Source organism: Phycodurus eques, chromosome 4 (genome assembly GCF_024500275.1).
Source record: "Phycodurus eques isolate BA_2022a chromosome 4, UOR_Pequ_1.1, whole genome shotgun sequence".
Lineage (NCBI taxonomy): Eukaryota > Metazoa > Chordata > Actinopteri > Syngnathiformes > Syngnathidae > Phycodurus > Phycodurus eques.
Window position 1 is genome coordinate 3,351,926 of NC_084528.1, and position 60,948 is coordinate 3,412,873.

Genomic DNA, 60,948 nt, shown 5'->3' on the forward strand with positions numbered 1-60,948 from the left:
AACCATTTGCACTCACATTCACACCTACGGGCAATTTAGAGTTGTCAATTAACCTACCATGCATGTTTTTGGGATGTGGAAGGAAACCGGAGTGCCAAGAGAAATCCAATAATTTTTTTAAACAAGCCTATTAAATGTTTCATTATCACCATTTTCACTCGTTATTAATTTAATAATTAAAAAAAAAAAATCCTGACTTTCAATATAGACAAAAATGACACTGCAGTAGTAGTTGTTCAAAGTGGACATGTCCTTGCCTTCTGCACTTGACGTGTCAGGCTGTGACAGGATGACGTGTCCAAAATGTGGGCGGGCCAAAATCTGTCTGAAAAACAAGCCTAAAATTACTACTAAATCTATTTTGGGGGGATTTTTTTCTGCAGACATCATTTGTAAAACCAGAACTAAGTCATAAGTGCCAATGTTCACAGGATTAAATAGGTCATTTAAAGCATCACAAGATGACAGATAAGGTCAGCAATAGAAAGAGAATAATGCATAAAAAGAAGGTAGAGCTTAAAAACACTTTACTCTGAGAGGTTCAATGTGTCCAAGCCGACAGCAACACAGGGAATCGCACCTCCCCACACAGACTGGTAGAAGACATTGTGATACTATATCTCGCTGCACATAATGAAGGAGCTGAGTCTCCATGTATGCTCTTCCAATCCCTCCTGTGACAACTGCCAAGAACTTTGGTGGAGAGATTTTTTCTACATGATATAATTTAAAGTCGTTTTTTCAATGGGATCAGAAATTCAGATCCATGCATGTACTCAATTTAAGTAAGATACTGTCAATAAAATAGATAATACAACAATTAAATGTTTATTGTGTTCATATTTCCTGGCAATTTTGTGAACGATTACATTTTTTCAAAAAAATTCAACAACACATCAGAACAGCCAAAGGGAGTAAGGAGTTACCAGATATATCAGACTTGTTCTTGTGCCATAAAATGTCTATGAGACATCCATATACTGATGTCAGTCATAGAACCTTTTTGGCTCATTGTATCAGTGATTGGGAAACAAGTCACGCTGATAAAAACTGACCTTAACTGCATGTCCAAGTTTGCCAGGTACTACAACCACACTTCATTCAAGTTATATTTAAAATACATTCAAAGGTCAAAGCTTCTTAACAAGATTAAAAATGCGGACATACTAATTTTCCCACTGAACATGAAAAATAAATCCATAAATGGTACCAAAATATTGAAAATACTGAACAGGAACACCGGAGTGTCCAAGACATGCGGCCGCAAGTCTGATGACACGACCGCAAAGTCGAACATCGAACTGCGACCTAGGGTGTCCTGGTGCCAATGGCACGTATGGACACCTTTATGCTTGAACATGGTGTTTGTTATGGCAATCCGTGATGCGCACGGAAGTCCAATAATAGAACACCACTCTGGTTCTGATCAGGGGGGCCGTTCCTCCCAATCACGCCCTTCCAGGTCTCATTGTCATTGCCCAAATGAGCATTGAAGTCCCCCAGCAGAACAATGGAGTCCCCAGCGGGAGCGCTCTCCAGCACCCACTCCAAGGACTCCAACAAGGGCGGGTACTCTGACCTGCTGTTTGGTGCATATGCACAAACAACAGTCAGGACCCATCCCCCCACTCAAAGGCAGAGGGAGGCTCCGCTCTCGTCCACCAGGGTGACCCCCAACGTACAAGCGCAGAGCCGGGGGGAAATAAGTATACCCACACCTGCTCGGCGCCTCTCACCGTGGGCAACTGTCGAGTGGAAGAGAATCCAACCCCTCTCGAGAGGACTGGTACCAGAGCCCAAGCTGTGTGTGTAGGCGAGCCCAACTATATCTCGTCGGAACTTCTCGACCTCACACACCAGCTCGGGCTCCTTCCCTGCTGAGAGGTGACCTTCCACGTCCCTAGAGCCAGCTTTTGTAGCCGGGGATCGGATCGCCAAGGTCCCCCCATCCAGCCACCGCCAAGCTCACATTGCACCCAACCCCTGTGGCCCCTCCCACAGGGGGCCACACGTTACCCTCTCGGGCTGTGCACGGCTGGTCCCCATTGGTGCAGGCGCGGCCAACAGGCGCTCGCCTTCGAGCCCCACCTCCAGGCCTGGTTCCAGAGGGGGGCCCCGGTGACCCGCTTCCCGGCAAGGGAAAACGTCTTCCTGAATTTTTTAACATCATAGGGGGTTTTGGAGCTGTGCTTTGTCTGGTCCCTCACCTAGGACCTGTTTGCCATGGGTGACCGCGCCAGGGGCATAAAGCCCCAGACAACTTAGCTCCTAGGATCATTGGGACACACAAACCCCTCCACCACGATAAGGTGACAGCTCAAGGAGGGGCAATCATACATTATTCATGAACTCACTTTAAACTGCATAATTTCTTGAAGCCTCTGCACCATTTGCACAATGGTCACTGCACTGGACTATTGTTCTATTAGTCATTTCAAACTGCTCTAAATTGCTTGAGGATTTGGCATCATTTGCACAATTGTCAAAAAAATAAAAAATAAAATCTATTGGCATTACCACATTACTGGTAACCTCTTATTGCTCAGTGACTGTGTTTTTATGTCTAAAAAATATTCACTGTCAATTGACTGTTGTCGTACTAAAGCTACCGTAGACAAATTCCTTGCATGTTTTTGATATACTTGGCCAATAAAGATTCTGATGTCCTAATATTGACAAAAATGGGGGCGGGCCAATAAAGATTCTGATGTCCTAATATTGACAGAGTTGGGGGGATTGCCTTTGCACTGTATTGTTAATCAATGTTTTATGATGATTGCATTATTCCTTACAGGAATTATTATAGTAGTTCCAGTGTAGTGCATTCATAGCTGGATGTTTGGACAGTAACATGAGTAACACTTTGACTTCTGAGCTCTGCAAGCATGTACAAACCCTTGCTGTAATACACTCAGAAACAATGGCAAGTGCTGCCACTACACACTACATATAAAAATCATAAAATGATTGCACCCTTTTAAATACTATTTTTTTCCACTAATTGTAGTTTCTTTTAGTACATCTTACTAAAATGTGAGATTCAAGACCTGCTTGAATGCCAGCTTTGCTTCAAACATTTTGTAAGTAAACGTTTTGTTTTAAAATGCAAGGGCGGCGGCACGGCTGAATAACACATCTGCCTCACAGTTCTGAGGACCCTGGTTCAAATCCGGACTCGCCTGCAGAGTTTGCATGTTCTCCCCGTGCCTGCGTGGGTTTTCTCCAGGTACTCCGGTTTCCTCCTACATCCCAAAAACATGCGTGGTATGTTAATTGAAGACTCTAAATTACCTGTAAGTGTGAATGTGAGCGTGAATGACTGCTTGTCTACATGTGCCCTGCGATTGGCTGGCAACCAGTTCAAGGTGTACCCCACCTCTCGTCCGCAGTTAGCTGGGATGGGCTCCAGCGCACCCGTGACCCTCGTGAGGATAAGCGGTGTAGAAAATGGATGGATGGATGAATGGAAATGTAAGGGCATAATTACCAATAGTGGTGAGTCTTCATGCACTTAATTACGCATACACCTTTTTGGCAGCTACTTAACTCCATAGCACTAGCCATGCAGGCCATCCGACCTACTGGATAAGGCATCTGACCTCAGATCAGAAGATGGAGGATTTAAGTCCCTTCATGATCAAGTTAATTTATCTGTCGGCGTATCTACTCTTCATATCTATGCAGTTGACAGTGTCTCTTTATTCCTCTCTGATGGAGAAGAACCGGTAGAAGGAGAGAAGCTGTATAAAGCGATGTCTGCCATCTGGCGGTGGACAGTTTCATGACAACTTAAAACTGACCATGCATTGTATTTTTTTTTTCCTCTTTTTCTTTTTTGCCCATGCATTGTGAAGGAAGCTTTGTTTTGGATTTTCAGAAATAAATTGAGGGGCCCGCGAGCTGCCAGTTGCCCATCCCTGAATTAATCTGTGTATCTGCCTGTTGCCATTTATACAACAGAATGGTAGCAAGTAAAAATGCCCAGATTTCACACTTGTAAGTACATTTGCGAGTAAATTGACACTAGCTCATCATTATTTCAGACTTGTACTCATTGTGACATTTTTGTTTTGTGTTGTGCCATGAGATTTTATTTTTTCATTATAAAATATGTGCCTTGGCTAAAGGTAAGGAAACATTGCTCTTGCCATTATGTTCTGTCTGTCCCATCTCACACCTGTGATGGTGAATTAACTATTTTGGTAAAAAAAAAAAAAAGAGAGAGAGAGAATAAGAAGTAGATGAAGAAAAAGGCCCCACCTGTTTATTTTAACCAAACCCCACATTTCATTTCTTTTATGAGACAGAATGTGGAGAGTGGGTCAATGACCCACACTTCCATTGTGACGACAGTACTACACTGGTACACGCCCTTGCCTTTATGCTGGGCCAGTTTAAGCATTTCACAAGACAAATTTGGAAAAGCAAGCCACTTCATATTAGGAGGAGATGTTTTTGACCAAAGAGTGGGTGGCTTGACCACGATTGTTGGTCTGACTCCATGGTTCTGTGAGTGACTTGACTCTCGCTAACCACAGAATGGTGACTTAGCCCCACTGAGGACTGTCATTGGGGGGAAAAGACCGCATGCGCCACTGGAAAGCATGTCGAAAGGCCCTTTGACAGTCATTCTATCATCATTTGTCAACATTTAAAGAGATGTGTATGACAGCATTAGCGGTTGCTTCTGGTGTTTCCCACAAACCATGAAAGACTTACTGTCTGCCCAGATGATTCACACTAGTGTGGTATTACTACAGTGTGTCACACTACAATACACAAAGATAAACCCTGTGGTACAACGATCCACTTCTGAGGACATGGAGTCACGACATTTAGTTGAGTTAGGACACCTTTCAACACTTTCCAAGTAATGAGCAGCAGATGTGTAACCGCAGAAGTTTGTTAGTATAGTCGAGCATAGTCCTTTTCTTCAGCACCCACACACCATTTATTTGAAGCAACAATATGTACTAATGGTCATTTCACTTGAACAGCTTCAAAATAGTTCTAAAGAAACATTGGCTTGTAAATGAGGCAAATAACCACAGTGACTAAAGATCACCCACATGAGCAACAGGCAAATTAAGGCAATTTATTTATTGGGTTGATTTCATACATGGATTGAAAACAGAAAAAAAATATTAAATGATCCATCTATTTTCTATACTGCTTAATCTGTCCGTGGTCATGACTGGGGCTACCCCAGCTGTCTGGGTGAAAGGCAGTCTGACCTTATACCTTTGACTGGTTGACAGTCAGTAACAAGACGACTGAAGAAGATCGCTTTGAACTGCGTGAGCATGAACCAGCACACCAACAATGACAGTCCTATCTTAAATCTCTATCCACTTTCCACACAGCTTATCCTCACTAGGGTCGTGGGTACGCCGGAGCCTATCCCAGCTAATAGCGGGCAGGAGGCGGGGTACACCCTGAACTGGTTGCCAGCCAATCGAAGGGCACATATAAACAAATAACCATTCCAACTCACATCCATACCTATGGACAACTTATAGTCTTCAATTAACCTACCGTGCATGTTTTGGGGATGTGGGAGGAAACCGGAGTACCCGGAGAAAACCCACACAGGCCTGGGGAGAAGATGCAACCACCACCGCCACCCTTCTTAAATCTCAATAAAGCAAATAATGTTTAACATTGAGCACTACCGCAAGTAGAATCACTGCAATAGTTAATCACATCTTGATAAACAACTTTCTAAAATACAGAATAACGTGAAATTGCTCAAACCTGGACTGAAGTCTTGAACCAAAGAAAACATGAAATCCACCTACTGGTTGACATACCAGTGGGGTTTGTGGAAATTAAAAAAATGACATCTGAATCCTGAAGAAAGAGGTTGAAGACTTGTGGAGTAAGAATAAATAAACAAATAAAGACACTGACCACTCAGATGATTGACTGTAATAACGGGGAAACATTGGCGAGTAAATTGAAGATGTAACATTCAATCTAACATAGAAATGTGCTGGGTTTTTAATGACTTATTTGAACGAGGTGAACAAGTTTACATTTTGGGGGGATTTTGTCTCATCCACACAGTCAAAACTATACTGTATACTGTATGCACACATTCAACTAAATATTTTGGTTTTGGAAGGTTCTAGGATGTTTTTAATGTGACAAGGCAAAGCTCTATTAAATTATTGTTAGCTATCATAATTCCTGCAGCTGTAGTTTTGCTTTGTCAACGTAAAAATCATTTCTTTGAAAGCATTATTGGATACACCAATAGAACAATGGATAAGTCCAGGGAACTCAGTGAAGCTCTAAAGCGGGTTACGCACACATAGCGACAACCGCACAAGATTTGAGCATTTGCCCTCAATTTCGATCTAAAGTCAGCAAAGGTGTCTTGGATGTCTCTAAAACAAAAATGTACTGTTGCCACGCACAAATAGAGGAGCAAATGTTCGTGTTGAGTGCTTGTATAACGTGTCTGACAAGTCACTAGTGACGAGATACTAAATACTAAGAATTAGCTTAGCTTCATGTATTTGAATTAATTTAGCTTCTTTATATTTCTCTTTGATTGGTACTCTTTCTTTGTTGTATCCTGCGGCACCATGCTGCCTCTCACAGGTCAAATTGGGCATTATGCCATACATTGATTTTAACAAAAAAACACACACACATTTAATTAAATACATCATATGCTTCAGAGATGCCAGTTATTAAAGATCATAATATATGCAGATCACTACAGGTGTGTTTTACTAGTCAAACTTGGCTTGCTTTGGCCAACTGATCAGAGGATGGAAAAATACTTATTTTGGGCCAGCTAGTTGCCCCGCTGAGGCAAATTTGAAATATTTTATGCTCATTCATGATGAGTGTACATATGTAAACTTCTCAATGCAACTGTATATTTGTTCTCGAAATTGTGTCTGTCAAAAAAAAAAAAAAAAGGCTGGTTCACCCCACATACATATTTTTGTAAAGTGATCTTTGTTTTGTGTAGCTTCCACTGATAATGTAATGAACAATTGTGTGAAGTTTAGGAACTTTAGATTATTGAAACACAGACATAGACGAAATATAGATAAACACTGTTGAAGTTACACACAGGAAGGGTGAATCATCGCATATTAGGGGGCCCTGCAATTACACTCACAAAACAAGCATCTGGGTCAATTTGGATTGCTGCATTACAATTAGCCCACTTGTCAGTTACTGTAAACATTATTGTGGACTTAACAGTTGCAGTGTCACAGTTAATGTAGTAGAAAGTAAATTACTTATCCACTCGAAAGTATTTTCTGTTTGTTTACTAGTTCTTTACTGTTTTTCCATTAGTCTCTTGTATTAATTGAGGGCCATATTCTCTTGTTTGTAAGTTTTTTTCTTTTACGCGCCTGGTTTTCTAACTTGTATGCACATTCTCCCGTAATGACTTCTGACGCGCCCGCTGTGCGTAAACGTCTCATTTGGGCACAATGACTCAAGACGCATGACTCATTGAAGTCTGAGGCTCACTGTAATTTCTGTAACGTGGCGTTTTCCTGAGACGTCAATGCCATACGATTCTGTTTGGGAAATATATCACACTTTTAATGTGGAATCAACGTGAAATACGGAAGTTAATCATCACCAGTGAGACCGTGCCCACCGCTCCGACACACATCGTAGGAGAGCATGTGATTTTATTTTATTCTGACTAAATAAATCCAATAAAAGTAATTTAATCAGAATGCTGTAGATATGACTGAACGCATGTTTGGAGGTCCAATAAAAAAGGGGGTGAGCCTGTGCAACGGTGGCGATCCTGCGCCATTCAACTTTTGTGAAGTTGTGACGTTGTGTAAAATGTAAATTAAAAACAATACAATGATTTGCAAATCCTTTTCACCCTATATTCAATTGAATACACTACAAAGACAAGTTATTTAATGTTGAAACTGATTAACGTTATTGTTGTTTTTTTTCTGCAAATATTCTCTCAAGTTGAATTTAAGACCTGCAATACCTTCCAATAAACGCTGGGGCATGTTTACAACTGTGTTACATCACCTTTCCTTTGAACAAAACTCAATAAGTGTTTGGGAAATGAGGACACTTAACTGTTCAAGCTTTGTGAGTGGAATTTTTTTCCATTCTTGTTGACATACAACATTAGTTGCTCAACAGTCGGGGGTGTCTGTTGTGGTATTTTGCGCTGCATAATGCCCCACACATTTTCAATGGGAGACAAGTCTGGACTCTTGCCAGGCCAGTCTCGTACTCGCACTCGTTAACTACGAAGCCACACTGTTGTAACACCTGCAGAATGTGGCTTGGCATTGTCTTGCTTAACGAACGAAGGTCGTCCCTGAAAATGACGTTTCCCGGATGGTATGTTGCTCCAAATCCTGTATGTACCGCAATTTCTCGTGTACAATGCGTATTGTCCCTGCCCCAGAAAAATCTTCAAAAGTCTATAGTGCGTATTTTACATAGGTATAGTAAAAGTGAGAAAATTATTTCACAGTGAAATGAGGTATATGAGTAGATAGGTGTTTTAGAACAGCCATTAATTAGTTTTAAAGCCACAGTGTTAAAACTGTGTCCAGCCCTTGAGTGTATGTGTGTGGGTGTGTCATGAATGCTTTGTAGGGTTGACGTGTTGGAGTCTAGCAGGTGCATCTTATCATCCTAATTACGCCTGACTACTCTCAAGACACTGTGGGACTCCAACTCGTCGCCAGACTATCAACGCTCTACGTCAAATTCGTAGCGGTAAATCGGGATCTTCGCCTTTCGGCTTAGCTCCTTCTTTACCACAACGGACTGATACAAAGTCCGCATCACTGCAGACGCTGCACCGATCCGCCTGTCGATCTCCCTCACTCGTGAACAAGACCCCAAGATACTTGAACTCCTCCACTTGGGGCAGGATCTCATCCCCGACCCGGAGAGGGCATGCCACCCTTTTCCGACTGAGGACCATGGTCTCAGATTTGGAGGTGCTGATTCCCATCCCAGCCGCTTCACACTCGGCTGCGAACTGCTCCAGTGAGAGTTGGAGATCACGGCTAGATGAAGTGAACAGAACCACATCATCTGCAAAAAGCAGAGATGCAATTCTGAGTCCACCAAACCGGACCCCCTCTACGCCTCGGCTGCTGCCTAGAAATTCTGTCCATAAAAGTTATGAACAGAACAGGGCAGCCTTGGCGGAGTCCAACCCTCACCGGAAACGAGTCCGACTTACTGCCGGCAATGCGGACCAAGCTCTGGCACCGGTCGTACAGGGACCGAACAGCCCGTATCAGGGGGTTCGGTACTCCATACTCCCGAAGCACCCCCCACAGGATTCCCCGAGGGACACGGTCGAACGCCTTCTCCAAGTCCACAAAACACATGTAGACTAGTTGGGTGAACTCCCATGCACCCTCGAGGACCCTCCCAAGGGTGTAGAGCTGGTCCACTGTTCCACGGCCAGGACGAAAACCACACTGCTCCTCCTGAATCTGAGGTTCGACTTCCTGACGGACCCTCCTTTCCAGCAACCCTGAATAGACCTTACCAGGGAGGGTGAGGAGGGTGATCCCCCTGTCGGTGGAACACACCCTGCGGTCCCCCTTTTTAAAAAGGGGGACCACCACCCCAGTCTGCCAATCCAGAGGCACTGTCCCCGATGTCCACGCGATGTTGCAGAGGCGTGTCAACCAGGACAGCCCCACAACATCTAGAACCTTTAGGAACTCATCTACCCCTGGGGCCCTGCCACCGAGGAGCTTTTTAACCACCTCGGTGACCTCAACCCCAGAGATAGGAGAGCCCGCCTCAGAGAACCCAGACTCTGCTTCCTCATGGGAAGGCGTGTCGGTGGAGTTGAGGAGGTCTTCGAAGTATTCTACCCAGCGACTCATGTCCCGAGTCAAGGTCAGCAGCGCCCCATCCCCACTATACACAGTGTTGGTGGTGCACTGCTTTCCCCTCCTGAGACGCCGGATGGTGGAGCAGAATTTCCTCGAAGCCGCCCGAAAGTCTTTTTCCTTCCCATGCCCATGTTTTTGCTTCAGCGACCACCAAAGCTGCATTCAGCTTGGCCAGCCGGTACCCATCAGCTGCCTCAGGAGTCCCACGGGCCAAAAAAGGCCCGATAGGACTCCTTCAGCTCGACAGCATCCCTCACCATCTGTGTCCACCAACGGGCTCAGGGATTGCCGCCACGACAGAAACAGACTACCGTACGGCCACAGCTGCAGGCAATAGAGGCGCGGAACATGGTCCGCTCGGGTTCAATGTCCCCCACCTCCCCCGAGACGTGGGTGAAGTTCTGCCGAAGGTGGGAGTTGAAACTCCTTCTGACAGGGGATTCTGCCAGACGTTCCCAACAGACCCTCACAATACGTTTGGGCCTGCCAGGTCGGACTGGAATCTTCCACCACCATCGGAGCCAACTCACCACCAGGTGGTGATAAGTTGACAGCTCTGCCCCTCTCTTCACCTGACTTCACAAGACATGCGGCCGCAAGTCCGATGACACGACCACAAAGTCGATCATCAAACTGGGACCTAGGGTGTCCTGGTGCCAAGTGCACGTGTGGACACCCTTATGCTTGAACATGGTGTTCGTTATGGAGAATCCCTGATGAGCACAGAAGTCCAATAACAGAACACTGCTCGGGTTCTGATCGGGGGGGCATTTCCTCCCAATCACGCCCTTCCAGGTCTCACTGTCATTGCCCACGTGAGCATTGAAGTCCCCCAGCAGAACGATGGAGTCCCCAGCGGGAGCACTCTCCAGCATCCCTTCCAAGGACTCCAAAAAGGGTGGGTAATCTGAACTGCCGTTTGGTGCATAGGCAGAAACAACAGTCAGGACCCGTCACCCCCACCCGAAGGCGGAGGGAGGCTACCCTCTCATCCACCGGGGTGAACCCCAACGTACAGGCGCCGAGTCGGGGGGCAATAAGTATACCCACACCGTGGGTATGCCTCTCACCGTGGGCAACTCCAGAGTGGAAGAGAGTCCAACCCCTCTCGAGATGACTGGTACCAGAGCCCAAGCTGTGTGTGGAGGCGAGCCCGACTATATCAAGTCGGAACTTCTCGACCTCACACACTAGCTCGGGCTCCTTCCCTGCCAGAGAGGTGACATTCCATGTACCTAGAGCCAACTTCTGTAGCCGGGGATCGGATCGCCAAGATCCCTGCCTTCGGCCACCGCCCAGCTCACACTGCACCCGACCCCTATGGCCCTCCCACAGGTGGTGAGCCCATGGGAAGGGGGACCCACGTTACCCTTTTGGGCTGTGCCCGGCCGGGCCCCATGGGTGCAGGCCTGGCCACCAGGCGCTCGCCTTCGAGCCTCATCTCCAGTGTCCTCCTTAATCCACAATCAAAGCAAATTTATTTATGTAGCACCTTTTTTACATTAAAAATGTAACACCAAGTGCCTTACAGCAATTAAAATGATGGAAAAGCTGTAAAGTTATTTGAGACTGTTCAACTTATGGTCGAAAACGACTTGGTGTGAGTGACTGTGCCGTCTGCTGATGAATGGTGTGTTGGTGCATTTACATACAGGTACATGTGTGGTGACGAATGCTGGAATCAGTGTTTGATGAAAGTGCATTGTTTGATTGATTACAGGAAGATCTGTTGTTCGCTGTCGATACTGTATGTACCTTTGTGCCTGTTATTACTTATGTAATGTGTTGTGAGCTGTTGCTGCAGTGTAAAATAAGTTGTGGGGAAATGTATTTATTTATTTATTTATTTTGGAGGATTGGTGATTAACTAGTGTGACGCAATGATACTGTAGGGCAAGAGTTTTGTTTCTTTTTATGAACTGGTAAGAATGAGGCCTAGAGACCTCAGAAAGGGAGTAGCCTTCTGATAACAAGACAGAATCCATCCACCCAACCATTTTCACCACCACGTATCGTAGTTAGGGTCACGCGGCGCAGGAGACTATCCCAGCTGACTTCGGGCGAAAGGCGGACTACACCCTGAACTGGTTGCCACTCAGTCGCAGGGCACATATAGACAAGGACAACCATTCGCAACCACATTCACACCGTCACTGAGTGGGAACACAAGCCACGCTGCCCGCACCAAAGTCAGGCGAGTGTACCACTAAACTATCAGTGACCCATAAGACAGAATCCATTGGTGGAAAAAATCCATTGGTGCTCAAAATCTTAGAATAGTGTTGTCAGGTTCAAACAACCTAGAACATTTAATAAACAATAAACTAAGAAGAAAGACAAGATACTGGTCCTTTTACTCGCGAGGAGAATGGACAGAGATGTACGCAGTTACAACCTCTTGCCGCTCTGAGCATACTCTGCCGATCCCTCTCTTTTTATTTCCTATTCCTTTCCTGCTGCAAAAACAGCAATTGATACCAAAATTGAGGACACCACGGCTTTGTATTTTCCAAAGGCATTCATCCCAGAGTTCCACATGGAGGTCTCAACACCAGAGTGTTCCTTCATTTTACCATTAAGAGTTCGGAGTCCCTCTATGGCCTCGGTGAGACTGCCATTCGTAGCTGTGTTGTTGGGAATGAATGTGCAGCATTGTTCTCCTGAACATAGCACATACTCCTCCTCTCAGCCAACAACATGTCAACAGCTATCCTGTTTTGGAATGCCATAAGTGATGTGGCTGATATCTGTTCATGTACAGCCCACTCTGTGTCCAATTGCCCAATTTTTGCACGTTGTAATGGATGTAGTTGATTCTGTCTACGTTTTTGTTGGTTGTACACCGCCAACAGATCGAGGACTCAAATCCTGCAGCGATTTGATCTATGAATTTGTACTCACTTGAAACACCACGGGGAACACCAATGGCGTCAATGGATGTTGGATCATTTTGGCCCTGCCAGTCTGCTGCTCTTTTCTGACGTCGCCAATGTTCTGGCATGACAGTCGATAGACTAGCTGTTAATTATTGTACAGACATAGGATGTGCCGATACCGGTAACAACAAAGTCACTAGGGCACAAAGACCTGTTACATTCTTTGGCAATTTATCAAATAGTCTAGAATCTCCACACCACCACCAGATGTCCCCACTTGGCTATGGATTGAAGTCAATTTCTACCACTATTGATACCTGTTGGAACCTGAATTTTATAATTACCTATTACTCTCGAGGTTCCATGCGTGTTCGTTTTCGTGAAAGAGCTACAATTATAACGACGTGTTAAAAGTCAACCAATTTATACCTGACAGAGGAGTCTGTACATTTTACAGAGCTCCTGGTCAGTAGCTTATCCTAGCCTCAGCAGAGACAGTGCAGACTGAACAAAGCTATCTTTTCTTGCCCCCGACTTGTACAATGTTTCAAAAAGGAAGTATGGAATCGCTGTCATTTGATTGGTCCACCGCCCACTGACGTCCTCATTGTCCTGCAAAATGATGGCCATTTGCCGCTGGCTTCAGACGCGGTCTCCACAGCGCTTTTTTATTGTTCCATTCATCCTTTCCACTAATCCAGCGCTTTGAGGGTGGCAAGCACAATGAATCTTTAGATCAATGTGAAACATCACTCCTATCTTTTTCACAATTTGGTTAACAAAATGGGCACCGTTATCCCTGTATATTTTTTCAGGAATACCATATCTAGGAATGATATCATTACAAAGTGCCTTTCACATGTCAAACATGCCCTACAAAAACTTTTTGAATCAGAATTAAAGCCATAAGTTGTATAATGTTGATGTATCTGCTCCACCATCCCTCCTGTTGAGACGTGTTATACCATGACTCAATATAGCAGCCCATTTGTATAGATTTTTTGGGAGGATAGGTTTGTTGTTTGGTCATACATAGATGTCATCTTGTAATGTTTTGCCATTTTTCTTCCAAAGTTCTTGTTCAGCTTTGGGACATTGTTGTTGCATATCTTTTAATGTGTCTTTGTCTAAATTTGTTTTATCTTCTATTGCTAACGTGTATCTGTAAACTTCTGTTTCTGTTTATCTTTTATTATTTTTTCAGCATGCAGGGCATGATTTACATACTCCTCTAAGGTGCCTGTAGGCAGGCCAATGTAATGTTTGTTAACCCAGCTGCCAATTGCACAATTCCAGCAACCTTCTGCATTCAGTTTTGACTGATTCCAATTCTCTCTTCCACTATTCCAGCTTTCTCTTCCTTTCTTTGGAACATTAATTGTTCTTTTACCATCTCTACACATTCCCTTTCTTTCTTTTCATTCTTTTTCCTTTCTTATTTTGTCTTCATTCTCTTTCCGTTCTCTGTCTCCCTCTTCGCTATTTGAGGCTACTCTCATCCATTTTCTGAGCCGCTTCTGTTTCCTCAAAACCATTTTTCTTCATTTTTTTAGGGTTTTTCTTTTTTTTTCTTTTTTACTTTTTTATCATTGATTCCTGCAACGCGGCTATTTTTTGTGTATATAACTAACCATTAAAGCCGTGTTCAGTTATCCATGTGTCTAAATATTGGCTTTTATCAGGATCCTGTTTTTTAATGAACTTCCAAACTTTACACTGCAGTGTATCCCTGGGTTTTATTTTACCACTTCCTTTCCTCATTTTAGAGAATTTGGTCCAGTTTGTCAACACCTAGGATGTTCTAAAAACTGGTTTCTTATCAGTAGGACAGCAACTTTAATTTTCTGTTGTGGTAATTCTCACTTCAACCTTTTCAGGTGGTTAATTCTTGCCTTTGCATCCACACCAGTCTGCTGTTTACAATCCCACTGTTTTATATGAGATAAATACCTAGTGGTATTTTTATCTCCATTCATTCACTTCTCAATCACACAAGCGCTTTATAACTGCAATTTCCACGGAATTTAAGTGTACACAGGACTCCGCCATCCTTCTTCTACGGAATTTATCGGACTCCGCCGTCTCTCATTTACCTGCCATTTACTAGTATTCACAGGGTTTTTATTTCCTAACGCGCAATGACCTCCAGTCATTCACTTCCCCCCTTTAAGGAAGTTTAACTCACCACTGTTGTCTTCCCTCCGTCGGAATGCCGTCAACCATCAGATCCCAGCTGGCGGGTCGAGGTCCAGTCCTGGAAAAGGATCTTTAGGCTCACTCTAGGGAGCCTGCCGTGGCCACGGTCTTTCTGGAGTCCACCACACCCGCTGGAATCCTCAGGTATTTTGGCATCCAGCTCGAAGGACCAAGTTAATGTCAGGTTCAAACAACCTAGAACATTTAATAAACAATAAACAAGGAAGGAAGACGAGACTGGTTCTTTTACTCGCGAGGAGAACGGACAGAGTTGTACGCAGTTACAACCTCCTACCGCTCTGAGCACACTCTGCCGATCCCTCTCTTTTTATTTCCTTAGGGTGGTTCCTAATTACACAGACGTTGCTGCTGCTATCTTGAGATAAGGGCACACACAGTAGCAACATGAAACAATCATAGATATAACTCATTGTGCAGATGATAATGCGGATGTGTTCTTCATCAGCGCTGATTGTTTCAACCTTCGGCCGCAAAATGTTCCAGCCGCTATCTTTTGATAAGGGCACAGTTCTTTTTCACCGACAACTTCAACTTACATGACACAATCAACTTTAAACTGCTGAATAAATGCTTTGCAATAGGATTAGAGTAAACATGAGATAACTTATGTGCATTTATTCTAACAAGTGTATCTCCACGTGAACAACAAAATAATAAGATTGATTGAATTACGTTATTAGAGTGGGATGATTATCACTGTGCATTCAAAGTTAAATATAGTACCATTTTTACATTTTCAACATAAAGAGACATTTAATTCTTAAAGGGGATGTTATATGCGGCAAACTGCATTTCTTTACGATATTTTGAGAATATTTTCTGATTTTTCTTTTTTTGTGTTGTTGTCTCTTCTCCTAACCAAAAAGCTGCACAATTCTCTGGCGGAGCTAACTTCAGCACAATTAGAAGGATTCTAAGCCTTTTGTTTATCTGTCGGCGCACGACTAATTGGGCATCTTTTTTGTTTAACTCCGTCAAAGAACACAGATTTTTCATGACACGCGTACGGGCTTTGCATTGCGTCCTTAATGCTCAATGTTCTTTTCCACTTCCTTGACATTTCCCAAGTCCCAAATCCCACCTATTGGGCTACCAGCAAATGTGATGTAAGGTTAATCAGGGACTGACCACCAAGTCAAATTGAACCTAAACTGCCTATCCGCCAACACTGCCAGCATCCACTTCGCACGGACGCTGTTGACAGTATTTGTCCAGTATTTGAGTCATTACCCAAGGCTGTGCTGGTCTTGTCATGTGGAAGTTTTGACCTCAAGGTCAACCGACTGAGTTTGTGGTTGGCAAGCTGTTTACACAAATTTCGGGCCAAATTCCGTCCAATATTAACCGCTTTTTGGTTGTTGAGGGCGGCACGGTGGATGACTGGTTAGAGCGTTCCTTGTCGCAGGAGTGCTGGAGCATTCACACCTACGGGCAATTTAAGAGTATTTTTTTCTGTCAATATGCGTGGGGTGCTATATTGACAGAAGAAAAAAGATGGATGGTTGTTGAGAATTGTTATTTTTTTTGTTTGTTTGTTTGCTTTTGTATTTTGCGAAAGTGAGCATGAGCGGGATCATGTGTCACTTTATCACAAGGAGGTGTGATGTCTGCAGAGGTTTGTTTTTGTTTTTTGGAATGGTTTGTTTTTGTTTTGTTAGTTTTGGTTTTGTCTTGTTTTGTGGTCTGGAGTACAAAGCCAGCGGATTGTTTTATTTTTGTGCTTGGCAGTACAAGTCACATCACACATTGCATTATTATTATATTCGACACATAATTGATTGCCACAAAACGTGAATTTATAGATTCATTTAGAGCCAATTCGACAGGCTGCAAATACAGCACCACTATGAGCATTATTATAGTGATAAATATGATGATTGTTTTACAAACATTTAATGTCTACAATTATGAACTCATTATGGAACATTCACTTATTTGCATTGACATATGAAGCAATATAGACTAAATTGTGCACATTTGTCATTAGGTCAACTAGGTATGATGTAGTGGTTTCCCACATACAAGTATATAACAAATTACACAAATTACGAAACTTGTAGACAATTGAATGTCTATGGTTGAAAAAGGAACACAGGGGCCTTACTGAAATTCTTAGGTGATACAGTTAGCAAAGTTATATTTTAACTGTGGTCTGAGAAATTAAATTTCCAAATCTCAAAACCTCAGATGAAAAAATAGAGCACTTTTTTTGTATTTACATTTAGTAATGCTTTGATTATCAGTTTTGATTATCAGTCTCAAGGATAATGATAATATACAATTGTTTTATTAGTATAATGCTGATATTGGATAATGGGTTGGACCATATTGACGCTACACTAATAATGTACATCACGAAATAACGATCAATGTGCTAACAAAATACTGTCTAGATATGGTATGTTTTAGTAAGAAGTAATTGGTAGTAGCACAATTGACCGAAACTATTCTCAGAATTTTATGGGAAGTCAATTAAATTAGATCAAGTATACAGTGGGTACGGAAAGTATGCAGACCCCCGTAAATTATTCATTCTTTGTTATATTGCAGCCATTTGCTAAATTCATTTAAGTTTTTTTTTTTTTTTGCCTCATTAAATGTACACACAGCACCCCATCTTCTGTACCGCTTATACTCACTGGGGTCGCGTGCGTGCTGGAGCCCATCCCAGCTATCTTCGGGCGAGAGGCGGCGCACACCCTGAACTGGTCGTCAGCCAATCGCAGGGCACATATAAACAAACAACCATTCGCACTCACATTCACACCTACGGGCAATTTAGAGTATTTTTTTTGTCTGTCAATATGGGGTGCTATATTGACAGGAAGAAAAAAAAACGCAATTGTTGAAATTTTTCCAGATTTATTAAAAAAGTGAAATATCACACAGCCATAAGTATTCAGACCCTTTGCTCAGTATTTAGTAGAAGCACCCTTTTGAGTTACGGCAGCCATGAGTCTTTTTGGGAATGATGCGACAAGTTTTTCACACCTGGATTCTGCCATCTGCCATTCCTCCTTGCAGATTCTCTCCAGTTCTGTTAGGTTGGATGGTGAGGGTTGGTGGACAGCCATTTTCAGGTCTCCCCAGAGATGCTCAATTGGGTTTAAGTCATGGCTCTGGCTGGGCCATTCAAGAACAGTCACGGAGTTGTTCTGAAGCCACTCCTTTGTTATTTTAGCTGTGTACTTGGGTCATTGTCTTGTTAGAAGGTAAACCTTCGGCCCAGTCTGAGGTCCTGAGCACTCTGGAGAAGGTTTTCGTCCAGGATATCCCAGTACTTGGCCGCATTCATCTTTCCTTCATTTGCAACCAGTCGTCCTGTCCCTGCAGCTGGAAAACACCCCCACAGCATGATGCTGCCACCACCATGCTTCACTATTGTGACTGTATTAGACAGGTGATGAGCAGTGCCTGGTTTTCTCCACACAGACCGCTTAGAATTAAGGCCAAAAAGTTCTATCTTGATCTCATCAGACCATAGAATCTTATTTCTCACGATATTGGAGTACTTCTACTGTTTTTTAGCAAACTCCATGCAGGCTTCCATGTGTCTTACACTGAGGAGAGGCTTCTGTCGGGCCACTCTGCCATAAAAGCCCCGACTGGTGGAGGGCTGCAGTGATGGTTGACTTTCTCGAACTTTCTCCCATCTCCCGATTGCATCTCTGGAGCTCAGCCACAGTGATCTTTGGGTTCTTCTTTACCTCTCTCAGCAAGGCTCTTCTCCCCCGATTGCTCAGTTTGGCCAGACGGCCAGCTCTGGGAAGGGTTCTGGTCGTCCCAAACCTTAAGTGCAGCATAAAGTTTTTTTGTAACCTTGGCCAGATCTGTGCGTTGCCACAATTCTGTCTCTGAGCTCTTCAGGCAGTTCCTTGGACCTCATGATTCTCATTTGCTCTGACATGCACTGTGAGCTGTAAGACAGGTGTGTGGCTTTCCTAATCAAGTCCAATCCTTTTTCTTCTACTTCTGCCTGTAAAGTAGGTCTAGAGCTCATGGTGTAGTGCCCTGAAAGTACCAAATAAATCCTTTAGCAGGTCAAAACAAGTCGACCACCAAAGGTGTTGGTCGACCTATCCTCAGTCTACTTTTTCCTAAAAAAATCAGTTTTAAAATTATTTTTTTATAATGTTGATCATGCCGGCACGGTGGGCGATTGGTTAGCACATTTGCCTCACAGTTCTGGGGACCGGGGTTCAAATTACGGCCCCACCTGTGTGGAGTTTGCATTGTTCTCCCCGTTCTCCCCGTTTCTCCCACATCCCAAAAACATGCGTGGGTGACCATAGTGAGGATAAGCGGTAATGAAAATGGATGGATGGATGAATGTTGATCACCAAATTGATATCTCTTGTTCTGGCAGCCATTTTGGGCAGCTTTTGCTCTAATCAACCAATCGAGGACGAAAAAAATGATGACATCACTCTGAGCCTTCTCGGTAGCCCCATTTATTGAATCTGAAATCCATCTATCCATCCATTTTCCGTACCGCTTATCCTCACAAGGGTCGCGGGTGTGGTCGAGCCTATCCCAGCTAACTTTGGGCGAGAGGCGGGGTACACCCTGAACTGGTCGCCAGCCAACCGCAGGACACATACAAACAACTATTCGCACTCACATTCACACCTGGAGGCAATTTCCTCAATTAAACTATCATGCATTTTCCATTATGGTTCGTTTGGATTTCATTTGGACTTTTCTCTTTCAAATTCCATTAGTTTTAAATTAGTTTTTTGAGGTTTCTTAGTTTTTCTTAAGTTTTTTTTTTTTTTTTCAAAAATGCTTTTTAGTTTAGATTTTATTTGTTTCAGTATTAGTCTTAGTTTTTTTTATTCGGGGTAATTGTCAAGAGTGAGATACACAAAAATAGATCCTAATAAGTATTTCGTGATAAAATTGTTTTTGAAACATACCATTTATAAAATGTATTAACTTACTAACAGATTAAAGTCCATCCACAAATCAAATACAGGTGGTGTATAAATTGAAGTGCAATTAGTGCAGTGCATAATATTGCTTCTAAAGTTGGATTACATGCATCACAACGTAAAGTAAAACCATTGGGAAACATGCTGAAGTAAGGCCTTATTAAAAATGTGTTTATATTTTTAACTTATATTTAAAAAAATCAAGTTCTTATTTGTATGTTTCCTTCTCTTGTTGCTAAAATATAAACTTCTTAAGTGGACTTTCAGATTTGTGACTGTTGATAGATAAGAGAGAGTGCTCGAGAAATCGATATAGCTATTACCTGCAGTATCTCCAGTCAAAGTGCTTCCAGTGTGTTTTGTTGTTGAGTCGATGAACATTATGACAAAGTCAGGTTTTAGTGAAGTAGTGCTGTGAATATGTCCTGTTTTTGCAGTCGTTCTATCACCTGCTGTGTCAGCGAGACAAATTCCTTGTCTGCTTTCAAGTCTGCATTTCGTGGCGGAACACAGTGACATTTTGAGACTCTTGGCAGTTGTCAAGTTTCTTGAATTTTCCCCCAAAAACCGACGTGCAGGTTCCGTGAAGAAGCTAGCTAGTCGTGCTAGCCGTTTCCGTTAGCATTACATCTTAACAAAAACATCTTGTAATAGTTAGCTTCGCGGCCAAACTTGCGCTTGGTCTGGCAAGCCGTCAATACGACGGCGCTGCCCAATGACGTCACTCCTAGGCGACATGTAGTAAGCGAACTACAATTCCCAAAGGACAATTCGCCCTTCCTTCCTTCCGTATCGTTGTTCTGTATCGATGTATTTATACAAAATAAATAAAATCAACGCTGAAAGCTCACTTATGAAATTAAGTGACAAAGAGGAAAACAAAGGACATTTCTGCTATAATTAGTTAGTTTTGCAAACAAAATGTCGTTTGTTAGTTTTAAAAAATATATATTTTCGTTTTCATTTTATTTCGTTTACAAGTTTTTTTCTTTTGTAGTTTGTTATTTCCTTCATTTTCTTTTAATAACCTTGCCTCTCTCACACACACAAACAAGTGAAACGATTGTACACACACTACTGAAACGCACACATCAATTTATTAGCATTTTTCAATATATGTGAAATGATTTCAGTAGTTTGTGTGAGAGCGGTTCATTTGTGAACGTGAGTTTAAAAAAACAAAACTCTACTGTTGTTTAGTTTAGCTGGGCTAGTTGCACTGTTTGCTCTGCAGCAGACCCAAAAATGATAATAATGAACAATATCAGGCGGCACGGTGGCCGACTGGTTAGAGCGTCTGCCTCAGGATGGATAAACAATATCAATCTTGACTGCTTAGCTCTGGTGAGCTTGGCCAGAGTTAGTGGCAGTGGTTGCTCTGCAGCAGGCCCATTATAATAAGTGCTAAGTAGTAGTAGTATAAGTAGGAATGGCTGCTTACCTCCGCGAAGCCCTGCCACTATCTTCTAGCAGCAGTTGGTGGCAGTGCTTGCTCCGCAGCAGGACCACAGGACCTTACCAGTTCTAGAAAGGTTGACCTACCATTAGTTCTGGTGTCTGCTTACTGCAACATATTTATAACTGACAGCCCTCCCAGTTAACATGGATATTTGACTTACATAGTCGTCAATGGCAGTGAGTTAAGGTGATCGCGTAGGCATTAAGTGTGTCTGTATTGAGCAAAGTATGTCACACAATTTTCACACAATCATGCTCTTCTCCGTGCTTTTATCATGTGTAAAGGTAGCATGACATTTTCCCACAAATAAAAGTTCCTGGGTGTCTAAACAAGTCTGTGACATGTATTTCCAAAATACTCCAGTCAAAAAGTATAGAACACCTTTCATCCTCTTTTTACAGCCCCTGTTTGAATCAGCCTGTTTTAGTCATTATGACCATGAAATATATTTGATTTATTTTTGTTGTTGTTTAAAAAGTGATTCCACCTACAAAATGTTTTGTTTGTATTCTATCTATATACAGTATAGACTGTAGGTGATTTAAATCAATGGTATAATTGTGGTTCTTTTGCTGACCCTAGTCTCGTATGAATCACTTAAAAAATGATTTTCTTTAGTAAGTTACTCGAAATGTAAACAACTAGACATTGACAGTGCAATGCAAGCATGTTGACATTCAACACTTTTTTAATTAACTGTTAATTTGCTTAATAATTCTGAAAGATCTCTAAACATTCACAGAGTTCACTGAAGGTAGGAACTATTTTTAACACCACTAAAGCCCCAGAAACAAATAAAATCATGAAAATTATTACTGCAAACAAGCATTTCTTAGCACCGTTCATAATTTTTTTCGTACAGTGGGAACGAACACTTGTGCTCTGAACTTGATGGAATTTGAGGAGATCCTCATGAACCTGTTTGTCCTCTGCTGTTGCTTCTATAAGGCAATTATACAGAGGATCCTCCTCAATTGTTGGCGCTATAAGACCCATACACACAAGATCGTCCTCAGTCTCTATAGGGACCACATCAAAAGGATTGTCCTCAGTTGCGGTTTCTATAAGGCACCTATCAAGAATAGTCGCCTTAGTTATTGGCTTTATAAGGTACTCTTCAAAATAAGCCTCCACAGTTGGTGGTTCCATGAGGACCATATCAACAGGACCCTCCGTAGTCTCTACAAGGCCCATGTCAAATGTAACCTCCTCAGTTTCTATAAAACCCATATTTACAAGATTCTTCTCAGTGGTTGTCTTTATAATGCCCTCATTGAGAGGATTCTCTGCAGTTGTCGGTGCCAGAAGGCCCTCATCAACAGGATCACCCTCATTTTTTCGCTCTAGAAGGTCCTCGTCAAAAGAATCATCCTCACTTTCTGCCTCTAGAAGGCCCTCATCAACAGAATCCTCAGTTTCTGTCTCTAAACAGCCCACATCAAGAGGATCACCCTTAGTCCATGGCTCTAAAAGGACCACATCAATACAATCCTCCCCAGTTTCTGTCTCTAGAAGGTCCTCGTCAACAGGATCCTCCTCAGTTCTTGGCTCTAGAAGGCCTGCATCAACAGAATCCTCCTCAGTTTCTGTCTCTCGACAGCTCTCATCAACAGGATCACCCTCAGTTCTTGGTTCTGGAAAGACTGCATCAACAGAATCCTCCTCAGTTTCTGTCTCTAGAAGGCCCTCATCAACAGGATCCTCCACAGTTTCTGTCTCCAGAAGGCCCTCATCAACAGATTCCTCAGTTTCTGTCTCTCGACGACCATCATCAACAGGCGCCTCCTCAGTTCTTGGCTCTAAAATGACTGCAACAACAGAATCCTCCTCAGTTTCTGTCTCTAGAAGACCCTCATCAACAGGATTCTCCTCAGTTCTTGGCTCTCTAAGGAACCAGTTGAAAGACTCCTCTGCTCTCTTTCCCCAAATTGCATCAAATATTTTTTTATTGATTCTTTGCCCAAGCTGGCCTTCAAGATCAAAGTTAGTTTGCCTCAACCTGATGATGATGTGTTTCATTTCTGTGATCTCATGTTGATAAACTTGTTCCCTCTTCTGCTTATCTTCACGGTAGTGTCCATATAGTTCCTCTGCAATGGTGAATTTATGCTGTGTAACTGCTTTCTTGAGGTTGGCAAACTGTTGCTCTCGAAGAGTTGTATATTGTAACAGCTGTTCTTGAACAATTTTGTTATTTTCATGAAGCGCATGTAGTTTATTTCTGATCCTTTCATTCTCTGTCCATCCTTTCTCTATGAAAGACTCACCATGATGCGTCAAACTTGTTAGGTCATGATCTTGTGATGCAGACTTGAGGGTTTGCACTTCTTTTGAAAGATGATAGGTCTCTGTATGATTATTTTCCTCTTGAGATTTTATTGTGGCCAACTTGTCAGTGAGTGTCTCTGTCCTTTCATATTTGTTTGTCTTGTTTTCATTAAGTTTCACTTCTCTCAAATCTGTCTCAATCCTCACGTAATGATATTTAACGTTCGTGTTTTCTTCATGTGCCTTCGCGTCTTCATCATCTGTCTCAATTTTTAAACGCAGACAATCCCGCTGTCCCATGTTATGACTGCTGAGTTCATTTGACTTAATCAGGTTGTCTTTGTATTGTTGAGGATAATTCATATGTGCCCTCAAGTCCTTCTTCTCAAACTTCATCTTTGCTTCAAACAGGCCTTTGTCAACAGTCTCACCTTCATTTGGTTTCCCCAAGAGACATAATTCTTCATGAATGGTTTGCGTTAATGGGATATCGTGAGTGTTAATCTCCTTAGCGACTTCCTGTTGATCGGCTATTTTCCTCTCTTGCTTTGTGAACATGTCATCTTCACAGTAAATGACAAACTGAACCTTATCACTGTGGAACTCATGATCTTTTAAAGACATTTTCAAACCTGCAATATTTTGACACTGTTGATTTTGATCAAATGTAGGTCCTTTAAGATGTTCTCTCATAACAGCATCCTTTTTCAAGTTGTTTTCTTCTAGGCCATGCAGCTTGTTGCACAACTTTTCATTCTTTGCCCACCCCTTCTCTTCATAATCTATCATGCTTGTTAAGTCATTTTGCTCTTTCAATTCACACTTATGGGTCTGTATCTCTGTTCTCATATAATACATCTCTCTTTGATTTTTGTCCCCCTGAGATCCAGCATGTGACATATCAGCAAGCCAAGTCCCCCTCTTATTTGTAATGTCATTTTTTATGAGAATGTTTTCTTGTTCTACCAATGTCTCATTTTGTTCATCTATCCTTACACTGTATGTTTCAACATCAGCCAACACATCAGGGAATGTATTCTTTTCATCAAGAGTGCACTTACGTCCTAGAACTTTAACTTGTGCCCTCAATTCCTCCTCCTTTATTTCCATTTTCTGGCATCGGCATGTAAGAAAAGCCACTTCATCCTTCAGGGACTTAATCTTATTTGTTAGACTGTTCTTTGTTCCTTCAAGAACTTTAACATGCGCCTTCAAATCTTCATTCTCTGTCTCCATCTTCCAACTGAGAGATTCAAATAGTATAGTATTAAGATTGAAAAGTCCATTATGCTCAATCCGTGTGTCATGTAGAGGATCTTTAATTAGTTCTTTATAGTCTTTGTCCTCAGTGTTCAGTTCCAATCCAAATACGCCCATATCAATAGGCTCCGCTATATGTGCGTTCTTCATGAAACACTCGTTACATTTTTTTGCAACAAATAACTCTTTCATCTGCTCCACCTGACTTTGTAGATCACGTATTATTTGTCTCAAACTGTTATTGAGGGCGTTAAGCTCCTCTGTGACTTCCCATTGATAATCTATCTCCCTTTTTTGCTTTTCTATCATATCATCCTTACTGTAGAGGATAAACTGAACTTGCTCACTGGAGAGTTCATGATCTTTTAATGCTGTCCTTAGGTGTGCAATCTGTTGAATCTGTTGATTTTGAACTGATTTGTTTTTTTCCAGCTCATCTCTAATAATGTCATTCTGCTTTTTTAAAAAAATATTATTTTCCTCAATGTCATGCAATTTGTTGCCCAAATTTGTGTTCTCCTCAAATCTATTCTTCATGAGAGTTTCAGCTTCATCAATCCGCCTTATTAAGTCATCTTGATCTTGAAGCATAGCCTTAACTGTCTGCAACTCTGTTCTCAGACGATGAATCTCTGTTTGATTTTTGTCACTCTGAGTTTCAATTTGATATAAATCAGAAATTAAATTCTCTGTACTTTCATTTATGATGATGACATTTTTTTTCAAAACTTTTGCCACTGCACAAAGGTTTTCATTTTGTTTCTCAATCCTTACACTCTGATTTTGCAGACGTGCCAGTGCATGATGGAGGAATTCATTATCCTTCATAAGACTGTCCTCATTTTCTTGAAGATACTTCACTTGTGCCCCCAACTGTCCATTCTCTGTGTCCACCTTCAATTTCTGACATTCCAGCAGCACTTCATTGAGGAACCTGTTTTGCTCATCAAGAACATTCTTGATTTCTTCAAGAACCTGAACTTGTGCCCTCAAGTCGTCCTTCTCTTTTTCCATCTTCACACCATGTAATTCAAGACAAGGTAGCTCTTTCTTGATAAACCTATTCTTTTCCGTTGATATAGCCTTGTCTCCTTTTTTCTTAACTTGTTTGCCCAAAATTGTCTCCATTTTGGTTTAGTCTCGATGTCCTTGCTTAATCCAAACTCGATAACGTGTGCATTTGATTGTTCTTTCGCTGTTCCCCATCTTTATACTGTGAGATCCAAAAAGCACAGACAACTGAACAAATTGTTGTAACAATATTTGAGAGCATTCTGCATGATCTGCAATATGACAAGGGATACTTTAAAGGTGGTACAGTTAGTCTTTATGACATCATCAGAGAGAAATGTGTGACTTTGGTATATGGTGTCATCAAACTGAAAAGTTAAATACCGTGCCTTTTGACGCTTCATCTTGATGCAGGACCTGTACACCACTCTTTACCAACCTGTACAAGGTAACAGGTGTTCAATACATGCTAGTGCTAAACCCTAAAATGAAGTACGTCAAGGGAATGTCAACCTCTGCCAACAACAGCCACACCCATACTCGAAACTTTGAGGTAGGTCTACAATGGTACGCCAATATGAATTCGAGTTTTACTTTGCATTCAGAGTCATGATATTCTCTAATGTACAGTGGAACCGCGATTTACAAACGCCTCAATGTTTGAACAATTCCATTTACGAACCACAGACTGAACAAACATATTACCCAATGGGCAAACCTTATCACAGTGAGCGAACCTTACAGTTTGTGAACGTTTCATTCATCCATTTTGCATCAGGCGGTGGTGTGCCCAATTCGGGAAGGCCAATCACTCTCAGGCGCTCCAGCTCCAGGTCGGTCACTACTTTGCTTAATGCGTCATTGTTTGCCTTTCTGGTGTTTTTTTGCCTTTATTTTAGCATTTTGCTCGCTCAATATGGGTCCAAAAAAAAGCATCAGACTAGCGTGGCAAGAGGAAAAGGAATCAATGTGGACTTAAAAAAAAGGCAATTTGTGAGTATATCAATGGCGCCCACTTTTCAGAGCTTGCTCGCAAGTATGGAAGAAACAAGTCCACAATTGCCACTATTTTGGGGAATAAAGGACATTTTTGTTGCTGCTGACATAGCCAAGGGAGTGAATTGCCTTCGAAAGGAACAAGTGAAACTTCTGGACCAAGTTAAAAAGTTGTTGCTTGTTTGTATAAGCGAAAAACAGCTAGCGAGTGATCGCATTTCCGAGACTATTATTTGCGTGAAGGCGAGGCTCTTACTCCATGCACACTTGTCAAGAAAAGAAGAGGCTGCAAGCCAAGAAGTCAGGGTAAATTGGATTTCATTTTTTACTCCTCATAATTTGGTTGTAAAAGTTTTAGGGGTTTTGTGATTTCCGACTGGCTGTGAAAGCACCAGAGGGACTCGTGACGTGGCACAGTTTGGGTGTAAGTCATCAGGACAGCTGCATTTGACTGAGGAAGACATTTCCGCTTGTGGTTGTTAACTTGTTTAATAGAGATTTTTGATCACCCATCCCTTGTCGTGTTTGATATACAGTACTGTGTAGCTTTATATTGTGTTCAAAGCGTGCAAACCTTTACTAAATACGGACTTTAAAGGTGGTACAGTTAGTACCGGCTCACCTGAGAATGGCAGGTAGGGTTGGAATGGTCTTCCAATTGATAATTTGTCAGGCTATCGCTCCAAACAAAACTTCTTCAGGTGCAGGAGAATGGCGATGTTGTCCTGATTGATGTGTCTGGATTTCTCTGAGCCTTTTTTCTGTAGCTGGGAGGCTTGCGATGGAAGAATCGACATGCAAGTTGATTTCTTCCTCTTGCAATGGGGCTTGTGGTCTGTCTCAATATGGAATTTTTTTTCCAAAAGGGAACTCTGCAAACCTCTCAGAGGCCCATGTTGAGGCAAGTGGCTCCTTCTCAATCTGAGCAAATCTTTGTTCAGTGCTGCTAAGGGCTTATTGAGCATACAGTGGGTATGGAAAGTATTCAGACCCCCTTAAATGTTCCACTCTTTGTTATATGGCAGCCATTTGCTAAAATAATTTAGGTTTACACCCCCCAACCCCTTCCCCCTCATTAATGTACACACAGCAACCCATATTGACAGAAAAAACGGAATTGTTGAAATTTTGGCAGATTTATTAAAAAAGAAAAACTGAAATATCACACAGCCATAAGTATTCAGACCCTTTGCTCAGTATTTCGTAGAAGCACCCTTTTGAGTTACGACAGCCATGAGTCCTTTTGGGAATGATGCAACGAGTTTTTCAAACCTGGATTTGGGGATCCTCTGCCATTCCTCCTTGCAGATCCTCTCCAGTTCAGTCAGGTTGGATGGTGAGCGTTGGTGGACAGCCATTTTCAGGTCTCTCCAGAGCTTCTCAATTGGGTTTAAGTCAGGGCTCTGCTGGGCAATTCAAAAACAGTCACGGAGTTGTTCTGAAGCCACTCCTTCGTTATTTTAGCTGTGTGTTTCGGGTCATTGACTTGTTGGAAGGTGAACCTTCGCCTCGGCCGGGGTCTGAGGTCCCGAGCACCCTGGAGAAGGTTTTCGTCCAGGATATCTCTGTACTTGGCCACATTCATCTTTCCTTCGATTGCAACCAGTCGTCCTGTCCCTGCAGCTGAAAAACATCCCCACAGCATGATGCTGCTACCACCATGCTTCACTGTTGGGACTGTATTGGACAGGTGATGAGCAGTGCCTGGTTTTCTCCACACATACCGCTTAGAATTAAGGCCAAAAAGTTCCATCTTGGTCTCATCAGAAGAGAGAATCTTATTTCTCAACATCTTGGAGTCCTTCAGGTTTTTTTTTTTTTTTTAAGCAAACTCCATGCGGGGCTTTCATGTGTCTTGCACTGAGGAGAGGCTTCCGTCGGGCCACTCTGCCGTAAAGCCCCGACTGGTAGAGGGCTGCAATGATGGTTGACTTTCTCGAACTTTCTCCCATCTCCAGACTGCATCTCTGGAGCTCAGCCACAGTGATCTTTGGGTTCTTTTTTACTTCTCTCGCCAAGGCTCTTCTCCCCCAATTGCTCAGTTTGGCCGGACGGCAAACTCTAGGAAGGGTTCTGGTTGTCCCAAACGTCTTCCATTTAAAACTCATGGAGTCCACTGTGCTCTTAGCAACCTTAAAGTGCAGCAGAATTTTTTTCGTAACCTTGGCCAGATCTGTGCCTTGCCACAATTCTGTCTCTGAGCTCTTCAGGCAGTTCCTTTTACCTCATGATTCTCATTCGCTCTGACACGCACTGTGAGCTGTAAGGTCTTACATAGACAGGTGTGTGGCTTTCCTAATCAAGTCCAATCAGTATAATCAAACACAGCTGGATTCCGATGAAGGTGTAGAACCATCTCAAGGATGATCAGAAGAAATGGACAGCACCCGACTTCAATATATGAGGGCCACAGCAAAGGGGTCTGAATACTTATGGCTGCGTGATATTTCAGTGTTTGTTTTTTAGTAATCTGCAAAAATTTGAACAATTCCCTTTTTTTCTTCCCGAATGAGGATGAATCTGCAGAGACACGTGTTTCAGTATTTGGGCCTGTTTGGGCAATTTTTTTTCTGACTCAATAAGTAACGAGGCAATCTTGTCTTGTAGGTTTTTATTATAAAAAAGAAAGAAAGGTCTTTGCAAAGAGGGGAAAAGGTACAAGTTGTCACAAGCTGTTACCCCTTACTGAAGTCCAAGCAAAAAAAATCACCTCCGTTATACAGAAGTGAGAGAGGCAGAGAAGAAAAGGAAAGCAAAACAATTATCTTTGTCCAGCTGCACTCAATTTATCTTTATCGAAAAACAGCTTGTAGTGACAACATGAAACAATAAAGCATGTGAAGGTTGTATAAACTAATAGAAGTAATATTTGGTATGTATGAAATATGGATTTTCCACTCAGACCATACAGTGTCAGCCCTTTGGGGTGTTGTCAGTTCTGTTTTGATGCTATCAAAGGCTTGCTGCTGCTGTGGCCCCCAAACCCACATGGTGGACTTTCTAAGCAGGTCTCTGAGGGGATGTGTTTTCTCTGCGACGTGAGGCAGGAACTTCCCAAGGTGATTCATTATCCCGAGAAAGCATCTCACCTCGCTGACGTTGCTCGGCTCCTTCATGGCTCTGACGGTGCTCTCCTTATCAGGGTCTGAGATGACCCCTGATGAGTCAATTACTTGTCCCGGGAACTTCATCCTGCTTTTTGAGAAGTCACACTTTTCATTCAGCGTGACACCTGCCTCCTATAGACGTGACAGCGAGTACATTTCCTTATAGTAGTGCGTGTTTTTGGTTGCTTCACAAATCAATACTATTAGTCTGTCCCCACTTTGTCCGCTATCTTTGCGCAATATTAACACAATTTTAGCGAGCGAGGGGCACACAATATATAGGAATACTGCATACTATGTCAAAGCTTGTGCCGTGTCACTGAAACATATATGAATATATAATACCTATAGTCGTGCTAAAAAATATTGGCACCCCTGGGGTGCCATTATTTCAAGCCATGACCGTATAAAAAGACATGCTTTTGACATACTGTCACATCGAGCCATTGGCCACTCTCTTTTTCTGTTGTACAACTGCTACTTGGCTTCTCGTCGCCGTCACTGTCAGGTTACGACCTCCTGATCGGCTCAAGCGTACGGTTTGACGATGCCAAGTTCAGTTGGGTGCTTCTGTACGTCGAAATCCTCCTCCTCCTCATATTCTAACAGGTTGCTCGCCATTGCGTATAGAAGTGTAGCAAGCTGTGTTTGGCAATTGCAACGTCACTTCTGGGGGTGGGTAACCACACCCCGGTGTCTTAAGCTTCGGGTATGTTCGGGGAGGACTCAATATGCGTCATAAAAAACACATTTTTAGCTAAACTGTGGTTGAAAACTTGCTGGAAGTTACGTTCATGTATTACATAACAAACAATGCAAATATGAATTTTAACTGACCTTTGATTGTTGGCTATATTGAAAGCCTGGATGTTTTATTTTTGGGACAACAATGACTTAAAATAGTGAGGTGAGATACACTTGAGTAGGCCTGTTTTGTTCAAATCAATCGCTCTAATGCTTTGTTGCAGAAGGAAGATGCATGAGCAAGTGCGTAGGGTTAGGGGTTAGATTCCCTAACCCTAACCCTATCCCACAGTATCATTTAGTACTTTATTTATTTAAGAAAAACAATCGAAACAGGCCTGTACAACAATTATGGTACCATTAAATTATATTATATATACTTTATATTTTATTTATTGTGTTGCACAACCTTTTGCGGCAGTCACGGAAATGAAACAATTCAGAATCAGCTTTATTGGCCGAGTATGCTACAAGTACAGGTGGGTAGAGTAGCCAAATATTGTATTCAAGTAAGAGTACTGTTACTTTAGAATAATGTGACTCAAGTAAAAAGTAGTCCTTCAAATACTTACTTGAGTAAAAGTAAGAAAGTACTCAGTGAAAAAACTACAAGTACTGAGTAACTTACGATTTATTTTTAAAATTAGAGCATGAACATCAAATAAAAATAACTATTATTGTTGAACATTATCACTAAATCTAAAACATAAACAGGATTTTGTGTTGTAAAAGAATTTTGACCTAGCTAAATCATTTTAACCTACAATTTGTTCAACTCAACTGATTTATTTTTGTATTAAGGTCACTATTGCAAAAGCGACATTCTGTTTTAACTGGTCTGTTACTTGGTTAAATAAAACTGGGAGTCCACACACACTTGCCACCATTTCAATTGCTAAGTGAAAAACAACATCACATGCATCGGGTCTTACAGAAATATTATTTGATATATCCACTAAAATGGCTGAATGAAGAAACTGTTTGCTGACTAGACATTCATAAAGTGTGTGTGAGAGAGAGAGAGAGAGATATGCATGTTTTACAGGTACTAGTGACCATGAAATCGTGCTAATGTTGCCATATGCACAGCCAAAACAACAGGAAAAACATCTGGAACTTACCACAAGGTGTTTTCTCCGGTTAGAAGTGGGCTTAAATATCCAAGTTTGGGCAGTGAGAAAATTACGATGCATGTTAAAGCTGTTGTTTTTCGTAGTCTGTAACGTAAACACGAGTTGTGCGCAGCAGTCACGACTCACTGGTTGAGCCGCGAAGCCCAACAGAAGACTTTATGTGCGGATACTATGTGACTTTCTTGTGTCGTTTGATTGGTGAACTTGAGTCAACCATCACCGATAACGGTGGATTGGAGCAACGGTGCCTGATGTGGAAGTGGAAAACAAAAGTCTAAAAATAGAATGCGCGCACAATTATTGATAAATGGATGTGGCGAGCGCCATTTAGATTACTGTAACGGCGTAAAAAGTGTGCTTCGTTAAAACTACTCTCAAGTACAATTGATACAAAATGTTACTTGAGGAAATGTACCGGAGTGAATGTAACCCATTCCTACCCACCTGTGGTTACAAGACGCACAAGGAATTTGTCTCCGGTAGTCGGAGCCACTCTAGTATGACGACAAACAGCCACTCTGACAAAATATACCTTGAGGACATAACAAAAAACACAAGTATGGAGACTCCTTGAGGAATGAAAAGTGTACCACTCGTGTGGTGATGCTGATGCTGCATTGTGAGTCCTCAAGCAATTTAGAGCAATTTAAAGTGAGTAATAGTACAATGATGCGGTACAGTGATGATTGTGGAAATGGTGCAGAGAGTTCGCAAGCACAAAAGTGGGCAGGAGTAATCAACAAGCGTATGCAAATAGTGCAGCATGATAAAACTGTGTGTACGATAAATGTAGAAGTCTCCTGACAGAGGTGTGCAAAATTGGCACTACGTTCAAATGCAAATTGACGTCGACTATTTAAGAAGTTAACGGCAAGAGGGAAGAAGCTGTTGAAATGTCTGCTGGTTTTAGTTGGCATTGCTGGCAGCCTGCAAGTCCTCAAGAGTGAGTAGGTGGGTACGGATAATATTTTTGGCAGCCTTGACTATCCATTGCTTTCTGATTTTGTCCTTCTTTTGTGGCAGCACCAAGCCAGACTGTGATGGATAAAAACAGAACCGATTCAATGACTGCAGTGTAGAACTGCCTTAACAGCTCCCGTAGCAGGCCATGTTTCCTCAGAAGGCGCAGAAAGTACATCTTCTGCTGGGCCTTTTTGAGGATGGAGTTGATGTTGGTCTCGCACTTCAGGTCCTGAGAGACTGAAATTCCCAGGAACTTGAAGGTCTCGACGGTTGAGACAGGGCAGTTGGACAGCAAGTGGGGAAAGCTGAAGCGAAGGATATTTCCTGAAGTCCACAGTCATCTCTTGAGGGTGTTCAGCTCCAGGGTGTGCTGGCCCCACCAAAGCTCCAGCTGCTCCACTTACTGTCGATACGCAGACTCATCACTGTCTTTAATGAGGCAGATGACTGTGGCCTTGTCTGCAAATATTAGGAGTTTGACAGCCTGGTGCGTTGAGGTGCAGTCGTTCGTGTAGAGAGAGAGAAGAGTAGTGGCGAGAGGACACATCCTTGGGTGGGCTTTATTTACAAACACAGACACACGAAAAAAAAAAAACAGTGGGGGACAAGGCGCTCCAAAGACCCAACTATTGTACATAAATAATTAAAAAGTCAGTTTTTCATAATAATAACAAACTTGCCTACAGGAGATGACCACACTCACCATTGCTCTGGACGGTTTACCCCAAGTATTTAAAACGTATGCACAGATTTATACATCAGGGGCCTCATGTACAAAGACTTGCGTGGGTTTCCTCCTAAAACACGGCATACGCTCAAATCCAGAAACAGTCGTACGCACAAAAATATCCAGATGTATGAATCCAAGCACATTTCCTTCGTACATTCCAATCAACGTGGAAATGAGCGCACGTGTTGGAGTAGCAGACTCCTCCCTGTCCACGCCCATATTTGAATATGGAAATCATATTTAAATGAACCCTGCCCCTGAGATGCCGACCTCTGCATGATCAGGGAAAAAGGACAATGAGCAAGGTAATGAAGAATGAGAATCGCTGCGATCATGGGTGACGCTACTCTTTCGGGTGGTGGGAGCAGATGTGGCTGACTCTGATCACCCCACAAGGTTAATACCATGTATTTTTAGAACTCATAACAAATGTGTTCCTACAGTAACCTACACTCAGCCCTGCCAGATAAAGGTTAATGCGTAAATGTTGTATGTGGTATTTGTGATAAATCTTTTGAATTCAAATAGAAGCACGTCAGCATATCAAAGAGGATATCAAAAACTGTTGAGTGCTTTTTGAGGACTCAATTTATTATTTTAATACACAGGAGAGGACACGCACACTGAAAATTACTTTTTATTATTTTTTAGAAGAAAGGGGTCAATGATGTCATTTGAACACATTTTAATCATGTGCAACCGATGTACATGTTCAAATTAAGTAAATTCAAAGGACTCTTTTTTTCAGTGCATGTGCTGGAGTCACAAGAAGCGATTGTGAGGGCGGTCGGCGGCACAAACGATCACCTTGATCAATTAATAGGCGTCCTCACAAATATCAGTGGTTCATTAAATAGACTGGTCCTTGGCTCTTTTACATTGTTGAAATCAAATGTTGTCGTCAGTGCTAATTGTTCATGTGTCTCTGATGTGCAGGTTTATTATAGCAGTTTCCCAGCATCGCCACTAAGTGTCGTAGAAACGCGCGTACGGCAGCCGTGCAGTCGGCTTGAGGCACCGCACATTTCCACCGTCATGTCACTCTTGATACATCTGACCTTTGCTGCGGAAAAGAACGTACGCCACGTTTTTGTGCGTACGCACCTTCTTGATAGCCAACGGAACTGACCGGGAGGTTACTCTATCACACACACAACTCACAGTCAGGGATTCATGCAAACCAAGTGCAACAAGCCGAAATTGTGACATACACTTGAATGATGATTAACGTCCTTCTTCCGGCAAAAAAACTCATATTAATTGTGCTGTGTGTTAAAAGACCCAAGTCAAACCGTAACCAATGAAGACAGTTCTTGCAATTTTTTTTCCATTTACTTTAACATTTCTTCATCGACAGACGGGTGAAAACAAAATAAGCACTCCCTCCCCTGTACTCGTCATGCAAGGAGTCACCTTATTCTATGCACTGCAAAGTCTGAAAATCTCTACAGGAAAGATTGTCAAATGACCAGCAGAGGCTGACATTCGAATTGAACTTATTTCGAACATGGTATTAATGAATTAACGGCATTGCCTCTACGATGCTTCAGTCGCTGGCAACAGATAAATATTCAGCGCAAAACGCACGTCTGCAAAACTTTCCACATCAAAACAAAAAGACGCTAACGCAAAGTGAGTTCCGAATATGTCCATTAAAGATTTGAAGAAAAAAACAAAAGTGACGGGGATTTGACGTCAACGACTGACATTTTGAAATAAAAACCTGTACTGACAAAGTCAACTTCTGCAGTCACTTTTTTTTTAATCCTTTCAACATAAGAGACCAACCATTTTTAGAGAGAAATAAATAAAATAAAAAAAATACACATATACACACTTTACAGAATCGTTTTTTTACGTATGAAGAGCTCGACTCTTCAGAACATTGACAAAACTTTGATCATAACAGACCAACCTTTGTAACATTAATGGCTCCAGGGAAGCCCAACTGTTTATAGATGGTATCACATAAAATGCAGGTTAAAGGTCAAGTCTTACATTTTTTTTCATTGGGCAACGGTCAAATCTTATATTTCTCTGTTGTTTTCAGTTCGAGCTTACTTAAAAGCTCCTTCATGGGATTCAGATCTACCATACTGTATTGCACTGGAAGACCAGTGCATTAAAAAACGCTGACTTCCTTTAGTCGGTCGTGTACGCATACATTTTCCCGCTGCTAATAGCTATCCTCTTTCAAAAAAGATAGCATTTGGCTTCATTTAAAATTGTATTCACATTTGTACATGTCTGCGATTGGCTGGCAACCAGTTCAGGGTGTACCCCCGCCCCCTGCCCGATGATAGCTGGGATAGGCTCCAGCACGGCCGCGACCCTAGTGAGGAGAAGCGGCTCAGAAAATGGATGGATGGATGGATGGATGGATGGATGGATGGATTTGTCCATGTTTTAACAGTTGGGATGTTTGAAATCCATTATAACATGATAGGTTTAATAATTCTAGCAACGACAAACATCTAAAATTTGTTTTAAAATATTAAATAATGTTCAATTGATGACAATATTTGGAACAGAGCAAAAATGTAGAAAGATTCGACGCTGTGCAACCCTGAATACTAGTACAGTGAATAAAACGTACAGCTGTATTTTCTCTCTTTTTCCAAATTCACCAATCCAATACAGTTGTATATTGTGGAAAAGGACACTTCCAAATAGATGAGCAACCAGCCCTTGACAAGACGGCTGTAAAATGACTATGCTGCCCACTAGTGTACAGAAATATAAATGACGGTCTCTTGAGTGAACAAGAACTAAATCACACACACACACATATATATATAATGGTCAGCGGTGCCTTGAGATACAAGTTGAAATCATTCTGTGACCACGCTCAAATCATTGAAATTAATGGATATGCCATTAAATCAGTTCCAGCCTCCTGCCCAAAAAAATCCCCCATTTTTATTTATTTTTTTTTCATAATAAAAATAGCAATCTATCAGATTGTACTGTATATAAACAGTGTAATAAATAGGAAAATAAAGAATTAAACTGTGCATCATGACTTAATGCTGCATTTCATTTCATTGTGCTGCTCCTTGTGGTGTGCCACAAGGAGGCAGCATAATAGTCATCCAGACAAACTCATAATAGTACTTCTACTTTAAATGACTCAGTGAGATGCTCTATCATTAGTATTTTTATCGTAGAGAATAAAGAATATATGCCTGTTAATATCTGTCTACATGTGTTGCTCCACCATTTGTGTTCAAGTAACCATTTCTCAAGTCCTAAAATATGACTATCAATGCTAACTGTTAGCATCCCAATGGCCTCAGCAAGTTGTCAACTCTAGTTTAGCTAAAAACTAGGTTTTTATGACACGGATTGAGCGCTCCCCGAACATACGCAAAGCTGTAGTTACTCTAGCCACCGCGAAGGCTCCCGGAAGCGACGTTGCAATTGCCAAACATGGCACGCTACAATCTATATGCAACGGCGAGCAACATGTTGGAATATGAGGAGGAGGATTTCGACATACAGGAGCACCCAACTGAATTTGAACCGTAGACTGGTATGTTTGCGCATCCCATAAATCCATAATTTACTTGCTCCAGCATCCTCCCTTGCCGATACAAAAAGAGTCATGAATAAAATATAACAGTCATGCTCATGGGGTCAGACAGTTGAGGGGGGGGGGGGGGGGGGGGGGGGGGGTGGAGTGTCTCTTTATACAGTCATGGCTAGAAATAATGGCACCCCGGGGGTGCCAATATTTTTTAGCACAACTATATGCATTACATATGCATATATGTTTCTGTGACACGGCACAAGCTTTTACACAGTATGCAGTATTCCTACACAGTGGGGCAAAAAAGTATTTAGTCAGCCACCCATCGTGCAAGTTCTCCCACTAAAAAAAAAAAAAAGATGAGAGGCACCTGTCCACAATCTCAAACAATCACACGCCAAACTCCACTATGGTCAAGACCAAAGATCTGTCAAAGGACACCAGAAACAAAATTGTAGACTTGCGCCAGGCTGGGTAGACTGAATCTGCAATAGGTAAGCAGCTTGGTGTGAAGAAATCAACTGCGGGAACAATTATTAGAAAATGGAAGACATACAAGACCATTGATAATCTCCCTCCATCTGTGGCTCCACGCAAGATCTCACCCCATGGCGTCAAAATTATCTCAAGAATGGTTCTGGGGGGACCTAGTGAATGACCTGCAGAGAGCTGGGACCAGAGTAACAGACACGACGCCGCCAGGGGACTCAAATCCTGCAGTGCCAGACATGTTCCCCTGCTTAAGCCAGTACACGTCCAGGCCCGTCTGAAGCTTGCCAGAGAGCATTTGGATGATCCAGAAGAGGGTTGGGAGAATGTCATATGAAACCAAAATATAAACTTTTTTGGTAAAAACTTGTGTTAGGAGGAGAAAGAATGCCGAGTTGTATCCAAAGAACGCCACACCTACTGTGAAGCATGGGGGTAGAAACATCATGCTTTGGGGCTGCTTTTTCTGCAGAGGGACCAGGACGACTGATCAGTGTAAAGGAAAGAATGAATGGGGCCATGTATCGTGAGATTTTGAGTGAAAACCTCCTTCCATCAGCAAGGGCATTGAAGATGAAACGTGGCTGGGTCTTTCAGCATGACAATGATCCCAAACATCCCAACCGGCCGGGCAAGGAAGCAGTGGCTTCGTAAGAAGCATTTCAAGGCCTAGCCAGTGTCCAGGTTTCAACGCCATAGAAAATCTTTGGAGGGAGTTGAAAGTCTTGTGTTGCCCAGCGACAGCCCCAAAACATCACTGCTCGAGTGGAGCTATGCATGGAGGAATGGGGCCAAAATACCTAGCAACAGCGCGTGAAAACCTTGTGAAGACTTACATGAAACGTTTGACCTCTGTCATTTGCCAACAAAGGGTAAATAAAGTGTTGAGATGAACTTTTGTTATTGACCAAATACTTATTTTCCACCACAATTTGCAAATAAATTCTTTAAAAAAATCAGCCAATGTGATATTCTGGATTTCTTTTCTCTATGTTGTCTGTCATACGTGCGGTTTACCTACGATGAAAATTACAGGCCTCCCTCATCTTTTAAAGTGGGAGAACTTGCACACCTGGTGGCTGACGAAATACTTTTTTTGCCCCCACTGCATATTGTGCACTCCTCGCTCGAGTAGCTTTATAACACACAAAGTCTTTGCCGTGTCTGTTGGCTTGTAATATAGGCAAAAGTACAGACGACAGCACTGAAAAGTACTGTGGGCCTTTTTCCTACTGCCCAGAGCATAACAACCATAATGGAGTCGTACGTATATACAAGGAAATCCTCACCTCTTGTCTGCGCCGCTTCACCTTGGCGGCTGCGAGATTTAGTTCTCTTGCTGGTGTTTGAGGTCCCGATTCAGTGATGCCGGCGCGTTACTCAAAAAATGCGGCCCGATGACGTCATAAGTAAGTTGACACGTTACTTTTTAGACGAGTAGTCAGATGACAGTTACTTTTTTTGGCCAAAAAAGGTTACTTTTTTGCTTAAAGATTCAGATTTCGAAATGCTTTGGATTTTAACACATCCTATTACAACTAAAACGTCTACAGACAAACCACAGTGTGATGGAATATGAGGAAAGTCAATAACCAAGACACTTGATTCAGTCACGGTGCATGTCATAAGTGTAGACCGATTTTAGCCTCTCTTTTAGTAATGACCAATTACACAAAGGAAACACACTATATTCTTAACGATTCCTAACTAAAATGCACACGACAAATAATTACAATATCGAAAAAAAGGCAAAATATTTATAAACGTGGCCCTCTGGGAGAGTGATGTCATCTGACATTGGGCACATAATCAACTCACGTGTACCCAAACAGCCAGAGGCGCAAACAAAATGGGAGGGTGGGGGCGAGAGTTTGGCATACACAAGGTGGAACTACAACCCCAATTCCAATGAAGTTGGGACGTCGTGTTAAACATAAATAAAAACAGAATACAATGATTGGCAAATCATGTTCAACCTATATTTCATTGAATACACTACAAAGACAAGCTATTTAATGTTCAGACTGGTAAACTTTATTGTTTTTAGCAAATAATCATTAACGTAGAATTTTATGGCTGTAATGCGTTCCAAAAAAGACTGAGAAAGTTGAGGAATGCTCATCAAACACCTGCTTGGAACATCCCACAGGTGAACAGGCTAATTGGGAACAGGTGGGTGCCATGATTGGGTATAAAAGGAGCTTCCCTGAAGTCATTCACAAGCAAAGATGGGGCAAGGTTCACTTCTTTGTGAACAAGTGCGTGAGAGAATAGTTGAACAGTTTAAGGACGATGTTCCTCAAGGTACAATTGCAAGGAATTTAGGGATTTCATCATCTACGGTCCATATCATCACCAAAAGGTTCAGAGAATCTGGAGAAATCACTGCATATAAGCGGCAAGGCCGAAGAGCAACATTGAATGCCTGTGACCTTCGATCCCTCAGGCGGCACTGCATCAAAAACCGACTTCAATGTGTAAAAGATATCACCACATGGGCTCAGGAAACCTTCCGAAAAGCAATGTCAGTAAATACAGTACGGCGCTACATCCGTAAGTGCAACTTGAAACTCTACTATGCAAAGCAAAAGCCATTTATTAACAACACCCAGAAACGCCGCCGGCTTCTCTGGGCCAGAGCTCATCTAAGATGGGCTGATGCAAAGTGGAAAAGTGTTTTGTGGTCCGACGAGTCCACATTTCAAATTGTTTTTGGAAATTCTGGAAGTCGTGTCCTGCGGGCCAAAGAGGAAAAAAACATCCGGAGTGTTATCTGTGATGGTATGGGGCTGTGTTAGTGCCAATGGCATGGGTAACTAACACATCTGTGAAGGGACCATTAATGCTGAAAGGTACATAAGAGGTTTTGGAGAAACATATGCTGCCATCCAAGCAACGTATTTTTCATGGACGCCCCTGCTTATTTCAACAAGACAATGCAAAACCACATTCTGTACGTGTTACAACAGCGTGGCTTCGTAGTAAAAGAGTGCTGATACTTGACTGGCCTGCTTGCAGTCCAGACCCGTCTCCCATTGAAAATGTGTGGCGCATTATGAAGCGTAAAATACGACAACGGAGACCCGGACTGTTGAACAGCTGAAGATGCACGTCAAGCAAGAATTGGGAAAGAATTCTACCTACAAAGCTTCAACAATTCGTGTCCTCAGTTCCCAAACGTTTATTGAATGTTGTTAAAAGGTGATGTAACAGTGGTAAACATGACCCTGTCCCAGCTTTTTTGGAACGTGTTGCAGCCATAAAGTTAATGATTATTTGCTAAAAACAATCAAGTTTATCAGTTCAAACATTAAATATCTTGTCTTTGTAGTGTATTCAATTAAATATAGCGTGAACATCATTTGCAAATCATTGTATTCTGTTTTTATTTATGTTTAACACAACCTCCCAACTTTGTTGGAATTGGGGTTGCATAATCACAATGTCGAGTTTCTGTCAGTTAAAGAGGACAATATTAAAAATATGTCCTGGCAACCAAGTATTGTCAAGCTATAAGAACACTACGTCTAATTTAAAAACACATTTGGAGTCGCAGCACAGTACATTGAAACTCCAACCAGGTTGTAAGAAGCAGCTGACCGCAGCTACTAATGCTGGATGTCCACCTCTGAAACAGCAAATGCTGGACTTCGGTGCAACAAAAACAGTAAGCGGGGAAGAGTTGAAGAGGTTGGTTGGGCGGTTTGTGGTAGAAGAAATGCTGCCCTTAAACACGGTTGATTCACCCTCGTTTCGTGCCATAATCGACAAGAATTAGCGGTAGACACGTAAGTTATTGGTGCAGAAATCGAAAACATTCACTCATCGTATGGACTACTCAACAAAGTAGTTGCAACAGTGACCGATAATGGATCACACTTTGGCAAGGCGTTGTTATAGCCTGTCACAGAGTCCGATGATGAGACGGAGTCGCGGGCGGATGATGATGATATCACATATTCAGAGAGATGTCAGAAATCCTCTCAAGCTGAAAATGAAGGTGATGGCCAACTGTCGCTTCCCCCGCACCACAGGTGTGCTTCACACACCATAAACATTATTTCCACCAGTGATGTGGGGAAATATTTGACCACCAGTGCAGAGAGCAGGAGCAGCATAGCAAAATGTACAGCTCTTTGGACCAGAAACAGCGGAGGAAGTCAGCAAAAGAAAGCTCCTGGTACCAACATTGACAAGGTGGAATTGCTTTTTTTGATGCTGTAAGGAGAATTGCAGAAATATCCATTAATGAGCTAATAGTCTCTGCACCAAGCTGGGCGTTAAGTGCTTCAAAGACAAAGAGTAACAGTTCCTGCACGAGTATTGTAGGTGACTCTCCTGATGGGACTTTATTACCCGCACTTGAAGTTCTGATGCAGAAGACACTCGCTGTGGAAGATGCCCTCTCCAGGATGACTGATGGCCTTCCAGATGCCATAGTGCAGGTATGTTCCATCTTTAAGGTACTTGAAAAGTCTTGCATCATTAATCATGAACATAGAACATAATATTCACTATTTTTTCAAAAATAAGATTGAAACAAATACAACGTGAAATCCTTCATATTGATCCCACGTGGCATAGCTTGCAAGTAATTCACTAACATAATAAATAGTAGGCATATCAATTATATATTTCAGGCTATCCAGACTGGTTTTGCCCTTCTCGCAACTGTCAGTTGTCCAAAATTCAAACTCTGATGGCTGAGAGACGAAGGTAGCAGGGAAACGAGTAAAGGAGCTTCTGATAGCAGAGCGCCGCATTAACTGCTCCTGCAGCACAGTGCCCTGCCAGTGTGCCCACCTCATCCACCACCCGAGGTGAGACGGACCTTTGCACTTTTGAGGAAAAGCCAGACGAGACCTGCTCTGCAGAAAAGGAAGTCATTTCAGATTCTGCATTCATATAAAAACAATCATGTAAGTATATATTTTATGTTTTATTTATGTACCTTTGATTTTAATTATTTATGTCTTTATTTTTCATACAAACAAGTCGCCTATTTATGTTAAGTCAGGGGTTGTTTTAGTTTGTTTTTAATTTAAAAAAAGTATTTATGTAAGAAGTCAAAAGTCTATTTTATTTATGTTAAGTGAAGTCTAGAAAGACCGTCTTTATTTTTCATAAAAACAAGTAGCCTATTTATGTTAAGTTAAATCAAGAAAAGACTGTTTTAGTTTATTTTTTTATTAAAAAGTATTTATGTAAAGGAAGTCAAATCATTTTAGTTTTCATAAAAATATGATTATTGAACGTTAGTGTTAAAAATGCATTTCCAATAAAGTATTGCCAAAAAAGATTGTCATTTTTATGTTCATGCAGCGTAGTCGGCCGCTGCTGCTGAATGTAACAAAAATGTTACTTTTTTCGAATTGAGTTACTTTTAAAACCAAATAATCAGTGACGTAACTAAGTTACTTTTACAATCAAGTAATCCGTACAGTAACTAGGTTACTTTTTCAAGGTAACTGTGGCCACACTGGTCCCGATGGCCGTAGGAAAAATAGTTGGCACCGACCGCGCAGCTGGTTTCAGCCTCCGCCTAACTACATCCGTGCATCCAATGCTTTCTGCCAAGTCTTTCTAAAAACATGCCGGTTCGAAGTGATCAGCACAGAGTTTGGAATGCTTGCTAGGCACCCAAAGCTGAGCACTTTTCTTCCCCTGTCAATTGACTTTTCCTATCCATTTATTCTTGTTTCACTTGGACAGCCAAAAGAAACTCTTGCTACCGCCTGAACCATTTGTACAACCAAATGCCACGCAATAAACCATCGTGAAATCCCTAAATCATATGACAACAAATATACAAGGACGGGAACAACAGCATGGAACAATAGCACACAACGCCGAATGAACAGGCTGTTTGGCTGGTGTAGCGTCACAGCACCAGATGGAGCCGAAGACCGGAAGGTGCTAGATGCAAAAAGCAAAAGGCGCCATCGGAATCACATTCATCGATTTAACTGCTGTTTACTGTGTATCTGCTATATAATCACTTTGAAATGCAAGATGTGGTTTGTAAAGGGGTTCTAGAGTTATCAAGAACATTTTAAACATCTTTATCCTCAGAGCTTTAACAGCTTGAAGCCTCCTTTGGGATGAATTGCACACAATTTACCAAGCTACAATTCAGAGTGTGACGTAAGCTCGACTGAGTTCATTGCCACCAGACAGCGCTCGTGCTTCCAAGTGATGGCAAAAAATTGTCCGAATGATGTCGGGTCACTTGTATCTCAAGACATCACCGTCTATGTCAATCATTCATACAGTTACACTGATCCTTAAATATTTTTTCAAGGGGTTCCCAAACTTTGAACATTCAACATAATTCCCAAGAAATGTGTTCACTGATACAAATCAACAGAATTAAAATCCCATTTTGGTCATCCATGTTGTGCTAACATCTGAGATGAACAACCCTGAGTAAGGTGCATAGGGAAACATGTTAGGGCACCATAAAAACAGTTTAAGGTCAGTGGTGCCGCAATGGTGGGTTTGGATGTGTTGGATGGACTGAAGACTGCAAAAGATGTGTCCAACCTCAATGGATAATTTGTTAGAATGCCGAAATTCAAAGAAAGCCTGGGAAGAGATACTGGAGGAGCAGCACAATTCCCACCACCACAAGGCCACAGAAGAACAGCACCAGCCAGAAGGGAAATGTTCCTGAAGACAACACAAGAAGACACAGGTAGGTTCGTATAGAAATACCTAGCTGCATTATTTGATGTACTGTAATGATAACTTGATGATAGTGCACGACTTACTTCGGTTGTGGACAGCATGTATTTGACAGCGACTGTCGACAGCCACGCTAAACATGGCTGTTTCATTGTTTCCTATGATATTTTGGCCTTTGAATGTATCAGGAAGGAAAGCCACGTCTGTCACAACAATGCCATGAGACTCCTTCACGTAATACAGCCTCTACAGACACACACACAAACAGAGAGCGACGAAGTTATCAACAGAGTGCAGGGCAGTTCAACTGATTAAGTCTTTCAACAATGTCGCTACCTGAAGGGAGAAAGCAATGTAGATAGCTACTGATCCTGTTACAGTTCCCAGTCCAAGAAATGTTCCAGAGTCACTGTTAGAGACAAATTTGTTAGGCTTACAAACAATGTACCATGCATTTGTGTTGAACAAGGTCGTGGCATAGAGTGCAAAGCAACAGCATCCAAGCAGGGCTGGGCAATTAACTGCAATTTCATTCTGATTTGGATTTTGGCTTCTCACAAGCATAAACAACGTTATAATCGAATAAACAAAAGATCAATCTCACATTTGGTAATAGCTTCCATCTCACTCTTAAATGCTTGATGCCTCGGTCACTTTTGGTGATACTTTACCTCTTAAGTAGGCCGACTATTGTATACAAATTACAAATGGATATGAGCCTTGTAAGCTGCAAATACACATCATGTATGGATATGTTTCACCATCTCAACATTTTCCAATCAACAATCGAATGACTGACACTTCCATGCGTCAAGACACATGTAGAGTTTCATGAAAACTTTTGTGTAAGCGGAAATTAAAAGTTATCGATCAAATATATCCCATCAGTCGGGCCAGGTGGATGGATTTGGGACACATTTGTGCATAGGTTTGTATTTAAGGCAAATTCTGGTTGTCGCTGTTGTACAGAAGCTTTGCTGCATAGCTTTGCTTGGCACCATCTGGCCCAAACTTGCATACTCCTATAAAAAGTCACGAAAACAAGGTTTCTTAGCCAAACTTATACAGAGGTGAATAGGACTTCTACCAACCAATGTTAATGCGCGCGGGAATTACATCACGATGGCGTTTCGTGAACGCTCCCATAAACGGGTTATTCTAAAATTAGCATTAGATTATGGGAGGGATTTCCAACCCCAATTCCAATTACGTTGTATATACATATATATATACATATACACATATATATATATATACATATATATACATATACACACACATATATACATACATATGTATGTATGTATGTATGTGTATGTGTATGTGTGTATATATATATATATATATATATATATATATATATATATATATATATGATACACACCCTGAACGACCCTGAACTGGTCGCCAGTCAGTCGCAGGGCACATATAGACACGGACAACCATTCACACCGTCACTGAGTGGGAACTGAACCCACACTGCCCACACCAAAGTCAGGCGAGTGTACTACTACACCATCAGTGACCTGGAGTTTTATTATATACAGGTACAATTCAATAAATTATATTTATTCTATTTTATTGAGATGACATACCGAAGCAAAATGTGCAACACAAGCTTGCAGATAGATGAGATTTATCGGCTGAAAAAGCGCAATTGGGACATGAGCCTGAATCCTTACACAGTTCCACTACAAATTTGAGAACAATAAATCACATCTAGACATCTGCAGGCTTCTGAATTTATTTATATACTTATTTAAAAAGACAAGGGCGGCACTGTGACCGACTGGTTAGCGCGTCTGCCTCACAGTTCTGAGGACCTGGGTTCAAATCCGGCCTCATCTGTGTGGAGTTTGCATGTTCTCCCTGTGTCTGCATGGGTTTTCTCCGGGTACTTCGGTTTCCTCACACATCCCAAAAATGCATGGTAGGTTAATTGAAGTCTCTAAATTGCCCATAGGTGTGAATGTGAGTGCGAATGGTTGTTTTTTGTATATGTGCCCGCGATTGGCTGGCGACCAGTTCAGGGTGTTGCCCGCCTCTCGCCCGATGACAGCTCACCCGCGACCCTAGTGAAGATGGGCGGTACGGAAGATGAATGAATGAATAAAGTTTTTCCAATGTCTTGGCATTCAACCGATTACATTTTTCTTCATGCATGTTCTCCAGCTTTAGAGCATATACGCTCGTGGATGGATGGCTGCCTTTTATCGTCCTTTTATTCAACATGTGCTATGATGTAATGCAATATTTAACTTACTATATCACATTGTACAGTTGGATATGTATTTGCTTCTACTTTGCTTTGTTTTACTCTGGTGTCTGCAGCCAGGTTAGCATTGCAAATACCTTACCTGGATAAGGTTTAATAAATAAATACAACTTCATGGACAGTTTTTAAATACAGCAGAGTGAAGTATTTGGTATCTGTAAATGTGCTTGCATAAAAAAAACAGACTGTACATTGCAAATATTTATTTGTGAACGGGTGTTTTTTTAAAATTTTTGCCCCCGCGACTGACTGGAATGGACCAGAGCCAGTCAGCCTCACGCAGGTGTTCGTCTCCTCTGGCCCGAACGAGAAAGACGCATACGCCCGCTTAGGCTTGGACCTCCGTTCCTTAGCGGGACCAAGTTGGCCACCGAATCTGCTGCAGCGACTCGTCGCCGGGCCGAAACACAGACGGAAGCTCAGCAAGCTCCTTGTCCACCAAATGCGCCCCAGCGGCAAAACGTAAAGATCGGTGTTTGGAAGCCTCATAACCCTCAGCCCCGGCCGGCCGAGGAAGACGCATAAGCCCGCTTGGGCTCGGTCCTCCGCTCCTTAGCTGAACAGAGTCGGCCAGCACTGGACCTTGCCACCGGGGTGATGGCAGATCTCGCCGTGAGCCCATGCCGAGGGTCGATGTGGCAAGGTCTGCCACCGCCACACTCGATCGGTGATTTGAAGTTTGGCTTTTCAATGTAATTTAACCCTCTTGCATAACGCCGCATAATGGAATAAATGAATGTAAAGTAAACGCCTGCAGAGGTCTGTCAACCATCAGCGTTCGTCAGCACACACATGCAAATACCAAAGGCATGAAAAAAGTAACCAAAAAATTAGGGGGGATCCCCCGAGCCTCCGCAGATAATTTTGGGGATTTTAACATAAGCAATCTGGAAGACTCTAAAGAGTAGAATAAGGCAAAAAATATATATAATAATTTCTTCACACCGAAAAACATGTACTTACAGTGCTCAAGTAGTACAAATTTACAATTATAATTAAATTTGCCTCATTTGTTTGCTTTTTTGTTTTGGCCTCCAACTTGCCAGGCCCATCTCCACCTGCACCTGACGCCTGCTGTGCCACATGAATAGCATCCTCCTCTTTTAGCGCTCTCATTCTGGAAAATAATGACCAAAATCACTGTTTCACTTCATTTATCACTATCACCAATTTCAAAGGTTAATCCCAAATGCATCCTTCAGGAAAATATTAAGTACAATATTTTTCTGTTTTTATTGGCCATTTCCAAATTTTAAATTAGTTAATTCTGTGTTGTGACATAATCTTAAACATCGCTCCGTCGCTTAATACATTTAACATTAACATCCGTAAATAAATTAGATAATTGTAGCCGCGTTTCGTAATTAATACAAGATGTACTAGCGGATCAACTCTTGTTGGCGATGTTACGTGCGCTTTGCAGTTCCGCTGGGACCATAACCAAGGCCACGACCCGCAGCACCTCAACGTGACAATACAAAAGACCAGTGCAACAAATACGACACTGGCTGATCTGATGAGCAAAAATGTTGCTTAAAGGTAAGAGTCGCAATAGAGGATGTCCGCTCCAGAGGTGGGTAGGGTAGCCAAATATTGTACTCAAGTAAGAGTACTGTTACTTGACAGTGTGACTCAAGTAAATGTAAAAAGCCGTCCTTAAAAACATTATTTGAGTAAGAAAAAATACACAGTCAAATTATTACTCAAGTACTGAGTAAATAGTGAGTAACTTCTATTTTTTTTTTTTTTACCACAGCATGAACATCAATTTTAAAAAATAAATAAATAAAATAAAATGTCCAAATTCTGATGTTGCCGTGTGTGTATGCACAGTCAAAACTACAAAAAAAACATCTGCATGGTGTTTTCTCAAGTTATAAGTGAGCTTAAATATCCATGTTTGGACAGACGGTGCCAGACAAATACTACAATACAATAACTGTTGTTTTTGTGCGTCTAAATGACAAGAGTAGCGCACCGTATCCTTCATGGTAACGACGACAACCTTCCAAACATGGCCGCCACGTACGCACGACGATCAGCGGGGCAGGCTTATCTCGTGTTAATACCTATGTCCGGGAAGCCCAATGGAATACGTTGTGTTAAGTCATGTGACTTTCTTGTGTCATTTGATTGGTGAACTAGACTTACACATCACTCGCACTTAAACTGGATTGGTGCAAACAGCGCCCGATGCGGAAGTCAAAGTCGGAGTTTCACACACGAAATAGTTGATAAATAAGCAATAATTGATAGGCTTTACACGATCAGGATTTTGGGGGCCGATCAGCAAGTTGAAAAAAAACGGTAAGATGGAGCAATGTGTCCATTTACATGACTTTTCATTTATTGTATATACTTGTGTACGGTATACTGAGTACTGTATCCATCCATCCATCCATTTTCTGTACCGCTTATCCTCACTCGGGTCGCGGGCGTGCTGGAGCCCATCCCAGCTCAAAATGATTCTCTAGCATTATGACCTCTCGGGGGCATTCAAGGATTAGCCAGTGACATATGTTTAGATCCAATCAACATTACAAAAATAATGGGTGCTAAATTACTGAAATTAAACTACTTTAACAAATACTGTTAATGACATGCTTACTCTAACTTTCTCACCGTCCGGGCTATATGGACAGGAGTTGTCCAGAGGTTGCGTCCGTTTGGCGAAGCCGCCGGAGTTAAATGTCTTGTGCGGAGCTGATCGATGACGTCATTGATCGGATCGGCGAATGACGACATGAAAGTCAATCAGCCGATCAGCATAAAATGCTAATTATCGGCCGATACCGATCACACCAATCAGATCGCCGTAAAGTCTAATAATTGATAAATAAAAGTAGCGAGCGATTTAGATCATTGTAACGGAGTAAAGGTACCGTTACTTCTTAACAGCAGAAGCGGCGGAAGTTTTTTTTTCTGGTCTCGTCAACTCCTGTGACTTCGACCGCACAGGCGGAACCTCAGGCCGCATATTAGTACACCGTGGACTAATATTCACAATTACATCTGTGTGTGGATGATGAATGTGTGGAATGGCTCTAGCTGCCAAGCGTTCAAGGAGTGCGAAACAGCCTATGACGTTGGCGACGGCAACCCCCCCCCCCCCCTCCCCAACCAGGAAAAACTCATCGGATCTATACGATTCACGTAAACGGTGTATTTTGAGTTCAAAGCGGCGAATTTCGCCGAAAGGCGACTGATTTCCATGTATGTAAAGAGTTCCTGGTAGCCCTAAGAAGACCCTATCCACCAGGAGGAACGAAATAATCCAGGGGCAACCTTCCATAGCCTGGTAGTTTTTTTTGATGGAGACACAGGGAGAACTCAAGCTACCAGGATAGCTAGGGAGGTTCCTGCGGTGGGAAAGCCCATAATAGCGTACCGTGGATGTTTTTATTTATATTTCACAACGATATAGTATATCGCATAGCTCTTCTTGGGTATATTAGTCTTACAATAACTTTGTCAGATGTGATACTTTTTTCAAATTAAAAAAAAATAAATAGGGGGGGGGGGGGGGGGGGCCTACAATTTATAGCCGTATTCAATTAGACAGTCCCCTCTTAACCTTCTTTCTTCATGTGGTAGGATTCTCCAACTATTTCTGGCTGAATTTGAACCTTACCTGACAGCAAGGCTTGAGATGACCTCTGCCCCACAGGGAGCTGTCAACATGGGTAGGAAGCTCTTGCCGTCCCACTTGGTGAGGTAACAAGGTGGAGGTTTTCGGTCTCGTTTATGAGGGATCTGAACTGTGTAAAGCCTCAGTGCATCTTTTTGGTCTTCTACCTTTCCAAATCTGAAATATACAACGTAATCAAGACAATGTTGTCCTTATGACGGACATGTACAGGTACACAGATATCACCAAAATGACGAACTGAGAAACTTTATTGTATTTACCTGCAAGCCATATACCGATATGTTTTTTCAGCTATCTGAGGCATGGTTTCATGCCATTTAAGACCCATAACTTGTTGGTTGTGGTGCCATACACTGCAAGAAAAGTCCCTGCCAACAGTAACCAGGTGCTGCACGGGAAAAATAGATATTGTAACAAAGGCGTAAATGTCATGTTTTTGAGGTCACATTGGTGTCGTAAGAGAATGAGGTGTTAATGCGTAACCTTGTTTCCTGGGCTCAGATCCAGGTCTTCAATCTCTCCTTCATGTGCTTTGAAGTCAAGCCTTTTCTTCAGGGATGGAAACTGGAAGGAAAATTAATTGTGGATTTCACTGATTCATAAATTGCAATCAATGGGATACAAGTCGTAAAGTACTGCATAGATGACGTATAATACGCACCCCCAAAGTTGACCTCAAAATTCTGGAAAACTCTTCTATCCATGTATAATACATTTTTACAATGCATGATTTTGCTTCTACGCATAACGAATTATCTGTAGTTTGTTAGTTTTTAGTTTTTTTTTTTTTTTAATATTCCAAAGTTATTTGAACACATAATACTTTATTTTTTATTTACTTGCTCTTATTTTGAAATTCACAGCCCTACTTTTATTTAGCAAATTAGAAAATACACAGTTGTGCTCATATGTTTGATTTTACCCAATTTGTAAGATGGGTACAATTCTTTAAAGAAAACATGGACCAGGCGAAACACCTTTAACTTTATTTTAATGGAATTCAAATTTAACAGACAAGCATTCCAGAAAAGCATTATCGTTAAACAAAACATAACCATAAATAAATTAATAATGGTTGTTGTTCAGTCATATTTAAAAAAAATAAAAAATAAAAATTCACAAATTCTACCAGGGTATGTAAACTTATGAGCACAACTGTACATACATGCAGTCATATGTACCCCCGTCATGTTGAAAGTGCAGGCTACACCTTTTTCATAACCACTAGGTGACAGTGTACAGAAGCGTATTGCATTCACTTGGATTTAAAAAAATAAATAAATAAATAAACTCCTGTTTTTGTGAGTAATTTTTTTGAGGGCTTTCTTTTTTTGAGTATTTTTTTTGTTACTCTGACTATTTTTCTCAGGCTTTCTGTCTAATTACCCCCCCCCCCTCCCCCTGTTTTATGACTGACTATTTTCCCCCTGTTTTTCTGAGCAATTTTTTTCCTGTTTTTCGGACTAGATTTTTCTGTTTTTCTGACTACCGTATTTTCTCGACCATAAGGCGTACTTAAAAGTCTTACATTTTCTCCAAAATGGACAGGGTGCCTTATAATGCGGCGCGCCTTATGTGTGCACCGAGTTCCAAACTCTGTAAATGTTATTGTGTGACTTTGATTGGCACTCCGCATGACTGACTGGGAGCATTTCCTGCCGACACGCTTATAAAGAGGAAAGGCGGACGTGAGGACAGCATGGCTGGATGGACGAGGAGAAAATGAGAGTGGCAGAGTGAGGTGTACGTAAAGAGACCGGATGTTTTTTCCTCCGCGTCACCGTCCCTGTTGATCTGTGACTCCACGCACGCCCATCTCACAGCTGCTGTGAAAAACCAAGTGCAGCAAATGAACTCGGAGCTTGCCATCATTCCGGGAGGCTTGACGAAGAAACTTCAACCGCTGGACATCGGCGTTCAAAGTGAAGTTGCGAGCGCCGTGGGAGCAATGGATGACAGATGGCGAGCACAGCTTTACTAAGACTAGGAGGCAGCGCTACCATATGTGAATGGATTGTGGATGACTGGGCTAAGGTATCTGCTTTGACTGCTCTCCGAGCTTTCGCGAAAGCCGGCATCATTGCTGAACAGCCCCCCGGCAACGAGACTGGCTCCGACAATGACGAGAGGGAACCCGGCATGTTTGATGGCGAACTTGCCCAGCTGTTCATTTCAGATACAGAAAATGAGGACTTTGATGGATTTATGGATGAGGATTGCTCAAAAAAAATAACATGAGTACATTGTTAAATACCTCAATAAAGTACAACCGAACTCACTGTATACTTTGACTCTTTGACTGCGCCTTTTAATACGGTGCGCCTTATGGTCGTGAAAATACGGTAATTTTTTCCCACCTGCTTTTCTGAGTAATTTTTTCTGAGTTATCGGGACACATCGAACTCACGCGAGAACCTGCAAACTGCAAGTGACTTTGCGGACTCCGTAGTAAGCAATATGACTGGCTTATTTAGTTTGATCAAGTTTTATTTTGCTATGGGTTTAAGACGCTGTTTAAGACACTCCTGTCTTTGAGTCACATATATGGTATTGTTATTAGTCATTAGAAAAAAAAAATTGTCAGAATAACAGAAAAAAAATACTCAAAAAAACAGAAAAAAAAAGAATAATTAATTAAAATTAATAAAAAACAAAGCCCCCCCCCTCTTTTTTTTTTTTTTTTTTTTAAATCCAAGTGAATGCAATACGCTTCCGTACCTGTGGCATATTAGAATGAATGTGTACAGCTTTCTCATAACCTCTAGATGACGGCATACATTTATAAAATGTGAAAGATTTTTAAATGTTCCCCTATACCTATGAAAAATACGCACTATTGACTTTTGACAATTTTTTTAGGAAAACAAATGCACAATATACACAAGAAATTATGGTAGTGCTTACCTCCCAGACTCTGATGTGTCCGTCTGTGCCTCCTGTCAGGAGTAGGCTCAGGTCATGACTAAATCTGACCACTTTTTGGAGTGGGTCCAAAGGGTTGAGATCTGACTGCAGTTCAGCCAGTCCCGTCACAGAGATGTGTGCCGTCTCATCCTTCGTATCAGACCCAGAGAGAGCGGAATCATCCTTTCCACCTTTACCTTTGTTTCTTTTCCCACCTCGCTGCCTGGCATTACCTTTTTGCACATTGTTTTCTGCACAGAAAACACAGATTTTGCAGGACATATGCATTTTTCACAGATAAGTGCAAGTACCATTTGTAAGATGATGAATTAAATGCCCTGAAACTTAAAATACTGTATTTTAGGTAAAGACTTTGGGAAGGCCCCTCCTGGAAGCAGTCACCTTATCGTGGTGGAGGGGTTTGTGTGTCCCAATGATCCTAGGAGCTAAGTTTCATGCCCCTGGTAGGGTCATCCATGGCAAACAGGTCCTAGGTGAGGGACCCGACAAAGCACAGCTAAAAGACCCCTATGATGAAAACTATTAATGGATCTAGGTTTCCCTTGCCTGGACGCGGGTCACCGGGGCCCCCTCTGGAGCCAGGCCTGGAGGTGGGGCTCGAAGGAGAGCACCTGGTGGCCTCGATATAGTCGGACTCGCCTCCACACAGAGCTTGGGCTCTGGTACCAGTCCTCTCGAGAGGGGTTGGACTCTCTTCTGGAGTTGCCCACGGTGAGAGTCGCGGAGCAGTTGTGGGTATACTTATTGCCCCCCGGCTCGGCGCCTGTACGTTGGTGTGCACCCCGGTGGACAAGAGGGTAGCCTCCCTCCGCCTTCGGGTGGGGGGGACGGGTGCTGACGGTTGTTTGTGCCAACGCACCAAACAGCAGTTTTCAGAGTACCCACCCTTTTTGGCGTCCTTGTATGGGGTGCTGGAGAGCGCTACCGCTGGGCACTCCATCGTTCTGCTGGGGGACTTCAATGCTCACGTGGGCAATGACAGTGAGACCTGGAAGGGCGTGATTAGGAGGAACGGCCCCCCCGATCAGAACCCGAGAAGTGTTCTGTTATTGGACTTCGGTGCTCATCACGGATTCTCCATAACGAACACCATGTTCAAGCATAAGAGTGTCCACACATGCACTTGGCACCAGGACACCCTAGGTCCCAGTTTGATGATTGACTTTGTGGTTGTGTCATCGGACTTGCGGCCGCAAGACTTGTGAAGTCGGGTGAAGAGAGGGGCGGAGCTGTCAACTGATCACCACCTGGTGGTGAATTAGCTCAGATGGTGGGGGAAGATACCAGTCCGACGTGGCAGGCCCAAACGTATTGTGAGGGTCTGCTGGGTACGTCTGGCAGAATCCCTGTCAGAAGGAGTTTCAACTCCCACCTCCGACAGAACTTTGCTCATGTTCCGGGGGAGGCGGGGGACATCGAGTCCGAGTGGACCATGTTCCGCGCCTCCATTGCTGAGGCGGCCGACCGGAGCTGTGGCCATAAGGTGGTCGGTGCCTGTCGTGGCGGCAAGCCCCGAACCCGTTGGTGGACACCAACGGTGAGGGATGCCGTCAAGCTGAAGGAGAAGTCCTATCGGGCCTTTTTGACCTGTGGGACTCCTGAGGCAGCTGATGGGTACTGGCTGACCAAGCGCAATGCAGCTTTGGTGGTCGCTGAAGCAAAAACTCGGGTATGGGAGGAGTTCGGTGAGGCCATGGAGAAAGACTTCCGGGCGGCTTCGAGGAAATTCTGGTCCACCATCCGGCGACTCAGGAGGAGAAGCAGTGGACCATCAACACTGTGTATAGTGGGTATGGGGCGCTGCTGACCTCGACTCAGGACGTTGTGAGGCGGTGGGGAGAATACTTCGAAGACCTCCTCAATTCCACCGACACGCCTTCCCATGAGGAAGCAGTCTGGATTTTCTGAGGCAGGCTCTCCTATCTCTGGGGTTGAGGTCACTGAGGTGGTTAAAAAGCTCCTCGGTGGCAAGGCCCCGGGGGTGGATGAGATTCGTCCAGAGTTCCTAAGGGCTCTGGATGTTGTGGGGCTGTCCTGGTTGACACGCCTCTGCAACATCACATGGACATCAGGGACAGTGCCTCTGGATTGGCAGACGGGGGTGGTGGTCCCCCTTTTAAAGAAGGGGGACTGGAGGGTGTGTTCCAACTACAGGGGAATCACACTTCTCAGCCTCCCTGGTAAGGTCTATTCAGGGGTGCTGGAGAGGAGGGTCCGTCGGGAAGTCGTATCTCAGATTCAGGAGGAGCAGTGTGGTTTTCGTCCTGGCCGTGGAACAGTGGACCAGCTCTACACCCTCAGCAGGGTCCTCAAGCGTGCATGGGAGTTCGCCCAACCAGTCTACGTGTGTTTTGTGGACTTGGAGAAAGCATTCGACCGTGTCCCTTGGGGGGGCTCCTGTGAGGGGTGCTTTGGTACTATGGGGTACCGAACCCCCTGATACAGGCTGTTCGGTTCCTGTACGACCGGAGTCAGAGTTTGGTCCGCATATACGGCAGTAAGTCGGACTCGTTTCCGGTGAGGGTTGGACTCCCCCAAGGCTGCCCTTTCTCACCGATTCTGTTCATAACTTTTATGGACAGAATTTCTAGGCGCAGCCGAGGCGTAGAGGGGGTCCGGATTGGTGGCCTCAGTATTGCATCTCTGCTTTTTGCAGATGATGTGGTTCTGTTGGCTTTATCAAGCCGTGATCTCCAACTCTCACTGGAGCAGTTCGCAGCCGAGTGTGAAGCGGCTGGGATGGGAATCGGCAACTCCAAATGTGAGACCATGATCTTCAGTCGGAAAAGGGTGGCATGCCCTCTCCAGGTCGGGGATGAGATCCTGCCCCAAGTGGAGGACTTCAAGTATCTCACGAGTGAGGGAGATGGACAGGCGGATCGGTGCAGCGGGTGCAGCTATACGGACTTTGTATCGATCCATTGTGGTAAAGGCAGGAGCTCAGCCCGAAAGGCGAAGCTCTCGATTTACCAGTCGATTTACATTCCTACCCTCAGCTATGGTCACGAGCTGTGAGTCGTGACCGAAAGAACAAGATCCCGGATACAAGCGGCCGAAATGAGTTTCCTCCGCACGGTGTCCGGGCTCTCCCTTAGAGATAGGGTGAGAAGTTCGGTTATCCGGGAGGATCTCAGAGTAGAGCCGTTGTTCCTTCACATTGAGAGGAGCCAGATGAGGTGGCTGGGGCATCTGATTCTGATGCCTCCCGGACGCCTGAGGTCCCACCGGGAGGACACCCCGGGGACGACCCAGGACACGCTGGAGAGGCTAAGTCCTTCGGCTATCCTGGGAACACCTCGGGATCCCCTCGGATAAGCGGGAGAAGATGGATGGATGGCTGGACTTTGGGAAGGATTTACAAAAGCTTAATGTTAGCCTTTGTAAATAATTTTAAGATGGATCCCTGCCTTCTCTGGGACAGTGGTAGTTTTCTGTCCTAATGGCACTGCATACCATCATTTGCAGCAGCCTTGCCTCCACTTTTCTGTGTGCAGTCTTCAAATGTCATCAAAGAGCATGTTCCATCTTGACCTGCAGCAATCACACTCTCGCCTAATGCCAAATTCATGGTGGCACGTGTGTCAGTGTCGTGTGAATGAAGCAGGCTGGCACTGTACTGGTTTTCCCCAACCAACTGTAGCTCCAGGAAGTGCTGTAAAAGAGTCATGAATCTGTTGTGACCATTTCGTACACTATGTGTCAGTTCATAAACATTCATGCATTACATATATTTTGCACTGTGCTTACCACACCATTCTTGATGCCAGTATTCGAAGACCCTCCTCCTCCGGCTAAGACCACTAACCCTGCTTTAGGGTCAACTTTTATGGCATACAAGGGAAAAGGGGCTCTGTAGAGATCTGGCACCTTCCGTTTGCCCATTGCTGTCCTGCAATTCACTCACAGTTCTTCATACAAGTGTATGAACATCCTTCCACAGTTCACTACAAATTTGATAACAATAAATAACATCTATAATCATCTTCAGGCTTCTGTATTTATTTATATATTTATTTATTTTTAAGAATAAGGGCGGAACCGTGGTTAGCGCGTCTGCCTCACAATTCTGAGGATCGGGGTTCAAATCCGGCCTCGCCTGTGTGGAGTTTGCATGTTCTCCCTTTGTCTGTGTGGGTTTTCTCCGGGTACTCCGGTTTCCTCCCACATCCCAAAAACATGCAGTGTAGGTTAATTGAAGACTCTAAATTGCCCGTAGGTGTGAATGTGAGTGACAATGGTTGTTTGTTTATATGTGCCCTACGATTGGCTGGCGACCAGTTTAGGGTGTACCCCGCCTCTCGCCCGGAGATAGCTGGGATAGGCTCCAGCATGGCCGGGACCCTTGTGAGGATAAGCGGTATGGAAAATTAATGAAAGAATCAATGACTATATCTATCGATAGATACGTGTCAGTGTGTTTTATTGTATTGTGTGTGTGTGTCTGATAGACTTCAATTTCCGCATTTAGCAATTATTAATGCAGACACGCAGGTTTACAACAGTTCAAGTTTACACTTTTAATGTAACTAGTGATGTAAGTATTCTGCTTCTCTTTGGCTGTCGAACTAACTACCTGGATAGCCTGCTGGAAACGTTCTGGTCCCAAATTCCCACTTTTTTCTAAAACACCTGTTTGGTTTTGTGGTTGTTGAACTATTTAAATATATCAACAAGTAAAATTGGCAACAAGGCACTTCTGCAGCTAACCAGGGAAAATAATGCTGTCATTAAGAGCGACAGTATATGTGTTTTTTTGCATTTAATTACTTGTAAAAAAAAAAAAAAAGGAAGAAAAAACAATCAACGTTTCCAAACTAATATTAAAAGTAACTACATTTGTTGATAGGTGCATTTGGGGGGAGGGTGACTTGCTAAATGGTTTTTTTTTGTTGTTTTTTGTTTTTTTTAAAGCAAAATCTCACAACATAAGATTGCAAGTTATCAAGGATGTGCACTTGCCTTGAGTGTCATCAAAAATGGTACAGTACAGTAGGCTACTCTCAAAATAAGTCTCACCTGTTACGCTTTACACCCATCTCTCCACTTTGTTGTCATTTATCTTCCGTCTTTCCCAAAAACAAACCAAACATTTATATATTACGCAGTTGGTTTTTATGATATATACATATACATATATATATCTCACGCAGTGTTGACACCAAAATGCAACCCATCCTGAAAGGTCCAGCTCTCCATTTAAAGAAAATGCTGCCAAGAGGTTGCAGATACACCATGTGCCCACCGCTCTTCTAGATCTCTTTGACTTTTAATCACGAGTTACAGTACTTGTGAACTGAAATATATAACTTGTTTCCATTAATGTATGACATTGTGACGACCAAAAAAAAAGTCCACGTGACTGGCATTGTACTAAATGGCAGTATTTTATGCATATTATTATATTCCTTCATCAATGTAAGCATTGAAGCCATTCATCTTAATTACTGTAATCCACGAATGGCAAAATTGAGCGCTGGTTTTGTGTCAATGTGATTGTGACGCACAAACAAGCCCGGCAATTTTCATGAAGAGACATTATTTTAAGATGAGTGAGTGAACTATTATATGTCACCAATGTGCATTATCGTTGAACTGATAGCACGACTTCCTGCTAGCGTGCCATTTTTATTTGATAATTAAATTTGAGGTCGCCTACCTGTGCAAAAGATTCCGTATGCCTCATGTAATCAGTTAATCAGGAATACAAGTGATACAGACGATTATTTCATTATGACCAGTCGGGATCAAAGTCTTATGATCGGTAAAATGGCCGATACGTCCGTGATGCAACGCGAGGTGACGATTCGTTCCCTAACACGTCAGCAGCTGTAGTCGACGTAAACTGCGCCCTGACGTTGCCCCCAAAAAAATTGACCAATGTTTAATTTATATTTTCTTTATTTTTTATTTATTTTTTTACAAATACAATTAATTTTAATTATACGGATTTGGAACGATCAAGGTTCTGTCATTTTATATCACCGACTAAAACAGAAGTTTATTAGTGATGCAAAATTGTGTTGTTGAATACTGGAAACCCAGAGGTTAACATTATTTTTCTCAATAAATGTTGTCAGTCGATTCAGGGCAGGGACGAGCGTACTCCATTTTCTATAGCTTTTCTAGTAAACGTGTTGGCTACTGGTAGGGATACGTCAGTACATCCGCCATATTGAAGGTGTCAGTTTTACTTGTATCGAGTGACACACACACACTAACAGCGCTCTGAGTTGCCGAAGGTTCCGGGTTGCGGAGAGCGCGCCCGGAGTGAACTTCCCAACGCACCCAATGTTGATATGTTGTGCGTTTGTTGTGTCATATTTTTATAAGGATATCTGGGTTTGTATCTGTAATGGGATGTATCAAACAAAAGTGTATGCAGTGTTTTGTAAGCGTGCAGCCAGTAAATATGATCAAATGCATGTTTGTTATTCTGAAGTCTCTATGTATGTTTGCAAATACGAGTGTTCAGAAACTGCGCGTCCTCAGTTGATGTGCAGTACTATGTTTGTGCCACTGTGAGGCGCTAAATCGCAAGCTATATGACGCGTGTCTGTGTCATCTTTGATCCTTTTATGTTGGCTTCCTTCCTGTGTGAAGAACTGAGTTATTTGATGCTTTATTGTTTGATAGCTGTTGGCTGAGTCAGACTGGTGTGAACACAGTCCTTATTGAATATGCCATGCTTGGCTAAACATACTCTTATTCTCCGTCATTCATTCATCCGAATGCAGCTTTAAGCTGCAACAATTTAACGAGTCTTGTTCTATCTGTAAAATATCAAAAAACAATAAAAACAGAGTGACAAACCTGGGTAGTCTTTATTATATTAAATGAGGTAGTGTATTTTAATCCAACATACTAGTGGTTCATACTCTAAATAATGTTACAGTGTCTTTTAACCTTTTTTTTTTTTAAATCCAGTACAGTTCAGTTGTATTTAACTTTAAAGTACAATACATTTGCCTTTCATCTTTCAGAACTGTTTTTATTTTTCAAGCATTTATTTAGGCACAATTTATTTAACTAATGTGCAATAGATTTTAATGGAATCATCATTGAATTATTGAAGTAATTTAGTATTTTCGTCAGATTTACTACAGCGATAATGTTCAAGATCGGTATAATGTTACAGTGGCTTAATAATAATAATATCACATTTAAAAAAAAATTATTAACACTTGGGCCTATTGCACTATTGAAGTTTAATGTTGGTCATTGTGGTGGTACTAAGAGAGCTGAGAAAGCAATTTTTGAGGTGGTATTTTGTGAAAAAAAAAGTTTGAGCACCACTGATTTATACCATTACATGTCCCAGCTCCTTGTGATGTAGTATACAAGTAATTAATGAACAATAAATTTTTCTTTGGCAAATCCATCTTGCAAGAAAATAATAATAATAATAATTCAAATGCATGGCATTCTCTGTCGACTGCACATCTTGTGTGAAGTTTGACGTTTGAAAGTAAACGTTACTTAGCAATTTTTGAACAGATTTTTGAACAGATTTTTAGCAAGAAACATGAAAGATAGATGCCCATGATTTGCTTTAGCTGTCAACAAAAAAAATTATGTGGCGGGCCAAAACTGGGCCCTGTTCAATCAATGTGTGCACAGTCCTACGAGCGGTGTAGTCATTGTCAGAAATCATCAAATAAAAGCATGAATGTACTCTACATTTGATTCTTTATAATCAAGTGGTGGGTTGCCCCCGGAACGTTTTATTCGTTCGATATAAGATCAGAAAAGATCAAGTTAGCTGTGTCTTAAAACCTAAACAATTCAGATGTATTGCAAACTAATAGAATAAAATCATCA

General features: G+C 42.3%; 1 protein-coding gene across 2 annotated transcripts; it reads right to left on the minus strand.

The window, feature by feature from the left end:
* Window positions 1–35,321: 35,321 nt before the first annotated feature.
* Window positions 35,322–58,901, minus strand: preb (prolactin regulatory element binding). 2 transcript variants are annotated; one of them, XM_061673631.1, is made up of 10 exons: window positions 58,787–58,901; window positions 56,878–57,019; window positions 56,584–56,782; window positions 53,110–53,360; window positions 50,689–50,769; window positions 50,466–50,593; window positions 50,188–50,361; window positions 44,618–44,690; window positions 44,368–44,527; window positions 35,322–44,266 (listed from the first exon to the last, which is right to left on the minus strand). In XM_061673631.1, exons 2-10 carry the CDS (start codon window positions 57,010–57,012, stop codon window positions 44,172–44,174), a joined length of 1,296 nt encoding a protein of 431 aa, XP_061529615.1. In that variant the 5' UTR covers window positions 57,013–57,019; window positions 58,787–58,901; the 3' UTR covers window positions 35,322–44,171. The 2 variants fall into 2 exon arrangements, with proteins under 2 accessions (XP_061529615.1, XP_061529616.1); XM_061673632.1 differs by having other exon boundaries at window positions 56,878–57,074.
* Between the last annotated feature and the right edge of the window lie 2,047 nt (window positions 58,902–60,948).

What these genes read in the sequence shown, in the direction of transcription:
- preb (XM_061673631.1), bottom strand. Translation starts at nt 57,012, where the DNA reads ATGGGCAAACGGAAGGTGCCAGATCTCTACAGAGCCCCTTTTCCCTTG. An exon ending in CTGGCATCAAGAATGGTGTG is followed by an intron (nt 56,783 to 56,877) that starts GTAAGCACAGTG and finishes ACTCTTTTACAG; the next exon opens with CACTTCCTGGAGCTACAGTT. An exon ending in ACATTGCTTTCTCCCTTCAG is followed by an intron (nt 44,528 to 44,617) that starts GTAGCGACATTG and finishes GTGTGTCTGTAG; the next exon opens with AGGCTGTATTACGTGAAGGA.